The sequence below is a fragment of the Myotis daubentonii genome, chromosome 6, assembly GCF_963259705.1.
Source record: "Myotis daubentonii chromosome 6, mMyoDau2.1, whole genome shotgun sequence".
In the NCBI taxonomy this organism is placed as follows: Eukaryota; Metazoa; Chordata; class Mammalia; order Chiroptera; family Vespertilionidae; genus Myotis; species Myotis daubentonii.
The window spans coordinates 85,766,988-85,835,248 of record NC_081845.1 but is presented as its reverse complement, the minus strand read 5'-3'; the positions used below and the strand labels follow the sequence as shown (position 1 = coordinate 85,835,248).

Below are 68,261 nucleotides of genomic sequence, written 5' to 3'. Positions count from 1 at the left end.
GGAGGCTTTGAGGTTTTGGGGAGCACTTTCCTCTCTTCTCCTGTCCCCCAACCCTACTAATGCATGTGGGAACAATAAATGGTGATAAGGGATGGGAAGATAAAGAAGTCCCCAAACATTAGGTGTGTCAGCAGCCTGCCCCTCTGCAAGAGCGACCATTGAAGTCCGGGCCCCCACAGAAGCCCAGCGACGACCATCGGTTTACCTTATAGTTTCCTGATTTCTAGAGTGTGAAATTGAGGATGAAAAAGTGCGGAATGGGAGCGAGAACGCAACCCAAAGCAGACATCAGAGTGAATTTTCAGTCTCTCAATCAGAACTTGTGGTTATGAGGGAGCTCATTCGCCACCGCGAGTCTGAGGCAGGATTGTAAGAAGCTCCGGAAATTCCTTGACTAGTGGAATGGGGAAACCTGGGCAGACAGCTGAACAAACTGGCTGAGCAATTTATGGCCAGATAATAAATTGCAAGGTCTCATCTTACACACTACTGTGCTGGGGCGACCTGCCTCATTCCCAGTCCCCCTTGGGTGGCATTCTTTGAAGCTGACCAGAGAATATCCTAGGTACATGCTAATTTTGACGCATGAGCATATTAAAGGACACGCCTGGAAAGCTAATGAATATTCTATTGAGATCCTCCCTTGAGACCATCCCTAAAATTCCAGCCTTTGGAAAACAGATAAAAACGCGTAAAGACAAAGGAGCACACCTGTGCCTTCTTCCCCTCTCCACTTTTTTTATTAACTAATTTATTTTTTTGTTAATCCTCACCCAAGGATATTTTTTTTCCATTTATTTTAGAGAGAGTGGAAGGGAGGGGGAGAGACAGAGAGAGATACATTGATTGGTTGACCCCATCAAGCCTGCAACTGAGGTATGTGTCCTTGACTGGAATCGAACTTGAGACCCTCAGTCCAAAGACAAATGCTCTTAGCACTGAACCAAACCAGCTAGGGGTTGCCCCACTTCTGTACTCAGGCACATATCTTTGCTTTCTTCCTCCTAAGCCAATAGTTCTCAACCTTCTTAATGCCGCGACCCTTTAATACAGTTCCTCATGTTGTGGTGACCCCCAACCATAAAATTATTTTCGTTGCTACTTCATAACTGTAATTTTGCTACTGTTACGAATCATAATGTAAATATCTGATATGCAGGATGTATTTTCATTGTTACAAATTGAACATAATTAAAGCATAGTGGAGGAATAACAAGGAGAAATCAAGATGGCAGCATAGGTAAACACCGGAAAGTGCTGCCTCCCACAACAACTTCAAAAATACAACTAAAAGACAAAACAGATATCATCCAGAACCACAGGAAGGCTGGCTGAGTGGAAATTCTACAACTAGAAGGAAAGAGAAAAGCACACTGAGACTCAGAGGAGCTGCAGAAGTGCAGAGGTACGGAGGCACGAGTGCACAACAAGGGGCTGGCACCTGAGGATGCGGCTGTCTTTTTGAATCGGGAGGGAGTCACAAGCTCCCGACTGCTCTGAACTCCGGTTCCGGGAGGTCTCTGGGGACCCAGGATCATATGGGGAGAAACTGGACAGTTTGGCAGTGGGCAGAACTCGGAACTCGCGGGTGGCTTTCTCTCAGAGGTGCTTGCAGCGATTACCGCGGGACACTGAGACATGGGGCCCCTTAGGGCAGGGCTGAGGATCAGCCATAGCTGCTTGCTCAGCCCTGTTGATTCCCTGAGACCCCACCCCACTCAGGCTGCTAGCAGAGGCTTTTGCAGATGAATGCCCTGGCCCTTTGCAATCTGAAAAGTACCTAACAAACTGCAGCTGGGCCAAACAGACCCAGAACTTCCAAAAGAAGGCCCAAGGCCACCCAGCAGCTTGCATTGCTTCACAGCTGGGCCTCCTCTAGGCACCTCGAAACCCCAAAAAAGGAAGGGGAATCTGCAGATCTCTTTGTAGCTCCTGCTGGGTAGCCTCAGGAAGAGGCTAAATTAGCACCTCCTTAAACCCAAGAGCCAGTGTACCCAGTGTTCAGAGTGGGACCATCCAGATTACAACTCCTCAGATCCATAAGGGACACACTCGGGGCAGGCTCAGTGAGCACCAAAGCCCCACTGAAGCAAGTCTTGCCTCAGAAGTGTATCTTCAGCACAGAAGTTCTCCCACTGTAGACACAGCTGATTCTCACAGCCAATTGGCCTGGAGGTCAACTCCTCCCAGTGATACCTATAACAATCAAGGCTTAGCTACAACAAGACTGTGCACAAAGCCCACAAAGGGGTGCACCAAGAGTGTCCACCTCAGGTAATTGGGGAGGCTGAGCTACTGGGCCCTATAGGACACCTAGCACAGAAAGCCACTCTACCAACACAGCGAAGCAGCCAAAATGCGGAGACAAAGAAACAGGTCACAAATGACAGAAATGGAGGAAAGCAAACGACTGAATATAGAGTTCAAAACCATGGTTATAAGGTTTTTCAAGAATTTTCTAGAAACTGCCGATAAATCTAGTGAGACCCTCAAGGATATGAAAAAGGACCAACTAGAAATTAAGCATACACTGACTGAAATAAAGAATAATATACAGAGATCCAACAGCAGACAAGAGGATCCCAAGAATCAAGTCAAAGATTTGAAATATGAAGAAACAAAAAATACCCAACCGGAAAAGCTAAATGAAAAAAAGAATCCAAAAATACGAAGATAGTGTAAGGAGCCTCTGGGACAGCTTCAAGTGTACCAGAAGAAGAGAGAGAGCAAGATATTGAAAACCTATTTGAAGAAATAATGACAGAAAACTTCCCCTACCTGGTGAAAGAAATAGACTTACAAGTCCAGGAAGCGCAGAGAACCCCAAACAAAAGGAATCCAAAGAGGACCACACCAAGACACATCATAATTAAAATGCCAAGAGCAAAAGACAGAGAGAATCTTAAAAGCAGCAAGAGAAAAAAAGTCAGTTACCTACAAGGGAGTACCCATATGACTGTCAGCTGATTTCTCAACAGAAACTATGCAGGCCAGAAGGGAGTGGCAAGAAATATTCAAAGTGATGAATGCCAAGAACCTACAACCAAGATTACTTTATCCAGCAAAGCTATCATTCAGAATTGAAGGTCAGATAAAGAGCTTCACACATAAGAAAAAGCTAAAGGAGTTCATCACCACCAAACCAGTATTATATGAAATGCTGAAAGGTATTCTTTAAGAAGAGGAAGAAGAAAAAAAAGGTAAAGATACAAATTATGAACAGCAAATACATACCTATCAACAAGTGAATCTAAAAATCAAGTGAATAAAAAATCTGATGAACAGAGTAAACTGGTGAATATAATAGAACCAGGGGCATGGAAAGGGAGTGGACTGACAATTCTTGGGGGGAAAGGGGTGTAGGGGTGCAGGAAGAGACTGGACAAAAATCATACACCTATGTATAAGGACAGTGGGAGGGGTAAGGGCAGAGGATGGGGTAGGAACTGGGTGGAGGATAGCTATGGGGGGGGAAGAGGAACAACTGTAATAATTTGAACAATAAAGATTTAATTTTAAAAAAAGCATAGTGATTAATCACAAAAACAATATGTAATTATATATGTGTTTTCCGATGGTCTTAGGCAACCCCTGTGAAAGGGTCATTTGACCCCCAAAGGGTCGAGACCCACAGGTTGAGAACCGCTGTCCTAAGCTCTAAAGCAAGCATGTCAAACTCAAAGGCTAACACGGGCCAAATAAACAAGGTTTAAGTTTATGTGGGCCACAGAAAAAACCAAAAGCTTCAATTTTCATAGAAACATAGGTTTATTTCGATAGAGACATGCTGAATACAAAGGGCTGAAATAAATGAGTAACCGTTAACATAAAATAATAGAACATTGTAATAAAAATTAATATCTTTTCTTGAACATTAACTTACCAGACACTGAATGGCTGCACAAATTAATAAGCGTAACGCAAATAAACCTATTTTTCTTGTTCTCCAAAAGTGAAATATTCCCTGATGCACACTCTAAACAAGTTAGTCCAAGACTAATGATGTGGCAATTGGCTGCTAAAATATTCACTGCTAGTATTAGTGGAGAGAAATGGTACACCTGTGCATAAGGTGCGTAAGGGAAATAAATGCAACACGATTATAGTAATCAGTCATTAGTGAATGTTGTAGTTCATTATTAATAACTAGAGGCCGGGTGCACAAAATTTGTGCAAGAGTAGGCCTTCCTTCCCCCGGCTGCCGGCACCTGCTTCCCTCCTGCACCCGGGACCTGGGCTTCCCTCGCAGCCCTGGCTTCATCCAGAAAGACGTCCAATCTAATTAGCATATTATGCTTTTATTATAGATTATGTATAACAGGTTATTGTAAAAATTAAGTTATGAAATTTTTATTAAAACATTTATTAACGGTTTCTTACATACCATTATATTGGCTGGGCCTCAAAAATATTTGATTTGAGTTTGACATGCTTGCTCTAGAAGGCCAAGGACTAGTGGGAGAGAGGAGTCATAGACAGTAAACCTCAGTCCCAGCAACAGAGTCATGACAAAGTCCACAAGGTGACATAAGAGAGAAAGTCTTTGTAAGTTCTCCATATCCATAGGGAACCAACTTTAGAAGACAACAGCATCCCACAATGACCAGGAAAGATTGCTCTTTCCCCTAACCCCTTCTCCTGTGCCAAAACCTTGGTGTGTGTGTGGGGGGGGCGGCCAGCTGCAGTGGGAGATGGCGACATAACCACAAAACGAGGTAACCGAGGACTGCCTGTAATTCCATTCACATCCCATAGTCAGATGGTCCCCTTTCTGAAAGGGGAAAGGAAGTGTCCTCCTGCCCAGAATGAGAAGAGAACCAGATATCAGGGAGCCCTGGTAATGTGTCCTAGATTTCCTAATTGCATCAACCCAGAGAAGACTAAAATAAAGTTCTCTAGACCAAGCATGTCAAACTCACGGCCCACAACGAATATTTTTGCAGCCCAGTCAATGTAACGGTATGTACAAAACATTTTAATAAAAATTTCATAACTTAATTTTTACAATAACCTGTTAGACATAATTATTAATAACAAACTACAATGTTCGCTTATGATTGATTACTATAATCGTGTTACATTCATTTCCCTGACATGCCTTACGTGCAGGCGCACCATTTCTCTCCACTAATACTATCAGCGTATATTTTAGCAGCCGATTGCCACGTCATTAGCCTTGGACTGACTTGTTTGGTGTGTGCAACAGGAAATATTTCCCTTTCGGAGAACAAGAAAAATGGGTTTATTTGCATTACGCTTATTAATTTGTGCAGTTATTCAGTATCTGGTAAGTTAATGTTCAAGAAAATATATTAATTGTTACTAAAATGTTCTATTATTTTATGTTAACGGTTACTCATTTATTTCAGCCCTTTGTATTCAGCATGTCTCTATCGAAATAAACCTACGTTTCTATGAAAATTGAAGCTTTTGGTTTTTTGCGGCCCACATAAACTTAAACCTTGTTTATTTGGCCCGTGTTAGCCTTTGAGTTTGACATGCTTGGTGTAGAGGTTCATCCCATGTATAAAGTTCAGCCTCTTGGAGCCCTTTCCTCTCTGGGCACCCCTCTTGGGAAGGATCCTTTTTAAATTACTCCAGGTCACTTTCCTTCTGTTTATACTTGACCCACAGGGCAATGCATGCATCTTTGCCCTGCTGGCAAGGGCAGTGCAGCTTATGCTTCATGCCGCCCACCTTACTCGCCACCCAGGATGGATAGTCAGCCAATAGCTTGCTTTTGGACTTCATCAGGTGGAATTAGGACATCAGTCCCTATAGACTTCCAAGCCCCAGGATACATAAGCCAAACATTCTGACATGCACTAGTGGAGGCCTCTATCTCACATGGCCTTAGGCCAAGGGAATGCCTCCCTCTTTCTTCCTAGCCCATGGCTAACTCCCCAACACAATCCTCACTCTCTTATATAGACTCAGTGTGGATGACTAGTAACGCTGGCCGGCTGATCTGTAATCTCTTCCCAGCTCTCTTTGAGGTGGATGAGGGAAAGGGCTACTTGGCTACATTGCTTTCTGCTTTTGAAGCCTTTGCTGAAACACCCAAGATAACCAGAAGAATCTAGTTACTATCCTGCCACCACTGTTGTCTGTCATCAGTTCAAGAAACTCTTACTAGACTTGTAATGAAAATAATGAAAATGGGCTAAGGCTTTCCTACACACACACACACACACACACACACACACACACACACACACACACACTGTAGCAGACATATAGCAATGACAAATAAAACCTGATAAGAGAAGGTAGAGACCAAGGCTTTAAAATAAGATAAACGCCCTGTGACTATACTGAAGCCCCAGACATTCTGGGCTTTGAAATAAGTCTCGAAGCAAAGATAGCAGTCAGAGATTTGGCTCCTGTGGAAAGAGATGTAAGTGCCTTCCAGAAGGTGGAGGACCTGGGCAGGTTTTCAGCCCACTACATGGGAGCTGAACAAAACTATTGCCAAACTTCTGCTTGGGGCTATACCTTTATGGGAAGAAGTTTGCCAAGTGGGTGGGTGGACAAAAATGTTGACAATCTTTAGATGGGAACTGAGCATAGGCATTCCCTACTCAACAGCTGGAATGGCAATTCCCTGAGAGCGCCCATGTTTCTGTACACCGTTAATAAGCAACTTGAAAATATAATTTATGTTACAGACGGTAGATTGAATCCATGCCTTTATCACCACTAAGTCTCTAAACTCCATTAAAATGACAAGTAAAGAGTTTTGTTTATCTTTTTTTAAGGTATAAACTAATATGTGCAACCTGAAAGTGTGGAGGAGATAAGATAACGCCCTGGGGAGTGCAATTTTGATCAATGCACGACAGAAGCCAATATACTAGTAATTCGCCCCCACTTCTCCCCTGGTCTCACTTCTCTCAGGAAGGTCTTGAGATGCAGTTTGTTTATTGAGGAAGCGGTCCCCAGATCCAGCAATCAGTTTAATGTAATGGCAGCCAGGATGACGAAACATCCTGTTGTTTCTCCTTTCTTTCCTGCTTTAGTCTCCTTGTCACTCTCACCTGCTCCCTGGACTCTCTAATAATAAAATGAGATTCTGGTTTCTGGGGAACCGAGGCTAACACAACTAACAAGACAAATTTGACTTCATGAAAATTAACAACTCTTGTTTATCAAAAGATACCATTAAGCCCTAGCTGGTTTGGCTCAGTGGACAGAGCGTTGGCCCAGGGACTGAAGGGTTCCGGGTTTGATCCCAGTCAAGGGGACATGCTGGGGTTGCGGGGTTGTGGGCTCAGTCCCCAATAGGGGGCATGCAGGAGGCAGCCAATCAATGATTCTCTCTCATCATTGATGTTTCTATCTCTCTCTCCCTCTCCCTCTCCCTTCCTCTCTGAATAAAATATTTTTAAAAATAAAAATAAACCCTTTCTGAAGAAAGTCCATTTTAAACTCATATCTCAAAATTTTTTCACAGGTAAGATGAAGTGAGCATCACTTAGTAAAAGTACACAAGGGAAAGGCACCGTGAATGAAAGCTAGCAAAAAAAATAATAATAATAATAAGTAGGAGAATCAGATGTTCAAAAACTTCAGATTTTGAAATTATCAGACCCAAAATATAAAATAAATATGTTTAACATGTAGAAATAAAGTAAAATAGGAGCTCTCAAACAAGAGTAATTAACAATGGAAACCCTACTCAGTGTCATAAGATTTTAAAAAATAAAATAATTGGAAAGGAAGAGATAAAACTTATTTGAACGTAACATGAATGTGTATGTGGAACACAAAATAATTTACATATCATAAATGTGGAGTATTTATTAAAGTCACTGATTATAAGGTCAATATAGAAAAATTAATTATATTTCTAAATATAGCAATAAGCAATTAGAAGATGAAAAGTTTTTTTGTTTGTTTGTTTTTATAGGAAGTGAGAGGGAGAGAGAGATAAAAATATCAATGATGAGAGAGAGTCATTGATCGGCTGCCTCCTGCACGTCCCACACTGGGGATTGAGCCCACAACCCAGGCACATGCCCTGACCAGTAATCGAACTGTGACCTCCTGGTTCATAAGTCAATGCTCAACCACCAAGCCACGCTGGCCCAGTGAAGATGAAAAGTTTTGAAATGATGCCATTAACATTATCATAATAAAACACTAAACACTTAAAAGATGGGCAAGACCATTCAACTGAAAACTCAAGACATTGATAAAAGAAAGTCTAAAAGACCGAAATAAAGCTTAAGATTTATAAGAATTAATATTATAAAGATGTTAATTCAATGCAATTCCAATCACTATTCCTGCAAATTTATTTTGTGGACATTGTCAAGTTGATTCTAAGGTTTATATGGAAATGCAAAGACCCAAGAATATCTTAGACAATCTGGAAGAATAATGAAGTTATATCTTATACTTTCAGATATAAGACAACTTATAAAGCTACAGTACTTAAAGCAGAATGGTCAAGTATGAAGATAAACAAATAGACCAATGGAACAGAAAAGAGAATAACATACGTGTGGTCACCTGATTTACAACAAAATTGCCACTGCAATTCAGTAGGAAAAGGATGAAGTTTTCAATAATTGGTGCTGAGTCACCAATAATTGGATGTCCATATAGGAATAAAAATAAAGAACCTTGATCCTCAGGCTAATACTACATACAAAAGTCAGTTTCAGATGGAGTTTAAACCTAAGTGTGAAAAAGTAAAATAATAAAGCCTACTAGAAGACAAAATAGGATGATCTTGATGCTCTTGAAACATCTAGGAAGAATATACATGATATGAGCTGAATTGTGTCCCTGCCCCCCAAATTTATATTGAGGCAGGATAGTAAGAAGCCAGGAAAATTCCTTGGCAAGTGGAATGGGGATACTGAAACAGACAGCTGATTCAAACTGGGCCCACCCAGCACCCTGACTCGCCTGCCTCCTTCTCCCTTGCATGACCACCCCCTTAAGTATTAAGCCCTCAGGACAATGAGGTTCTTATCTGCATCAAATAATCTTAAGAACAAAGCCTCCGATCTGTTGACCACAAAGACAGAGTTTTGGTCAAATTGGATATAGCATCTAGGCCTCAGTTGTGCTTTAGCTCCAGGCCCAGAAAAACAGCAAAACCAGATGAAGTCATGCCATAGTTGGCATCAGGACCAGATGTAATGACCAATGACCCCCCTACCCTAGTGCCAATCAATCAGTAAAGACCAAGACCCTGACCTTATATGCTCATTTTGATACATCAGCATAATAAAGGACATATCTGGAAAGCTGATGAATATTCTCCCCTGAGACCTTCTCTAAAATTTCTGCCTTTAGAAAACAAAGGATCCAGCAAGCTACTCCCTAGAGCACACCTGGGCCTTCCCCTCCCCACTTCTTTCCGCAGGCACATACCTTTGCTTTCTTTCTCCTAAGTTCTAAAGGTTCCCAGGAGACCTGCAACCAGGGGAGCAAGGGGCAGCAGCAGCTCCTCCCAAACTAACCCTCTGAACCTGTCTCCAAGGGCCTTTCTTTTGCCTCTGTAACTTGTTTCCTGAGTCCAAGCTGACTCACTTCTCCTGCCTCCGTGCCTTTCTCTCTAAAAGGCCAAGGCAGCTCTCTGAGCAGCCCACCTGAATGTTCTCTCCCAGAGCACTTTCATTTTGCACGCTAAATAAACTTCCTCTTGTGTTCAAGCTCTTGGCTCTGAATTCCTTCTTTGTTGAACTCAAGTACCCAGAGCCCACATCACTGCTAACAATATGTTGAAGCCTTAAACCTCAGTACCTTGTAATGTGACTGCATTTGGAGATAGGGCCTTTAAAGAGATATTTAAGTAAAAATGCTGTGGTTAGGGAGCCCCTGATCCAATATGACTGGTGTTCTTATAAAAAAGGAGATTAAGACACAAAAGTTCAGCTTTTTAAAACATTTTTATTGATTGATCTGCAGAGAGGGGGCGAGGAAGAGAGGAAGGAGAGAGAGAGAGAGAGAGAGAGAGAGAGAGAGAGAGAGAGAACGTCCAATTTGTTGTTCCACTTACTAATGCATTCATTGGTTAATTCTTGTCTGTGCCCTGATGAGGGGATCAAACGCACAACCTTGGCATATGGGGGCAGTGCTCTAACCAACTTAGTTACCCAGTCAGAGTTATCATCTTCATTAGTAATCAAAACACATCAGATAGTTTTTGTGATGATTACCAGAGACAAACATTTTCAATAGCCTCAATACCAGATTCCTGTCTTTATACTCATTCTCTCCATAATTTCCTGTAATTGGCTTCTACCTTCACACTCGCCTGAAATTAGTGAGGTCACAGGACACCCCTCTGTATTCATATATGAAGCCCCTCATATTCTTTCTAGAACTTTCTGAGGCACTTGGCCCCCTTCCTCGAATGCTCCTCTCATGTTTCTTCAAAGGCTCATTCCCACTGCCCTGGACCATTTCTTGATCTCTTGACCAACCATTCTCCTCCCCTTTCCTTCCCTCTAGCAGCCATGACCAACTGTAAGTACACATTTATTTTTGTGAGAAGGGATATGGAAGTGGAGGCTGCTCAGTATCTGAGAATTTTCCCACCTTATGAAATCCTTTATGCAGCAGACCTCACTGTAGAAGCCGAAAATGCCAGATACTTGCTTTCCCCGCCCCCTTCTGCACCTGGTGCTGACACTAACCTTAGCGGGGCCAATCAGGTGCAGCTACCTTAGGCTTTTACTCTGGAGTTACTGGTGAAAAGAAGCAGTGTCGATAGAAGAGTGTTTCTGGCAGCAGCAACTCCCGGTTTCCATGGCAGCTGTGGTAACTGCGGAGCTCAGGTCCCCAGCCGGCCGATGTCAGTGATGTGAGGCCTGCCATCTAGTGGACAGCAGTGTCCTCACCAGACACTGTTTATGGTTGAGCTGTGGTTATAGCTGTTTAGGCTCAGAGCCTAGGTCTCCAGCTTTCCCAGTGATTCTGTGAGCTATTTATAGCTTAACTTAAAATCAGAATCTATTTCCGTTGCTTGCAACTGAGAACTCTGACCAACATAGCATTTCAGAAAGCTGTCCTCAGTTCTCTTTTTTCTATACCACCTAAGACCACACTTATACCTGTATTTTCTAAACTTCTATCGCATTATTAAAGAATCCATGCAGATTAGCACACTATCATTTGTTATGTTATACTTTAATTTTCCATTTTCATATATTTAATTACAGGTCCCATTGTGTCTATAAATTATGTCTCTCCAACAATACCACGAACCAGCCTGACTGGCGTGGCTCAGTAGTTGAGTGTCAACCTATGAACCAGGAGGTCACGGTTCCATTCCCAGTCAGGGCACATGCCTGGGTTGTGGGCTCTATCCCCAGTGAAAGGTGTGCAGGAGTCAGCCAATCAATGATTCTCTCTCATCATTGATGTTTCTATCTTTTTTGCTCCCTCTTCCTTCTTCTCTGAAATCAATATAATCAATAAAAAAAATATTTTTTAAATATCATGAACCATGAGAACGATTACATATGAAAGATGCTCTGGCTAGCTTTGCTCAGTGGTTAGAGCGTCCACCTTCGGACCAAAGGGTTTCGGATTCAATTCCCAGTCAAGGGCATGTACCTTGGTTTCAGGTTCCATCCCCAGATCTAGGGGGGGGGGGAGGCAATTAGTCAATGTGTCTCTCTCATGTCAATGTTTCTCTCTCTCACACACTCTGTCTGAAAATCAATGGAAAAAAATATCCTAGGGGAGGGTGAGAGTACGGGGGAGAGATCAACTAAAGGACTTGTATGCATGCATATTAAGCATAAACGATGAATGCAGACAACAGGGGGTGAGGGTGAGGGCAAGACTGGGGGGATGAGGAGACAATTGGGGGGATAAAGACACATTTGTAATACCTTAATCAATAAAAAGTTAAAAAATATATCCTTAGGTGAGGATTTTAAAAAAGAATGGAAATAACATAGCCTTACATACTTGATGGAAATGATGGGAATAAGAGAAATTGAAGATAGAGGGGTGAATGGCTGGCAGGCCCAATGTCCGTATTTGAGAGGAGAAAAGGTCTAGTACCCAGTCAAAGAGTTGGCTTGGAAGCAGAGACAGACCACTTATAGCAGGGGAAGGGCAGGCAAAGCATAGGGGTACAGACTGTCAGTGGGTAGATGTGGTGGTGGGTGCTTTAATTTTCTCTCTGGATGAGGAAGCAATGTTATCAGTAGGGAATGATAAGGGAAGAAGGTGTAGGAGGTTGGAGCAGGTATGGAACAGTCATCCAGGACAGCAGTCTAGGGCTCAAGGCAACTTTCCAAAAAGTTTACAGTATGGATAATTTTGAAAGAATCCGTTTCCAGATACTCAATTTTCAAATGCTATTTTCCTAAAATTGATCTTTTTTCCTAAAAAGAACGTTACCTTCCCAATCTCAATTGCCCTTCTCTCACTTTACAGAAGTCATACTTCCCACTCAGCCCAAATCTTAGCACATAATTAGGCAGTATAACATGGTAATTACGATTCTCAACACTGGGGCAAGATTGCCTTGAGCTGAATCTCAGCTTTGCTATTTACCTGCTCTGGTAGCCAGTCTCCAAGATAGCTCCCAAGGATCCTGACTCCTGATATTCATACCCTTGAGTTGTTCTCTTCCTCACTGAATCAGGTCTGGTTTATATAATTAACTAGAGGCCCAGTGCATGAATTCATGCACGCGTGGGGTCCCTTGGCGTGGCCTAAAGGGATTGGGCTGAAACCAGCAGTTCAACACCGCCTGTCGCTCCTGTCTGCCGCTCCCACTCATTCTGGCCCCACTGTGCCTGCCATGGGCTTGCGCCCAGTCATTCCTGATTGGGAGAGGCTCGCGCTGCCACAGTGGTGCTCGCCAGCCGAGAGCCCTGTGTCTGGCACTCATCCTGCGCTGGTTGTCAGGAGCTACCTGGCAGCCGCTTTTATATCGTTTCTTCCTTGCAGAGCATCTAGGGAGGGGAAGCAGCCACGGTGCCCAAGGCTGACTTCCAGGAGGCCGGCAGTGCTGTCGGGATTGTGCCCGGAGTGCCAGTCCGCCGGTGCCTGGCCTGTTCTCCGGAGATTGGACTTGCAGGACTACTGAGGGAATGAGTGGCTGCTGCCAGGCTGGTGGGCCACCGGGGACAGGTCGGTTAGCTGAGCGGCACTCCCACTGTGGGAGTGCACTGATCACCAGGGGGCAGCTCCTGCATTGAGCATCTGCCCCCTGGTGATCAGTGTGTCATCATAGTGACCTGTGGTAACGGTCACTTAGGCTTTTCTATATATAGACTAGAGGCCCAGTGCATGAAATTCGTGCATGGGGAGGGATCCCTCAGCCTGGCCTGCACCCTCTCCAATCCTGGACCCCTTGGGGGATGTCCAACTGCCTCTCACAATCCAGGACTGCTGGCTCCTAACCACTCACCTGCCTGCCTGCCTGCCTGATCGCCCCTAACTGCTCCCCTACTGATCTGATCGCCCCTAACTGCTCTCCTTCTGGCCTGATCATCCGGGTCCTGGGTGTCTGTAACCAGCCGGAGGAGGAAATCTTGGGTCCTGGGTGCGGGGCGAGGCAGAGGTGGTTAGGGGAGTGTGGCTTGTCCCTCTCCTGGGCCGCAGGTGCAGCTGCTGGCACCTGGAACCGCAACCGCAGGCGCTGGCACCCAGGACCTCAGGGTGGGCAGCTTGTCCCTCTCCCGGGCTGCAGGTGCAGGTGCAGCCTCTGGTGCCCGAGACCGTGGGGCAGGCAACTTGTCCCTCCCCCAGGCCGCAGCCTGGCTGGTCCCCATTCCTCTCTCACAAGCTCATTTGTGCCTGGCTGGTCCCCATTGCTCTCTCCCCAGTACTGAGTGTCTGAGCTGTTAAGGTGTGACAGCATGAGGGTGCGATGACCATTTGCATATTAGCTCTTTATTATATAGGATGTGTGATGACCAAGGCTGGGTCATAAAGGGCATTGCAGCTTCCACCTTGCTCTTTTGGGTTGTTTGCTCTTGGGAAAGCCAACTACCCCATCATAAAGACACTCAAGCAGCCCAATAGAGAGGCCATGTGGAGAGGACCTGAGACAACCTACGAACAGTCATTGCCTGCTTGCTCACCATGTGAATGAACTACCTTAGAAACAGATCCTCCAGCTCCAATCAAATGTTGAGATGACTGCAACCCCAGATAATATCTGACCAAAATTTCATGAAAAACCTCCATTCAGAATCTCACAGCCAAGTCATTTTTGAATTACTGATTCACAGAAGCTGTGAGAGAACTGCCTGAAAGCTGGATGAATGGAAGTCCTACAACTAGAGAAATAAAGAAGAAAGCACATTGAGACTGGTAGGAGAGGCTGGTCCTACACCCATATATGCTGTTTTTTTTAATCAGGAGGGCCATCTCTCTTCGGAGGCTGCCCATGAGGAGCAAGGGGTCCCAGCCCCACACCAGGTCCCCATCCCAGGGTTCCAGAGCTGGGAAGAAAAGTCCCCACAAATACAGGCTGTAAAAACCAGCAGGGATTGTGGCTGAGTGACTTGGAGGCTGCTGGAGTCCCAGGTGTTCCATTTAAAGGGCCGGTGCACAAACTTACTCAGACTCGCAGTACTGGGCAGCTATGGGGGACCCAGACACATATGGGGAGGAACTGGATTGTCTGGCATTAGAGCAGAAACTTGGGGGCAGCTTTCTCTCAAACAGGGGTGCTCACAGGGGTCATTGTTCCTATGCTGGGATCTCCTCCATCCCAGGACTGACTGACAGCCATGTCTCAGTCTCCATCAGCCTGAAGCACACTGTTTGCTCCGCCCTGGGGATTCCCTGAGACCATTCCCCATCCAATTCGAAGCCCTACCCAAGCTGTTTGCAGCAGCTTGTTCATATGAATGGCCTGTCCTGGCTCAGGCTTCAGACTTTGCTAAAATCTCTCAAACAAGCTGCAGCTGGTGACTGCATGCCCAAAACCTATCAACAAAAGGCCCAAGACCCGGCACTAGCACCAGCCTGCCTTGCTTCATAGCTGGGCTTTGCATGGGCAAAGCAAAGTCCAATACAAATAGAAAATAGCAGCCGTCTGCAGATCCCTCTGTAGCTCCTGATGGGTGGCCCCAGGCAGTGGCTGACTTTGCACTTCCCTGATGGCCCTAGAGCCAGTGCACCTGGTGGACAGCCACCCACAACCACATCAACAATTCAACTAAAGCCCCACTGGCATGGTTCAGTGGTTGAGCATCAACCTATGAATGAGGAGGTCACGGTTTGATTCCCAGTCAGTGCACATGCCCAGGTTGCAGGCTCAATCCCCAGAAGGGGGCATGCAGGAGGCAGCCAATCAATGATTCTCATCATTGATGTCTCTATCTCTCTCTCCCTCTCCCTTCCTCTCTGAAATTAATAAAATTATACTTAAAATTTTTTCAACTAAAAAACAGAACATCGCAGATTACAACTGTAACACCCACAAGTGATACACTCAAGAGGCAGACTCAGTGAACACCAAAGCCCCACTGGAGCAAGTCCTGCTCCATAGGGGTGTTTCCTGCACAGCAGCTTCCTACTGTAGTCACAGCTGTTTCTCACAGCCAATTGACCTGGAGGTCAATTCCTCCCACAGAGTCTTGGCGGGTCAGTTGGGCAGCACGGCGAGCGACGATACTGGCTGGGTTGTGGTTTGGGTGTGACTGAGGGACCTGAGTTCCTCACCTTCTCTGCCCATCAGAGATCTGGCGGTCGCCGTGGCGATGTGGGAGCTGGTGGAGGCCGAATGCGGGGGTTGCCAACCTGCTCATGAAGCTGGCCGGGCACTTCACCCAGGATAAGGCCCTTCGGCAGGAGGGACTGAGGCCCGGTCCGTGGCCACCGGGAACCCCAGCCTCCGAGGAGGTCCCTAAGCCTTTGGGGGTAGCCTCTGAAGATGAGTTGGTGGCCGAATTCCTCCAGGACCAGAATGAACCACTTATATCGCGTGCCCCTCAGGCCTTCAAGATGGATGACCTCCTGGCAGAGATGCAGAGATTGAACAGTCAAGTTTCCGCCAGGCACCCCAAAGAGCCCCTGGGGTGGCAGACTTGGCCTTGTCTGAGAACTGGGCCCAGGAGTTTCTTGCAGCTGGAGATGCTGTGGATGTAACGCAGGATTATAATGAGACGGACTAGTCCCAAAAATTCATCTCTGAAGTTACAGACCCTTTGTCTGGGTCTCTGCCCACTGTGCTGAGGAATATCTGGAACTGTCAGAGGAGAAGCTGTGGCTGGGAGAGCCTGAGGGAACAAGTGCCAGTGATCGCTGGTGTGATGATTATCATCCTGAGGATGATCTACAGCATGCTGCCAGTGACTTTGTGGCCAAAGTGGATAACCCCAAATTGGCTAACTCTGAGGGTACATCAGATGCCTGGGTTGACCAGTTCACAAGACCAGGGAACACAGCTGCCCTTGATATGGAGTCTGATGTCGATTTCTGGGACAAGTTGCAGGCAGAGTTGGAGGAGATGGCGAAACGGGATGCTGAGGTTCACCCCTGGCTTTCTGACTATGATGACATCACGACTGTTTCCTATGATAAGGGGTACCAGTTTGAGGAGGAGAACCCCCTGCGTGACCACCCCCAGCCTTTCGAGGAAGGGCTGCGGCGACTTCAGGATGGGGACCTGCTGAATGCTGTGCTGCTTTTTGAGGCGGCTGTGCGGCAGGACCCTAAGCACATGGAAGCTTGGCAGTATCTGGGCACCACACAGGCAGAGAATGAACAAGAACTATTAGCCACCAGCACATCATGGAAGTGTCTGGAGCTAAAGCCAGATAACCAGACAGCATTGATGGCACTGGCTGTCAGCTTCACCAGCGAGTCCCTGCAGCGACAGGCCTGTGAAACCCTGCGAGACTGGCTGCGCTATACACCAGCCTATGCCCACCTGGTGGTGCCCGGGGAAGAAGAGTGGCGCAGGACTGGGCCCAAGCAAGCGCATCCTGGGATCTCTGTTGTCTGTCTCCCTGTTTCTTGAAGTGACAGAGCTCTTCCTGGCAGCTGTGTGCCTGGACCCGACAAATATTGACCCTGATGCGCAGTGTGGGTTAGGGGCCATTTTCAACCTGAGTGGGGAGTATGACAAGGCAGTGGACTGTTTCACAGAGCTGCCCTCAGCGTTCGCCCCAATGACTATTTGCTGTGGAATAAACTAGGGGCCACCCTAGCCAATGGAAACCAGCTGCATACCGTCCAGCCCTCGCGCTGCAACCAGGCTGTCTACGGTCCCGCTATAACCTGGGCGTCAGCTGCATCAACCTTGGGGCTCATCGGGAGGCTGTGGAACACTTTTTGGAGGCCTTGAACACGCAGAGGAAAAGCCGGGGCCCTCGGGGTGAAGGGGGCGCCATGTCAGAGAACATCTGGAGCACCTGCGTTTGGCATTGTCCATGTTAGGCCAGAGCGACGCCTGTGGGGCGGCTGATGCCCGGGACCTGTCCGCCCTCTTAACTATGTTTGGCCTGCCCCAGTGACAGTGGGATGGGCTGCCCTGTGAGTGTCTGCCTGGAGGGGTCCCCGCTCTGGATGTGACTCCCTCTCCCCAAATGGGCCTACCAAGGGGGTGGGCTGATGATCATAAGCGGTACGGCCTCTCAGGAGTGGCCTCAGTGTAGGGGTGGGTAGTCTTTGTTCTAGTTCCTACATAATTGTAGGAAAGTGAGCTCTATCTCTGGAGTCCCTTGGTAATTCAAGGGTGTACACCTGGCTACAGATCTCTGCATATCATGCCCTTTCTTAGTGCTGCTTTTTGGGTAGGACCCAGAGATAATAGGGTAACTGTTGTCATCAGCTGCCATTTCTCATAGGGTCTACCACATTTGTAATGTCTGTCCCCCCTCCCCCTTTTACTGGGAATTGATAATAGTACAGCTTCCTTGGGCAGTTATGTGTAGGCCATTCTTCTACCATGCACCTCTGTGATGACCATATCTAGGGCGGGATGGCAGGAGTTGGCCTGTTGGACTTAAATGTTGATTTGGCTCAGCAGAGTCAAGTTTTGGTAGGGGTGCTCATAGTTCTGTCCTTGGACCTCTCCTGGCTGTTGCTCAGATTCCCTGGGTACGATGCTGCACACAGGAATGCTGGCCTCACTGTCTGGGGGTCCTCAAGAGCTGCCAGGGTAAATTGCTACACAGTGTTTGGGTGTTGGGTAGCAGGAAGGCTCACTTGTGGAATTAGCTAGCCTAGAAGGGACCTGATGGGATCAGGTCAAGGGCTGTGCTCTGTGCCCTTTGGTGGAAGGACGGCATTGGGACGTGGGAGGTGAGTGCAGGAGTCCCTCCTCCTCTTAGACCTGTGAGTAGGAATTGAACTAGTAGCTCTTCTGGAAAGTTGCTTCAGAAATTGCCATCGTGCCAAATTCCTAGCAAAGAGATGGTTCAGTGTTACCTTAGGACTCTGCTGTACGTCTTGAAGTGTTTCTAGGGGAGAGTGTAAAATAATCCCTTTCCCCTATAGTACCTCTGCAAGGTGAAGACTGAGGGAAGAGGGAGCCTCTTGGATTCTTCTCACCTGTGCCCTGCATGGGGAGCTACATTAACCTCCAGAAATGACTGTTGAGCCTCTTGCCTTGTCATTAGTAGCTAATGATCAGAAAAATTTTTTTTAAACTACCAGGGTCCCAAGGTTCCATTCTGAGATTTCTTTTTCTTTGTATGAATATGAGTAAATGATTTTAAAATAAAACTCTAAAATATTTGTAGGAAGAAAAAAATTCCTCCCCCAGACACCAACAGCAATCAAGGCCCTAAAAGATTGTGCACACAGCCCACACAGGGGAGTACCTAGAGTGCCCAACTCAGGTGACTGAGAAGGCTGAGCCATTGGGCCCAACAGGACACCTTTTACACAAGGCCACTCTACCAATTCCAGGAGACATAGCAGCTCTACCTAATACTTAGAAACAAACACAGGGAAGCAGCCAAAATGTGGAGACAAAGAAACATGTCACAAATGAAAGAAACAGAAGCAAGCAAACTACTGGATACAGAGTTTAAAACCATGGTGATACGGTTACTCAAGGATCTTCATGAGACTTTCAAGAATCTTAGTAAGAATGTCAAAGACATAAAAAAGGACCAGTCACAAATTAAGCATACACTAACCAAAATAAAGAATAATTTACAGCCGAACCGGTTTGGCTCAGTGGATAGAGCGTCGGCCTGCGGACTCAGGGGTCCCAGGTTCCATTCCGGTCAAGGGCATGTACCTTGGTTGCGGGCACATCCCCACTGGGGGGCGTGCAGGAGGCAGCTGATTGATCTCTCTCATGGATGTTTCTGGCTCTCTATGCCTCTCCCTTCTTCTCTCTAAAAAAATCAATAAAATATTTTTTTTTAAATGAGGGAATCTTTAAAAAAAAAAAAGAAGAAGAATTTACAGGGATTCAACAGTAGAGTAAAGGAGTCCAAGAACCAAATCAATGACTTGAAATATGAGGAAGCAAAAAATACCTAAGCAGAAGAGCAAAAAGAAAAAGAGAGTCCAAAAATATGAAGAGCATGTAAGGAGCCTCTGGAACAACTTCAAGCATACCAACATTCACTTTTTTTTTTTTGATATATTTTATTGATTTTTTACAGAGAGGAAGGGAGAAGGATTGAGAGCCAGAAACATTGATGAGAGAGAAACATCGATCAGCTGCCTGCTGCACACTCCCCACCGGAGATGTGCCCGCAACCCAGGCACACGCCCCCAACCAGAATTGAACCCGGGACCCTTCAGTCCGCAGGCTGATGCTCCATCCACTGAGCCAAACCGGTTACGGCCCAACATTCGCTTTTAATGGGAGTGCCAGAAGAAGAGAGAGAGCAAGATATTGAAAACCTATTTGAAGAAATAATGACAGAAAACTTCCCCTACCTGGTGAAATAAATATACTTACAAGTCCAGGAAATGCAGAGAGTCCCAAACAAGAGGAACCCAAAGAGACCCACACCAAGACATCATAATTAAAATATCAAGGGTTAAAGACAAAGAGAGATTCTTAAAAGCATCAAGAAAAAAGCAATTAGTTACCTACAAGGGAGTGCCCATACAACTGTCAGCTGATTTCTCAACAGAAACTTTGCAGGCCAGAAGAGAGTGGTAAGAAATATTCAAAGTGATGAATAGTAAGAACCTACAACCAAAATTACTCTACCCAGCAAAGCTCTCATTTAGAATTGAGGGTCAGATAAAGAGCTTTAAAACAAGAAAAAGCTAAAGGAATTCATCACCACCAAACCAGCATTACCTGAAATGTTGAAGGGTATTCTTTAAAAAGAGGAGGAGGTAGAAGAAGAAGATGATGGTGATGATGAAGAAGGAGAAGAAGAATGAGAAGGAGGAGGAGAAGGAGAAGGAGGAGGAGAAGGAGGAGGAGGAGGAGGAGGAGGAGGAGGAGGAGGAGGAGGAGGAGGAGGAGAAATAAAATATATGAACAATAGCCCTGACTTGTTTGGTTCAGTGGATAGAGTGTCAGCCTGTGGACTGAAGGGTCCCAGGTTTGATTCCAGTCAAGGGCATGTACCATGGTTGTGGGCACATATCCAGTAAGGGGTGTGCAGGAGGCAGCTGATCGGTGTTTCTGACTCTCTATCCCTCTCCCTTCCTCTCTGTAAAAAATCAATTAAAAAATATTTTTTAAAAAATATATGAACACAACAAATGCATATCTATCAACAATTGAATCTAAAAATAAAAATAAATGAACAAGCCTTAACTGGTTTGGCTCAGTAGATAGCACATCGGCCTGCAGACTGAAGGGTCCCAGGTTCGATTCTGGTCAAGGGCACATGCCCAGGTTGTGGGCTCGATCTCCAGTTGGGGGGGGGGGGCACGCGTGCAGGAGGCAGCCAATCAATGACTCTCTTATCATTGATGTTTCTATCTCTCCCCCTCTCACGCTTCCTCTCTGAAATCAATTATATATATAAAATAGCCCTAACCGGTTTGGCTCAGTGGATAGAGCGTCGGCTAGTAGACTGAAGGGTCCCAGGTTCGATTCTGGTCAAGGGCATGTACCTTGGTTGCGGGCACATCCCCAGTAGGTGGTGTGCAGGAGGCAGCTGATCGATATTTCTCTCTCATCAATGTTTCTAACTCTCTATCCCTCTCCCTTCCTCTCTGTAAAAAAAATCAATTAAAAATAATAATAATAAAAAACCAAATGAACAAGAAATCTAATGAACGAAACAAACTGGTGAATAAAATAGAATCAGAGGCATGGAAGCATGGAGAAGACTGAGGCATCTCAGAAGGGCAGGAAGAGATTAACCAAAGATCTTATCTATAGACACAAATAATAGAGTGGTGAAGGCCTGGGGCGGGGCAGGAACTGGGTGTAGTGGGGCAATGGGGGGAAAATGAGGGGTATCTGTAATACTTTCAACAATAAACATTTAAAAAATAAAAAATAATAAAAATAAAAGTTTAGAGGGAAAAAATATATATCATAAGAAAAACACATTGTGCCCTAGCCGGTGCAGCTTAGTGGATAGAGTGTTGGCTGGCAGACTAAAGGGTCCCAGGTTCGATTCTGTTTAAGGGCACATACCTCACAATCCCTGGCCCCAGTTGGGGCACATGTAGGAGGCAACCAATCGATGTGTCTCACAGCGATGTTTCTCTCTGTCTCTCCTCCTCCCTTCCACTCTCTCTAAAAAAAAAAGTCAAGGGAAAAATATCCTTGGGTAAGGATTAACAAATAAGAAAGAAAGAAAGAGCCCTAGCTGGTTTGGCTCAGTGCATAGAGCATCAGCCTGTGGACTGAAGAGTTCCAGGTTCAATTCCAGTCAAGGGCACATGCCTGGGTTGAAGGCTGGATCCCCAGTAGGGGGCATGCAGGAGGCAGCCAATCCATGATTCTCTTTCATCACTGATGTTTCTATTTCTCTCTTCCTTTCACTTCCTCTCTGAAATCAATAAAAATATATTTAAAAAAAGAAAGAAAGACACATCGTATTGTAAACATTTTTTAAATGTACTATATATCATAACATCTTAAAAAAACTTTCTGGCTGGAAAGAAACTGCCCTTCCCAGGGTCGCTAATCTATATTAATAAAAGGCCTGTGGTCGGGACACCTTAACGCCGTCATGACCAAACAAGCAGCGGCTCTCACAGAGGGCAGGGCGGGGGCGCAAGCTACTAGTGGCAGAGAGCTACTAGCAGCAGAGGGCTAGGAGCGGGGGAGGCTGGGGCGGCCAGCTGAGGCAAGTGGAAGCGAGCTACTCATGCATGATTTCATGCGCGCTGGGCCTCTAGTTCCTAAATATAATAACAACTAGCCTACACGCATGCCTTTCATACACAAAACAACCAGTCCAGAGTGTATACCAATAATGTGAATATATTTAATACCACTGAACTGTATGCTTAATTTTATTTTTTAGTCCTCAGTATGGACATGCTTAGAAAGAGGAAGGGAAAGAAAGAGAGAAAGGGGGAGAGAGAGACAGAGACAGAAAGAGAGAGAGAGAGAGAGAGAGAGAGAGAGAGAGAGAAAGAGAGAAACACTGATGTAAGAAAGAAACATCGATCAGTTGTCTGCCATATGAGTCCCCACTGGGGATTGAACTCACAACCCAGGTATGTGCCTTGATCAGAATCAAACCAGCAACCTTTTGGTTCACAGAACAATGTTCAGTCAACTGAGCCACTCCGACTCTTTCTAAAAATCAATAAATAAAAATTAAAAACCAAAAAAAGAATGAAGTACTGATGCAGGCTACAACTTAGATGAGCCTTGAAAACATTATACTAAGTGAAAGAAGCCAGTCACAAAAGTCCACATATTATACTATTGGCCTGGTGCATGAATTCATGCACATTGAAAGGAAATTAATTAGAAGGTGGCCACTGAGGTAGGACTCGGTGAGACGGGCCAGACATACTCTGGAGCCAACCTCCCGCAGTCCCTTCCCCGGTATCTGCAGAATGAGCCGGGTCCCTCTGGCAGATGGGGTTCCTCGGTCTGGCCTGTGGGGATGGGGCCGAAACCAGCTCTCCAACATCCCCGAAGGGGTCCTGGGGTGCGAGAGGGCACTCTGCAAAGTTGCTGTTGTACAGGGTGTAGAACGCAAACACAAGTGTGCAGTAAACCAGATTTGGGGCTGACAGTGCCTCAGCAACATCACCCACAGCTAAAGGTGGAATCGGGTGGCCCTTTGAGGAATCGGGCTCCCTCCTCTCTGGTTTCGGGGTGTGTCACCCAAGAACCGCAGCTGCTATGTCACTGCAGCTCGGCAGCTCCTGCGTTGAACGTCTGCCCCCTGGTGGTCAGTGCACATCATAGCGACTGGTCAGACAGTGGGAGGGACACTTAGCATATTGGCCTTTTATATAGAGAGACTAGAGGCCCGGTGCACAAAAATTTGTGCACTCGGGGGGGAGGGGGGGTCCCTCAGCATGGCCTGTGCCCTCTCGCAGTCTGGGACCCCTCAGGAGATAACGACCTGCTGGCTTAGGCCTGCTCCCGGGTGGCAGAGGGCAGGCCCAATCCCTAGGTGCAGCCCCTGGTCAGGCTCAGAGCAGGGCCGATTGGGGAGTTGGGGCGCCGCCCCCTGTCATGCACAGAGCAGGGCAGATCGGGAGGTTGCGATGCCACCCTCAGTCGTGCTCAGGGTAGGGCCGATTGGGGGGTTGGGGCACCGCCCCCTGTCACACTCAAGGCAGGGTCGATGGGGAGGTTGCAGCACCACCCCCTGTCATGCACAGAGCAGGGCGAATCAGGGGTTTGGGGCGCTGCCCCCTGTCACGCACAGAGCAGGGCCGATCAGGGGGTTGAGCTCCCCACTATCACTCACAGAGTAGAGCCGATAGGGGAGTTGGAGCACCGCCCCCTGTCACACTCAGGGCAGGGCCGATGGGGAGGTTATGGCTCTACCCCATCACACACAGAGCAGGGCCCATGGGGGGGGGGTGTTGGGGCGCCGCACCCTGTCACACACAGAGCCGCAGGGTGATCAGGGGGTTGGGGAGCTCCCCCCTATCAGGCACAGAGCAGGGCTGATCAGGGGGTTGGGGTGCCGTCCCCTGTCACGAACAGAGCAGGGCGGATAGGGAGGTTGTGGCCCCGTCCCCTGTCACACACAGAGCCACAGGGTGATCAGGGGGTCTGAGCGCTGCCCCCTGTCACGCTGATCCTGGTGCCGGGAGGCCTCGCAGCTCCGCTGATCCTGGTGCTGGGAGGCATATTACCCTTTTACTATATAGGATAGAGGCTTGGTGCACAGGTGGGGGCCGGCTGGTTTGCCCTGAAGGGTGTCCTGGATCAGGGTGGGACACCTTTAGCTCTGGCTCCAGCTCTGAAGCCTCTGCTGCTGAAAGCAGGTATCTGGTTTGTTTGGATTCTATAATCGAAACACTGTATCAACTCCAGCTCTGAGATCCTGGTGGGCTGAAAGCAGGTTTCTGGGGTTTTGTTTAGCTTCTATATTTGTAACAATGTTTCAAGCTGCAAGCTCAGAGGCCGGCAAGGCAGGCGGGGAACGTTGGATTCCTCCGTCACTGAAGCAAGCAAGCCTCATGTTAGCTTCAAGCTGCCTGGCTGCCGGCTGCCATCTTGGCTGGCAGTTAATTTGCATATCGCCCTGATTAGCCCATGGGAAGGGTAGCGGATGTACGGCTAATTACCATGTTTCTCTTTTATTAGATAGGATGATTCCATTCACATGAAAGTCAAAAATAGGGAAATCTATAAAGACAGATAGGAGACTAGGGCTGGGGTGTCAAGGATGATTAGGAATAAAAGACTGATAGCTAGCCTGGCTAGGTTACTCAGTGGTTGAGCTTTGACCTATGATGGAGGAGGTCACGGTTTGATTCCAGTCAGGGCACATGCCCTGGTTGCAGGTTTGATCCCCAGTAGGGGGCGTCCAGGAGGCAGCTGATCAATGATCCTCTCTCATCATTGATGTTTCTATCTCCTTTCCCTCTCATTTCCTCTCTGAAATCAATAAAAATATGTGTTTTTTAAAAAAGACTGATAGCTAAAGAGTATAGGATATCTTTTTGAGGTGATGAAAATGCTACAAAGTTGACTGTGGTGATGACTGCATATACTAAATTTCCTCTCAGTAAAGCTGTTTTTCTTTTTTTCCTTATGTGTTCAGTAAAACTGTTTTGTTTTGTTTTGTTTTGTTTTGTTTTAAAGAGGAACAAACTACTGACACTTGCTACAACATTGGTAAACCTCAAAAACATTATGAAAGAGGGCAGGCACCAAAGGCCGCATACTGTATGGTTCTACTTATATGAAAGGTCGTCTCTGGGGGAAAGAGATGACAGGTGGTCGGGGCAGACCTAGCTCCTGCTCCCGTCCCGGCCTTAAGATGAGCCCCACTCCAAGAGACCTCTCCGTTGACAGCCGAGCAGGAAGACGGTGTGAGCTGACTCAGCGTGTGGGTGTGGCAGGGGCTCAGCCGGGACTCGGCTCTAGCCACACTTGCCCATTGCCCTCCAGCAAATCGCCTGCTGATATCTATGGCGCAAAGTGTAGGGAGAAAGGAAAAGGGAAGCCAGGAGGAGACCTGGGAGACAGAAAGGCACCAAGGGAGAGCTCGTCTTCATTCCTCCCTCTCCTCCCCGCTCCTAGCCCTTCAGCTCAATCTGCCCACCCACACTCCCATCTCTGCGAGAGCCTACCGCTGAGGTCAGTCCACGTGCAGTGTCCCCGGGCGGGGCGCGCCTGCATAGCGGCCATCTGAAGCCCCGCGCGGGGAGCACCAGCGCAAAAGCTCCGAGAACAGGTCGGCGACCCGCACCCGAGCAGAGCGGTCATCCGGCCTCTAGGGGGCGCCAGGCGAGCGTGGCGAGCAGCCCCGGCGGCAGCACGCTCCTCGGCCTCCACCGGTGCTCGGGATCTGAGATCCGGTGAAAAGCAAGTCTTCTGGTTACAGGTTCCGGATCTCACGGGCCCCCGGACGCCCGCCCGCTCTAGGCAGCCACACCGCCTCCCCTGGCCCCCTGAGGTAACGCGAGAACGGACGGGGTCTGGATTCTGGGAGGTTGCGAGGGGAGATCCCGGTTCAAGGGCGGGGTTGCAGGTCGGAAGGCGGCTGGGACGCGCTGTCAGTGCCTTTTGACACCACACTTCCTGGTCAGGGTCCCAGCTCCCCCGCTTCCCCAGCTTCCGGCGCCCTGCGCGGCCCTCGCCCTCCGGGGCGCGGACTAGCCCCCCTCTGGGAGGAGGAACCTTCCCTCTCTCCACCCTTGGCTTTCCCCGCAGGTGAAGCCTCCATGGAGCGGCTCCTGGCCCAGCTGTGTGGCACCAGCGTGTTGCAGCCGCTTCCGGTGTGGGAGGGGGACACCACGGGCCACTGCTTCACCCAGCTGGTACTCGGCGCCCTGCCCCACGCGCTCCTCGCCGTGCTCAGTGCCTGCTATTGGGGGACCCCTAGGTGCGTAGAGACGGGGTGCACGTACCTCTGTCCGTGTGTGCCTGCAGACCTCTCCCCAAACCCACATCCGCGCGGCAGTGTAACCAGAATAGTGAGGTCTCTGGAGTAGAGCAAACGTAGAATAAAACGTGAGCGTACCACTTCGCAGCAGTGTGGCTGTTTTGGAGCAAGTTGCTTTTCTTTGATGAGAGGTTTAAGTCAAGTCATGCATTTAAGCATATAGCGCTGGTGCATGGCACATTTTTAAAAAATATGTTTTTATTGACTTTTGGAGGGAGGAAGGAAGAAGGAGAGAGAGGGGTAGAAATATGGATGAGGGAGAAACATGGATCAGCTGCCTCCTGCACGCCCCCTACTGGAGTTGGAGCCTGAAACCCGAGCATGTGCCCTGACCTGGAGTTCAACCAGTGACCCGTTGGTGCGTGGGAGGACGCTCAACCCATTGAGCCACATCACATTTTTAAAGGCCCGATGCATAGCAGAAATCATCACTTTTGTAGATTTTCAGATGTTCAAACACAACTGTCATGAATGAGAGGTATGATTGGGTGAACAATGTTTTTAGCCAAAAACGGTAACTTGTGTTCTAGTTGTGGGACCAGTTCTCACCTCTTCCATCTATGAAACCTCGGTGTTCCTAGGCTAAGAAAAGCACATGTGCTCAGCTGGAAGCAGTAGGCAAGATTTGAAAAGAGCAAAATTAAACCTTTACCCTGCCTGGGTTGGAGCTATACGGCGCAATTGATAAACTCACCTTGGTTTTGTACTTAGGTCCTATATGGCTGTATAAGGCAAAGTTAGTCTTTTTTCTTTTTTTTCTTGTGATGAGAACTTTTTTTTTTTATTGCTTAAAGTATTACAAAGGGTATTACATATGTGTCCTTTTTCTTTTCCCCGCCCTTGACAATCCCCTGGCCTCCCCTATCCCCTGTGTCTTATGTCCATTGGTTATGCTTATATGCATGCATACAAGTCCTTCGGTTGATCTCTTACCCCCCTCCCTCCTGCCTCCCAACCCTCCCTGGCCTTCCCGCTGCAGTTTGACAATCAGTTTGAGGCAGCTCTGCCTCTGTATCTATTATTGTTCATAAGTTTATAATGGTCTTTATTATCCATGAATGAATGAGATCATGTGGTATTTTTCCTTCATTGCAAAGTTAGTCTTACTCTGGCGACTGAGAAGGCAGGAGGGCAAGGCAGTCCCTGCCTTTGGGAGTCCTTAGCCTGATGGCTGGGATGTGTTCCTATCCAAGATGAATTAGGGAACTGATGAATCCCTCCTTGGGTAGGAGAAGCTTTGGGCTGGGAGGAATCCAGTTTTGTGTCTCTTATGCAGAATGAATTAAAAGAAAAGGGAGGGTTAGTCAGCACAAGACACTCACAGTCTACTCAGAGGAGTATCTATTAAAAATTGATACAGTCCTTTGGGAACTCACAGTCTAAGGAAAAGGCAAGAAAGAATATTATGTAATCAATACAAATGGTGGTTATCTCACTTCACTCATCAGACTTTGTGGGTTTTTTTATTGATTTTTTTTTACAGAGAGGAAGGGAGAGGGATAGAGAGTTAGAAACATCGATGAGAGAGAAACATCGATCAGCTGCCTCCTGCACACTCTCTATTGAGGATGTGCCCGCAACCAAGGTACATGCCTTTGACCGGAATCGAACCTGGGACCCTTGAGTCCGCAGGCTGACGCTCTATCCACTGAGCCAAACCGGTTAGGGCTGTGCATTTCTTAAAAAGAGTTATAAAGATCCAGAATCTCATACAGAAAAGGACCTCAGAGAGCTTTGGGTCCAGAGTCTTCACTGCTCACTGTAATGATGAGGAAAATTAGGTGCATAGAGGGAAAGAGATTTGCCCAAGGTCATGAGACTGGTTGATGGCCAACTTGGAGCCAGTAGATTGGCCTCCAAAGTGTTCTTTCCTCTGTTTCCATAGCTTAAGAAACAGAATTATTAAAGTTTGACTTTTAGTCCAATATAAACACCTTCATATTACTGATCATCTGGACTTTTTAAAGGAAATGCTTCAGATTTGAAGCATTTTACTCTACAATTAAACTTTTTTTTTTCAGTAACCCACCCCTACCAACAAAGGAAATACAGCACAAGGACATGCGGTTAAGGTGAGGGGCTGCTTGAGGTCCCTCCACAATTGCAGACCCTCACCCAGCATCCTGGTCCCAAGGTCCTCTCTTTTTTTAATCCTCACCCAAGGATATGTTTCCATTAATTATTTTTTATTGTCTAAATATATTTTTATTGATTTCAGAGAGGAAGGGCGGGAGAGAGAAATAGAAACATCAATGATGAGAAAGAATCATTGATCGGCTGCCTTCTGTGCACCCCACACTAGAGATCGAGCCGCAGTCAGGACATGTGCCCTGACTAGGAATTGATCTGTGACCTCCTGGTTCATAGGTTGATGCTCAACCACTGAGCCACGCCAGCCTGACTGCATTAATTTTTAGAGTGAGAGGAAGGGAAGGGAGGATAGGGGGGAAAGAAAACTAGAGAGAAAGAAATATCAATCAGCTGCCTTCCATATGTGTCCCAACGGTATCAAACCTGCAGCCTAGGTATGTGCTCTGACTGGGAATCAAACCTGCCACCTTTTGGTTACCGGATGATGCTCCAGCCAACTGAGCCACCGGCCAGGGCTCAGCTCTCTTTTTATATGAACTTTCAAGACATTCTAATATTCATTGTTGTAAGTGTGTTTTCCGATGCTTGATTTTTAATGCAGACAGAGCACCCTTTTGTTTATTAAAAACATGTTTCCCATGCCAAGAATATATAGACAAAACCGGAAAGAGTTTTGTGTTTCAGCAAAAGGAGTCACAGGCATGTTTTATCCCACCCTCTACAACCACTGGAAAGACAGAGAATATTCTGAGGCTTCATAACATTTAGATTATAAGAGTATAAGAGGTGTATGTCAGTCAAATTTTTATTCACTTAATTGTGCTTCGGGTGAACTTAAGGGTTATTTTAGGTAGATATTTCTGTGAAAGTGAATATTCATCCTGAAGTGGTTATCAGTATGAAAATGTAGAACTTTTTTCTAATTAGAGCCTTCATATTCTCTATGACCTAAACTCAAAACTGTGGTGAAAGAATGATCAGAAATGGCGTGGGTAGATTAGAAAATGGATTCAGTTAATCCAGGAAGACTTCCTGGGAGAAAAGGCCCTAGGTTCCTGGGTAAAGTGGGGTAGGAATAAGGTGCATAGGGCAGGAAAGGGATTCAGTTCCCTCCAGGGAAGTGAGTTATTGGAGGTCTGTCTGGGCCCTGAGTCAACCATGATGTGCCTCCTTTTCTGTTTCCCCCCTTATCCCCAGGAGTCCAGATTACAACCTGCCGTGTAGTCCCGGCTGGCGCCTCCGACTCACAGCCTCCTTCCTGCTCTCCATCTTCCCACTGTTAGACCTCCTTCCGGCTGCTCTGCCACCAGGGGCAGGCCCAGGGCCCATAGGGCTGGAGGTGCTGGCAGGGGGTGTGGCAGCGGTGGCCTGGATCAGCCACGGCCTGGCTTTGTGGGTGTTGTCTCGTTCCCCTCATGGCCACTCCCGAGGGCCCTTGGCCTTGGCCCTGGCTGCCTTCCTGCCAGCCCCAGCCCTCGTGCTCACCCTGCTGTGGCACTGCCAGCGAGGCACACTTCTGCCCCCACTTCTCCCCGGGCCTCTCTCCCGCCTCTGCCTTCTCATCCTGCAGCTGGCTTCCCTCGTGGCCTACGGACTAGGCTGGGCAGTCCCTGGGCTGCCGCGGGTGCCCTGGGAGCCCCTCCTGCCCGAGGGACAGGAACCTGAGATAGCCGAAGATGGAGAGAGTTGGCTGTCACGTTTTTCCTATGCCTGGCTCGCACCCTTGCTGGCCCGTGGGGCCCGTGGAAATCTCCAGCAGCCCCAAGACGTTTGCCGCCTGCCCTACAGGCTGCACCCAACCTACCTGGCCCGTGTCTTCCAGGCACACTGGCAGGAGGGGGCCCAGCTGTGGAGGGCCTTGTATGGGGCCTTTGGGCGGTGCTACTTGGCACTTGGACTGTTGAAGCTGGTGGGGACCATGCTGGGATTCTCAGGGCCCCTGCTGTTGTCCCTACTGGTGGGCTTCCTGGAGGAGGGGCAGGAGCCCCTAAGCCACGGCCTGCTCTATGCCTTGGGGCTCGCCGCCGGGGCTGTGCTGGGCGCCGTGCTGCAGAATCAGTATGGGTATGAGCTACGGAAGGTGACACTTCAGGCACGGGGGGCCGTGCTGAACATCCTGTACCGCAAGGCTTCACAGCTGGGTCCCCGACGTCCGCCCGTTGGGGAGGCCCTGAACCTCCTGGGCACTGACTCTGAGCGGTTGCTGAACTTTGCTGGGAGCTTCCATGAGGCCTGGGGCCTGCCCCTGCAGCTGGCCATCACCCTCTACTTGCTGCACCAACAAGTGGGTGTGGCCTTCGTGGGTGGTCTGATCCTGGCCCTGCTGCTGGTTCCTGTCAACAAAGTGATTGCCACTCGCATCATGGCCAGCAACCAGGAGATGCTACAGCACAAGGACACGCGGGTTAAGGTGAGGGGCTGCTTGAGGTCCCTCCACAATTGGAGACCCCCACCCAGCATCCCGGTCCCCAGGTCCTCCCGTGCACAGCCTGAGGGAGGGAGTGTGACCTAGAACTTGAGAGCTCAGACTGGAGAAGGACACGGGTGCACATCCCAACTTTGCCAGGTACTAGTTTAATCACCTCAGGCAGGTCACTTATCCTCTTTGGGCCTCCATTCCCTCATCTGTAAAATGAGGGTAACCGTTTGCCTCATAGGGTCATTGTGAGGTTCCTATGAGGTAATGCCAGTCACAAAATAAGCCCTAATAAACGTGGCTCGTTAGTAATATTATTACGTCATGCAGTCCTAGGAGGAAGGAAGTAACCTGTCTGGGACCAAATGAGTTTTTAGTGATGGAGCCAGGCCCCAAGCCTCCTCTCTCCTCATGTAGGGCCCAGACCACCCCATGGCTGCATGTGGAGAAGCCCAGGGGAACCCCAGCTGCCTCTTAGAGGTGGGCTCTGCAGAAGGGAGTAGCTCACTTGCCCACCGGGCCAGCTCCAGGTGTTAAGCATCTGGCTGAGTCAGTCCTGGGTTTTGCAGTGAATGTAGGTACCTTTACAGAGGGGATGGTAGGCCTGGAGGTCCATACAGCACAATTGTCAACATCTTTTTTAAAATATATTTTTATTGATTTCAGAGAGAAAGGACGAGGGGGAGAGAGAGAGAGATAGGAGCAATGATGAGAGAGAATCATTCATTAGATATCTCCTGCACGCCCCGCCCCCTATTGGGGATCAAACCCGCAACACGGGCATGTGCCCTGACCAGGAATTGAACTGTGACCTCCTGGTTCATAGGTCGACGCTCAACTGAGCAACACCGGCCAGGCAGTTGTTAGCATCTTTGGTGCTAATGGAGCGGGGGCTGTCCCTGACAGCTGGTTATAGCATGAGGCCTTTTTTCCTACTCATGACCGACGAGGTCTCCAAGGCCATCTGTGAAGGCTCCCAGTGCCTCTGTGGCTTGCAGGCTGTGGGTGTATAACAGGATCCAAAGAGTTCCTCTGGCCCTTGCCCATCTTGCCTGGGCCCCTCTGCCCGTCTAACCCCAAGCTGTGGTGTGGCCTCCTGCATCTGTATTCTCCTACCGGCACAGTTCCCATACCACCTCAGCCGTGGGCCAGCCTGGTGACCAGGCCGAGAAGCCCTCATCTCCTGGCTTTAGGAAGCAGTCCTTCCTCCCTCATCTAATGCAGATGCTTGTTCCAGTGTGGTAACCCTCTGCACTGTCCACCAGCTCATCTCTTAGGGGGACCCAGCTCTGCCCTGTCCCCAGCTGGAGTGGATGGAAAAGTAAAAGATGGGGAGGGGAAGCAACCCAGGGTTGAAAGGGGCTTCAGGGCAGGACTTAGAGAAAGAGCTGAGGTGAGGAAGGAAACCAGGGCTAGGAAGGATCCGGAGGCTCAGGGCAGTCAGCATCCTCTCCGAGCCTGGGGAAGACGAGGCAGAGGAGACACACGAGCAGTGTCTCCACCTCACCCTGCTTTCCTGTTCCCGTCCTTAGCTCATGACAGAGCTGCTGAGTGGCATGCGGGTCATCAAGTTCTTCGGGTGGGAGCAGGTGCTGGAGGCCCGAGTAGAGGCCTGGCGCGCTCAAGAGCTGGGGCGGCTCCGGGTCATCAAATACCTGGACGCAGCCTGTGTGTACCTGTGGGCTGCCCTGCCCGTTGTCATCTCCATCGTCATCTTCATCACTTATGTCCTCCTGGGGCACCAGCTCACTGCCACCAAGGTAAGGATGGGGGGTAGGGGGCAGGGAGGATGGAGGGAGACAGCAGCAAGAAGATGGCAGTGGAGTGGGGAGGGGCCTCAGCCGGTGGTTCTGGCTGGGAAGGAGGGAGGAGGATCCCTGGCTGCCTTTTCTGTTCCAACCGAGGGGAATTCTCTGAAGGGACTTTTGCTGGGGCCTCAGATATGTAACCCTTCCCTCTGTGAAGGAATTCCTTTTTCCCTCTTCTCTTCCTTTCCAACTTCTAGTTAGGCCCAAGCTCTGTTAGGTCCCTTTTTTCTCATTTTGATGACCTTGGAGAGAGAAAAAATCCATGATCCTGTGCTGCTTCTGCCCCGGGCCAGAGGCTTACCACTTAGAAATTCTGAGAAGGTCTGAGAATGGGCTAGGCCAGTGGTTGGCAAACTGCAGCTCGCAAGCCACATGCGACTCTTTGGCCCCTTGAGTGTGGCTCTTCCACAAAATACCACGTACAGGCGCGCATGTACAGTGCAATTGAAACTTCGTGGCCCATGCGCAGAAATCGGTATTTTGTGGAAGAGCCACACTCAAGGGGCCAAAGAGCCGCATGTGGCTCACGAGCCACAGTTTGCCAACCACTGTGCTAGGCCTGTGTGCCTCAGGTACAACCTGGATCCCTGGAGGACGTCTGGGATTCTTGGAATGGCTACGTTTGCCACCTCTGATCCAAGGATTGTCCAACCAGCCCCTCAGTTCTGCTGCTGCCCTGTTCTTCCCTCCGCAGACCCGTCCACAGGGCCACCATACGGCAGGCCTTCAGATGCTTCACAACCCTCCCCGCTCAACCCTAGGTATTCACAGCCCTGGCACTGGTACGCATGCTCATTCTTCCTCTCAACAACTTCCCTTGGGTGATCAATGGCCTCCTGGAGGCCAAAGTGTCCTTGGACCGGATCCAGCGTTTCCTCGACCTTCCCAACCACAACCCCAAGGTCTACTACAGCCAAGGTAATGGGGAGCGAGAGGGTAACACCTGGCACAGGTGAGGAGGGAACTGTAGCCCCCTGGGCACTGCACATAGATGCTACCAAGAGAAGCCAGAGGCAACAGGGTCCAGGTAGAGCAGGTGGCCATTTCCTGGGGGAGAATCCTCAGACTGAGGCGGAGGCTGAATTAGCCCTCGGCAGGTAGATATGGGACAGGCAAGCTAACGGCCTGCCCCTGGTTTACCCGCCCCAAGCAGGCAGGTGGTGGGTTCGAAGGCCAAGTTGAGTGGCTTCTTCCCTGTTCAGATCCCCCCACAGAGCCATCTACGGTATTGGAGCTGCAGGAAGCCCTGTTCTCTTGGGACCCAGTTGGAGCCAGCCAGGAGACCTTCATCAGGCACCTTGAAGTGAAGAAGGTTCGTTGTCGTTGTCGTTGGTCAGACAACCTAGGAGCGTCGCCAGGCTAATAAGGAAGATGGGGACTCAGTGACAGATAAGCAGGGGTGGAGCCCATCGTGGCTAGATAGCCCTGTAGCTCTAAATACCGAGGGGAAGGCTGGAGAGGTTTTGGTGAGCAGGCTCTAATTGAGGAAGAGATGCCACCTCATTGAACGGCATTCCTCCCCACACAGCTTTTACGTAGTCACATCTCTCTGTGGTCTTCAGACAGCTCACACCCACCCAGTCCAGACCAGCAAGTGTTTCAGAACCGACCCCAGAGCTGATCCAGCCCCCAGGCTGAGCACCGGGAAGAGACCCAGCAGCTCCTTCTGAAAAGGATTTTGCAAATGAGAGAGAGAGTCCTCTCTTTAGCTTGGCAAAAGGAATCGCACCCTGTGGTTCTCACCACCACATACATTCGCACAGAAGCGCTGGAAAGAACATTCCTGGCAGCACAGTGACTCCTGTTTACCCCAGTCCTCAGTTTTCATGCTCCCCTGACCCCATCCAACCCCTTGCCTCACATCTCAACCCCGCATTCTCTGGTGGTGGCTGAACCGTCTCCACCACATTTGGCTCAGGTTTCCGGCTTGGGCTGTATATTTTGTTTTTCCTCTTAGTTCAGGCAAGATAAGGCTGGAATTTTTCAAAAGAATTTTACTAATGTGTCAGTTGGGGCTTTTTTGGATGTAAGTGGTAGAAACCCAGTGGAGCTCTCTTAAGCAAACAAGAATGTATAGGAAGGATATGCAGATGAATTGCAGAATCCGAAAGCAAGCATGCAGCTCCGTCTCAGGAGCAGCCCAGAACCAGGCCTCGACTTGCAGAGAGCTCTTTCCTTCTGTCTGCTTTCTCTCTGCTTGCCTCGGTTTTCTCTCTCCGTGGATCCACTCTGCATTGAGCAGAGAGCCCTCCTACTTGCCGGCGGTAGCCAGAAAAAGGGAGCATTCCCAGGGGAGGGGCTCACGTTGGCTTGGTGCCTACCCGTGGATGAGTCAGAGTCTTGGCTGGCCGGGGAGCGGGGGAGGGGGGGCATCACAGACAGAGCTTCCGGGAGCTCTGCCTCTTCCTAGAGAAGGATTTTTTTTTTTCTTTTTGTACAGGGAGATAGCTCAATCAATGTGTGTCACAACTAAGAGATGAAGGGAACGCACCAAATTTTAAACTGCAAATGACAGAAATAGGCACTTCTGAAACACTGCGATTTGCCCTGAGATACAGAAGTCCAGCCACAGGTGGACTTAGGCAGCCCAGCATCCAGGCCCCAAAGCCTGGCGTCCCTTCCTCCCCTCTCCCCATTCTGGGATGCCTGCCTCAGAGCTTTCCTTGGAATTTCTTAGGCTGTGTCCCTCATGGCGAATTTTCCCTACAGACTCACTGGGGCCTAGAGAGAGGCCTCCGTGGGATGGTGAGCAGCCCGGGGCCTCAGGAGGCAGACCCGGCACTTGACTGTGTGGATTTTTTGCAGGGTCTCCTGGTGGGCATCGTGGGGAAGGTGGGCTGCGGGAAGAGCTCACTGCTGGCCGCTATCGCGGGGGAGCTCCACAGGTAAGCAACCTCTAGCGTCCCCATCCTCAGCTCTGCCCTCAGCAACACTTACCTAGCCCCTGCTATGTGGTGGACCTTTTCTAGGGGCCAGAGATGCCAAGTGAAGAAGACATAGTCCCTTTCTTGGGAGAGGTTTCAGTCTGGAAAGGGGGAAACTCTCAAGAAGAAAGTGAGTTCTCATCGTTATCACACCAGAGAGTTACAAGCGCTATATTAGTGAGCGAAAAAATGAATGGAAACATCCAGCATCGGCTGCTCCTGTAGAATATGTGGTTGTGCAGGGAAGGGGTCTGGAGAAGAGCCGAGGCGTGAAGGAGGCTTTCTTCTTTTATGCTTAAGTCCAGGGTAGTGGCCATGCTCCCTTCTGAGCTTCTGAGAACATCTAGATGTGACAGCTGCTCGGCCTCCTTCAGAGAGCAGTGTTCCCCTTCCCCGTCCAGAAAGAGCCCACAGCCTCATTTAGGCCTTCGTGGCTGCCAGTCCGGAGAGCCATGTGACGTGGAGGGGGACGCTGTGTAGAAGACAGCAGTCTGGAAAGGCTTGTTGGAGGCAGGGGCTGGGCACGGAGAGACTCCCTCTGGAGCCGGCCCCCATGCTGCCGGCCTGGCTCTCTGCAGGCTGCGTGGACGCGTGGCCTTGTGGGACCTGTCCCGAGGCTTCGGCCTGGCCACCCAGGAGCCCTGGATCCAGTTTGCCACCATCCGAGACAACATTCTCTTCGGGAAGACATTTGATGCCCAGCTGTACAAGGAGGTACTCGAGGCCTGCGCCCTCAGTGACGACCTCAGTGTGAGTGCCTGGCCCTGGAACCTCTTGGCCACCTGTGTGCTCGTGTCCCTGACACCTCAAACCAGAGACTTACTCTGGGAGGGGGTGGCTTCCACTCAGACATCACTTACCTAGGACTGGCCATCAGGTTTTGCTCCTCCCAGAGTGTGAGCTGGGAGGGGGAGGAAGGGGGATGGGGCTCCACACAGCCACTGTGGGGGACCCTGAGTCCCCTGGGGCTAGGGAAGGAGTCCCTGTGAGACAGATCTACATAGGTCTGGCCGGTGGTTCTTATTCAAGAGGCCCTCCCTCACCTCCCAGTGGGAAGACTTGGGAGAGTCAAGGTTACTGTAGGGAAGCCCAGAGAACCCTTTAGGTCCCCCACATCCAGAATACTAAATTTAGGGGGGATGGGATTCCGCATTTCTCCCATGACTTCCCCACGCAACCCCCATATCCCTGTGGGACTGCCATCACCACTCCCTGTCCAGGTAAACGTGGCACTTCGCTGGAAAGGAGGACCTTTGACTATGCCCATGGGGCATCCTCTGTCCATCTATTTGCTTGCTTCTTTATCAAGCATCTATAGCAAATGTCTACCAGGAACTGTTCTAGGCAGTAAGAAAAGAGGAACAGCAAAGCTTTGTCCTTGGACTCACCATCGGGTGGACCACAGGCACCTCCTCTGGTGTTGGGACCCCTTAGCTAACTAAGGAGGTCACTCGTGAGGCCACAGGAAGCCTCGAGGTCACTCCTTGAAAAAGCTTCACAGTCTTCACATTGAGTTTGCCCATTGCCACCCTTGCCTGTTAGAAAGGTGCGGCAGTGTGACGGAGTGGCTAAGAGTCTGTGCTCGTGTCCTGCCCTCACGAGGTGTGGAACCACCTTGGGCAAGGTGGTGAGTCTGACTGAGCTTTGATCTCCTCTGTGGAAAGGAAATAATACCATCTTCATAAAGTTGTCATGGAGATTGGATGAGATGATGCCTGTAGAGTGCTAAGCACATAGTAAATGCTCAGTAAATGCCAGTTGTTATGGCTTATCTCCTCTGGCTTGCCCCCCACACCCCAGTTCAAGACCAGTCTTTTCAAGCTCCCTGACTCATTTCTATGCAAAGGGATAGGAAATGGGGTAGAAAGTATTGGGGAGCTTGCTCAGAGGCCTGTCCCATCAGATCCTTCCTGCTGGAGACCTGACAGAGGTGGGGGAGAAGGGTGTGACGCTCAGCGGGGGACAGCGGGCCCGGATTGCCCTTGCTCGTGCTGTCTACCAGGTAAGCTAGCGGCGGGCAAGTCCAGAGCCTTGGGAGCTTAGCTGGAGGGTGTGGGATATTGTCATCAGCATCTGGTTCCCCCTCACCCATGCTCCTGAGTTGGTAGTTCCTTTACCCCATTCCCCTTTTGCAGATTCAGGCAGAATTAAAGGCCCTTTAAAAACTATTATATGCCTTACCCTGGCCAGTGTGGCTCAGTTGATTGCGCATTGTCCTGTGCACCTAAGGGTCACCAGTTCGATTGCCGGTCAGGGTGCATGCCCAGGTTGTGGGCTGATCCCAAATTAGGATGCATGCCAGAAGCCGATCAATATTTCTTTCTCTCTCTCTCTCTCTCTCTCTTCCTCTTTAAACATATTTAAAACATAAACAAAAAACCTATTATGTGGCTTGAGGCGCTGGGACCCAGCAAGGCTGAGCATTGGCCCTGGAGCGCTGGCCTTGTTTGACTAGAGGGAAGTCCACCTCAGTCTCACCTCCTCCTCGCCTGCTTGAGGGGTAGCGCCCAGAGTTCCTCTGAACCGTCTTCTCTGAGTCCCTCAAGATCACGTCCTAGGAGAGGTCTGGGTTCTGGCCAGAGGACCTGGGACTTGGTGTCCATGGTGCCCCTACCTCTCTCTAGGAGAAGGAGCTCTATCTCCTCGATGACCCTCTGGCTGCTGTGGATGCAGACGTGGCCAACCACCTGCTGCACAGGTGCATCCTGGGGGTGCTGAGCCACACCACGCGGCTGCTCTGCACCCACCGCACCGAGTACCTGGAGAAGGCTGACCTGGTGCTGCTGCTGGAGGCCGGGCGCCTGGTCCAGGCGGGTAATGTGGGCTGCCAGGGCCGGAGCCCGGCCAGTGAGGGACCACCTACCTGGGGGTAACTGGGGAAGAGGGACAGATGGATTGTCAAGTGCGGACTCTGCCACCCCTCCGTGTGTGGCCTGGGCCCAGCCATCCTTCTGTCTCGTGGGAGCCCCTGTGCTGCCTTCACAGAACCGATGCGCGTAAACGGAGAGCAGGAGGGAAAGCAGCACGCCGCACAGTGCCAGTGGATTGGGGACTTGGGCTTTGTGACCGAGCACATTGGGAACTTATAGTCCCTGGGACTCGGAGAACAGTCTGATGTCCATGGAGAAGCGGAAGCAGTTTTAGAACAGTCTTTTTTTATTAAAAAAAAAAAATCCTGAAGGATTATTATCCAGAGGGGCATGACTGTCTGCAGGTCCACTGGGAGGGAGGCAGGAGGAAATGAGGCTCCACCAGAGTGCTGGGAATTTTGTGAGGCGCCACTGAGAGGTGACGCTGGACGGAGTGCTCACGGGGCTGTGACTCTCCCAAGGGCGAACATTTTCTGTCGGTGCTGATTGGGCTCCCGACGCAGAGGGTGGACTCGATGGTCCTGCCCAGAGTCTCGGGGTCTCGGACAGAGCCCTGCCAGAGTGGGTGCAACGAGAAGGGTGGTGGGTGAGGGGGCGGGTGAGTTGACACACATTTTTAGAAAAACCTAGTATATTTCTGGAACAGTCCCCTCCTAATTTCACCTGCTACCTTTCAGGGCCCCCCTCTGAGATCCTGCCATTGGTACAAGCTGTCCCCAAAGTCTGGGCTGAAGATGGACGAGAGCCTGACTCAGGTACGGCCCAGGGATAACAGGAAGTGGCTTGCTCCTCACAAGACAGTAGGCATACGGTTTTCACAGAGCTTGCCTGCCTCTCTGAAACACTGAGGTTTTCAGCTGTCATCCTGCAAGCTGTCATCCCCCTGACCTCCTTGATCCTTCCAGCCACAGCACAGTCGGTATGGAGCCCAGAGAAAACAAAGGAGGGACTGGAGGTGGAGGAGAGCGCATCTGGCCGCCTGCTGCAGGAAGAAAGCAAGAAGGAGGGCGCTGTGGCCTTCCACGTGTACCGAGCTTACTGGAGGGCCATCGGCCTGGGCCTGGCCCTGGCCATCCTCTCCTCGCTGCTCCTCATGCAAGGTAGGAATAAACCCCGGAGCCCTTATCCCACCCACAGCCTAGTCTTCTAGGCCCATCACATCCTTCCCTGTGGACTAATCCTTACAAAGCCCAAGACTCACCAGGTATGGATGACAGCCGAGACAATAGGCCTGTCCCCGGTTCTGAGAGAGTCCCAGAAGCCAGACAGATACACTCTGTAGCCATCTTCGGATCTGCCCCATTCTGCAAATTTGAGATCAGGCTCCCCGCAGACCTGTGGAGTGATAGACCCAGGAAAGAAGCGCACACCAGGGAGGACCTGGAATAGTGGCAGGGTGGGAGGGCCAGCAGGGTGAAGAAGGGGAGAACTAGTCAGGGGCAGAGGATTAGGATAAAGGAGGTGAGTCTCTCACAGCTTTCTCTTTCCTGTCCCCACCCAGCCACAAGGAACGCTGCTGACTGGTGGCTCTCCCACTGGATCTCTCAGCTGAAGGCAGACAAGAATAGCTCCCAGGAGGTGTCAGTCCAGACCCCCCCGGACCCTGCTGGGCTCCTCTCTCCCCAGCTGCTCCTCTTTTCCCCCAGAAGCTTCTAGTGAGTGACTGGGGCTGGGAGCAGGCCCAGCGCTCTCAGAGTGGTTGCCAGACAGGGAGTGAGAGTTGGGGGGGGGGGGGCGGGGGGGGAGGGAGGAGAGTAGGGCTGGTGTTCCCGGGGCTGTCTCTCCAGAGAATGGGGAGAGGCAGTGTAGGGGAGGGGATGGGACCCCCCCCCCCCCAGTGGCTCTACTGTTGGAGACCCACAGCCTCCTCCCCACCACCCAGCACCTCAGTGTTCCTGCTGCCCAAAGCTGCCCCCAACGGCTCCTCAGACGTCCGTTTCTACCTCACCGTGTATGCGACCATTGCTGGTGTCAACTCCCTCTGCACCCTCCTCCGGGCAGTGCTCTTTGCAGCGGGCACCCTCCGGGCAGCCGCCATCCTGCATCGCCGCCTGCTGTGTCGAGTCCTTCTGGTGAGGGGATGAGCGGGTGGGCACGGCATGTGGGAGCCCTCCCTATACTTGGGCTCCATCGAGGGCCCCTTCCTGCTTCCTGGTCCTCAGGAGAATCTAGCCCCTCACAGATGCGTGCAGCACTTGACAGCTTGTGACCTGGAAAGGCCGAGAGCAGAGGGGCTGCCTGGGTTCAGACCCAGCTACTTAACCTACAGCTTCCTCCGCTGTCACTTATGGAGAGAGGGATCATCCTCAGAGTCACTTCCGTTCTGGACTTCTAAAGGGCTGGGGGTTGAGCTAAACACCCCTTAGTCCATGCGAAGACCCTTTTGTGTTTTACTTATTTATCTATCCACCCCTTTTTCTGCATACCCTATCTCCATTTCCCCTACTTTCCTTGAAAAGCAACATTCTAATTGTGTTTAATGTGTATCTTTTTGGGGTTTTTTTGTGTGAAATGCCCATTTTGTGTTCATGTATTTTTATAAGTGAAATTTTGTTTCTTTTGGTTTATATTTAGGGCTGTTTCTAAGATCCATCCCGGTTGCTATGTATATATCTATTCTAGTCTTTTGCCTATCCATAGACTTAGTATGAGGATAAATTAATTGGTTATGGAAAGTGCTTAGGATAGCCCTAGCCAGTTTGGCTCAGTGGATAGAGCAGGGGTCCTCAAACTACAGCCTGCGGGCCACATGCAAATACAAATATTTGTTCCCGTTTTGGTTTTTTACTTCAAAATAAGATATGTGCAGTGTGCATAGGAATGTGTTCATAGTTTTTTTTTAAACTATAGTCCGGCCCTCCAACGGTCTGAGGGACAGTGAACTGGCCCCCTGTTTAAAAAGTTTGAGGACCCCTGGATAGAGCATCGTCCTGCAGACTGAAGAGTCCCAGGTTTGATTCCGGTCAAGGGCACATGCCTGGGTGGCAGGCTCAATCCCTAGTAGGGGGCGTGCAGGAGGCAGCCGGTTAATGATTTTCTCTCATCATTGGTGTTTCTATCTCTCTCTCCCTCTCCCTTTCTCTCTGAAATCAATAAAAATATATTTTTTAAAAAAGAAAGAAAGAAAGTGCTTGGGATAGTGCCTGGCACATACTAAGTGCTCAGTTGGCAATTATTATTAATGTTATTGGCACAAAGCCCATTCTTATCCGTTGTCTTATTTGCACCTCATAATTACCCTGTGAGGTAGGTGTTATTGTCTCTATTTTACAGGTGAGGAAACTGAGGCTCTGAGAGTGTCAGTGACTGAGGCAAGGCTGTTTCCCCAGAGAGCAGGCTGTGCACCCAGTCCTACGTGGGTCTGTCCACTGCCTGTCAGGGAGCAGCTGCCTGCTGTCCTGCTCCTCCAGAGCCAAGTAGGGGACATCTTCAGGCTGCGAAGGAATTCATTTCTCTTACTCTGGCTTTGAGAGATACTTCAGAAGGTCCTTCGACCTAGTCTCCTGCCTTAAGATAGGACTGTCGCCCAAGTAAAGGCAGAGAGTTGGGGGACGGAGAAGGGGAGAGGGGGCTGCCCTTGAGACTGCCTCCCAGTAGTAGTCCCTATATCTGGCAGTCACTGAGCCCTCCTCCATGCCAGGCAGCCTGTGCTGAGCACCTGGCTGCTATGTATATGCCTTTAATCCTACCGGTAGCCCTGTGAGTGCAGTTCTATTAGTCTCTTTTTTTTTTCCTGATTGATTTAGAGAGAAACATCAATTTGTCGTTCCATTTATTTATGCTTTTGTTAGTTGATTCTTATATGTGCCCTGACTGGAGATGGAACCTGCAACCTTGGCGTATTTTTTTCATATATTTTCATTGATTTCAGAGAGGAAGGGAGAGGGAGAGGGAGATAGAAACATCAATGATGAGAGAGAATCATTGATTGGCTGCCTCCTGCATGCCCCTCTCTGGAGATTGAGCTCACAACCCAGGCATGTGCCCCTGACTGGACTCAAACCTGGGACCCTCCAGTCCGTAGGCTGACTCTCTATCCACTGAGCCAGACTGGCTAGGACATCCTTGGTGTATCTAGATAATGCTCTAAGCAACTGAGCAATCCGGCTGGGCTATTATCCCCGTCTTTGAAATGAGGAACAGGGGCCTTTAAGAGATTGAGGGGTTTCACATCTAAGTGGCAGAGCTGGAATCCCAGCCGCAGTCTGACTCCAGAGCCTGAATGCTACCAGGAGACAGTACTGACTTGGACACCTGCCCTCACTGCTCTGTCCAGCACTGGCGATCAGGATGTCCCTCCTGACATCTAACTGAAGCTCACTCACTGGCCTGAAGGCCCACATTCTGGAGAGGGACGTAGGCATGTCTAGCACCGGGGTAGAAGAGTGGCCAGCAGGGCCTTTCAGGGTCACCACTGGCCAGAGGGACAGTCTCTATCCTTCCTACCCTGCGATAGTCTTCCTCCTGGCCCCACCTGTTCCTCCTTTCTGCTCCCAAACTCTGGAGACACTTGACTTCCTTCCAATTCTCTACCTTGGACCTTCCGCACCCCACCACCCCCAGGGTGGCCCCCAACCCCTTTTGTGCCAGACCCTGCCCTTGCCCAACCACATCCCTTCTCCCAGGCACCCATCACCTTCTTCGACTCCACGCCTATGGGCCGGGTCCTAAACCGCTTCTCCTCTGACGTGGCCTGTGTGGACGACAGCCTGCCCTTCATCCTCAACATCCTCCTGGCCAACGCGGCAGGCCTGCTGGGCCTCCTGGCTGTGCTGGGTGCCGGCCTGCCCTGGCTGCTGCTGCTGCTGCCGCCTCTGAGCGTCATCTACTACCGTGTGCAGCGCCACTACAGGGCTTCCTCGCGGGAGCTGCGGCGTCTGGGCAGCCTCACCCTGTCTCCACTCTACACCCACCTGGCCGACACCTTGGCCGGCCTCCCAGTGCTCCGGGCCTGCGGGGCCACTGACAGGTGTGTGGAGTCCGCCTCTCCCAACCAGGGCAAGGGTGTGAGGTGCTGGGTAAGGGGGCAGAGGATCCCCCTTAAGAAGAAAAGCACATGGGAGAGAGTGGCGTCAGGTCTCCTGAGAAGGGAAGGGTGGGTGAAGGCACTAAGGGAAAGAGGAAAGAGACAGAAGAAAGGGATGGTGGGGCAGAGCAGACCCCTGTGACAGAACGCACTGACCCCTCCGTACCCTCAGGGAGGCCTGTGGGGGTGCTGATCAGCTCCAAGAAGAAGGCGTTCTGTGGGGGAGTCTGGGCAAGTGATTGCAACAGTGGGTGGCCTTGCTTCCCCCCCCCTCCCACCTCCCCCAGGTTTGAGGAGAAGAACCAGAGGCTCCTGGAGCTAAACCAGAGGTGCCAGTTTGCTTCCAGTGCCACCATGCAGTGGCTGGACATTCGGCTGCAGCTCATGGGGGCCGCAGTGGTCAGTGCCATCGCCGGCATCGCCCTGGTGCAGCACCAGCAGGGCCTCGCCAACCCAGGTACCACCGGGAGCCTTCACTCACCTCAGAAGCATGCGACTCCCATCCCTGCCCCATTTCCCCCACCTTCCCTCTCCCTGCACCGCCCCCCAGCATTTTCACCTGCCACTCAGGGTCCCTGTGAGTATGTGTCCTAATTCTCCTGCCCCTTATTTTAGAGTTGAGGACACTGAGTCTCAAGAAGTGACTTTCCCAGGTGATGCTGGATCTGGTACTAGAACCAGTCTTCTGATCTCTGCCCCTGCCCTGCTCCCCCCATCCCCGGCACTCTGCCAGGCGCCCCCATCCTCCCTCAGAGCCTCTGCGGACCCACTCCACTGCCTGGCATCTAGCGTCCTGTGGCCCTGGGTCTGCTGCTGGCATCTTCCTGCTTCTCCGCGGCCTCCTTTCAATGCCCGCAGTCCGTAGCTTGAGATTCTCCCATTCGGCCTCAGTCCTCCTCACCAAGCCTCCCCTAGTGCCTGGTGTTCCTCTCCTGCCAGGACTGGTGGGCCTGTCTCTGTCGTATGCCCTGTCCCTGACGGGGCTGCTCTCGGGCCTGGTGAGCAGCTTCACGCAGACGGAAACCATGCTGGTGAGCGTCGAGCGGCTGGAGGAGTACTCCTGCGACCTACCCCAGGAGCCCCAGGGCCAGCCGGGGCAGGTAGGCCTGGGCACTGGAACCCTGAGGACCCTCCCAATGGCCCCAGTCATTCCCCAGGTCCCTTTCCTTTCACTCCTCGCCATCTTTCTCAGCTCCTCCAATGTCCTGCCCGATCTCCCCTTCCTTCACTGTGTCCCTCATCTTGTGTCTGTTCTCCCCTCTCTCCTTCACGTGTCCGCATTTCCCCCACCTTCCCTCTCACGCCATCCATTTCTCATTCCCCCTCCTTCCACTCTCCAACCCCCCTTCTCCCCATGTCTCCCCGTCTCACCCATCTCCTCCACCTCCCACCCACGAACCCCACCAGCTGGGCACTGGCTGGCTGACGCAGGGGAGCGTGGAGTTCCAGGATGTGGTGTTGGTGTACCGGCCAGGGCTGCCAAATGCCCTGGATGGGGTGACCTTCCGCGTGCAGCCCGGAGAGAAGCTGGGCATCGTGGGCCGCACGGGCTCTGGAAAGTCGTCCCTGCTGTCCGTGCTCTTCCGGCTACTGGAGCCCAGCTCGGGGCGAGTGCTCCTGGACGGAGTGGACACCAGCCAGCTGGCGCTGGCCGAGCTCAGGTCTGAGGGAGCGAGGAGAGGAGAACCAGACTACCGGCACCTAGGGGAAGCCTAGCCGAGAGGCTTTCCATAGACTCGGGGCAGCAGGGCCGATTGTGGGGAGAGGGCAGCTAGGACAGCAGGCAAGGATGGCAAGCTCCCAGTGCTCGCTCTCCTCAGGTCCAGGGATGTAGCTGTGGTCTCAGGTCTTTAATCTGACGCAGGCCCACCTTTCCAGCTTCATCTTTCTTGTACTTCCCAGTATACACCTTGCACTCTAGATCAATGGCCACTGCGTCCTGAATCAGAGCCTCCCGGTGCTGTGCCCAAGGTAGTCATCCTCTCGGCCCTCAGGCTTGGCAGGATGCTCAGGGCACTCGAGACCTGGGCCAGTTGCCCCTGGCAACAAGAGGCCACATCTGGTGCTTAACAACTCCCCCCACCAGCCCCAGGTTAGCCTAGTGTCATTTTCTCTGATGTGGAAACGGTAGGGGAGCTCTGTTCCAAAGCCTATTATTGATCCCAGGCCCTGGCCCTGCCTTTCCTGCCTTCTCTTCTAACTTGTGGTGGCCTTTCATTACAGCTCCACCATATGGCTCCTCAGGACCCAAGTCCAGGCCCTCCAATCTTGACGCATCCCCTCCCTGCCATTCAGACTCTACTCATTCCTCGCCACCACGGCTGTCGCAGTGACTGCTGGAGCAGTGCCACACTGCTACCCCACTCTTGTTTTGTAGCTTAGTGAGATGGAAGCTCCTTTAGGGCAGAGTGTGGGCCTTTGGTTTCTCTCGTGTCCCTCGTGGCACCTGCAGTTCTGGGAACACGCTGAGCAGCGGGGGAGCTGAGTGAGGGTTATGTTCAGGGCTCCTCCCCAAGCTTCTCTGGAGGCGTAGACCTATAGCTAGAACCTGTGCTGGGGGCAGAAGTGACCACATCTCCAGCCTAGACCCACGTCCCTCCTTGTCCCCCAGGTCCCAGCTGGCGATCATCCCCCAGGAGCCCTTCTTGTTCAGTGGGACTGTTCGGGAGAACCTGGACCCCCGGGGCCGGTATGAGGACAGGGCCCTGTGGCAGGCTCTGGAGCAGTGCCACCTGAGTGAGGTGATCGGGTCCATGGGTGAGTACCGGGCCCGAGCCTGCAGGGTGGAAGAGGAGGGAGCAGGGAGGGGGCAGAGAGAGACCTAGGACCCAGGGGTGAAGATGCTGTGCCTTGCAGGTGGTCTGGATGGTGAGCTGGGCGAGGGGGGCCGGAGCTTATCACTGGGGCAGAGGCAGCTGCTGTGTCTGGCCAGGGCTCTCCTCACAGATGCCAAGGTAAGGTGAGAGGAGGAGACATTTGAGAGGGCCGGGAAGAAGGCATGTGAGGGGTGAGGCTAACCCTCTTCTCTGTCCTCCTGCCCACCCCCTCCACATGGTCCAGATCCTGTGCATTGATGAGGCCACGGCAAGTGTAGACCAGAAAACAGACCAGCTGCTCCAGCAGACCATCTGCAAACGCTTCGCCAACAAGACCGTGCTAACCATTGCCCACAGGTGTGCAAGCATCCGGCATGAGACTCCAATCAGGGGACATAGTGTCAGGGACGCCAGGGGCTAGAGCCCTAGAGAGTCCAAACTTCCATGAACCTCAGCTCCTCATTCTCATAGCACATTGTCTGAAGGCATCTGTGGTCCCCAGCACAGAGCCGGGGTAAAGCCTGGGGCAGAACTGTGCTGTCTAGGGGAGGAGAGGGAATGCGGGTCAGCTTCCTGCTTTAGGGCAGCGGTCGCCAACCTTTCGGACCTCACGGACCACCAGTTGGCGACCACTGCTTTACGGTACTGCCCTCCATCCTCCACTGACCAGCTCCTCTCACACAGGCTCAACACCATCCTGAACTCTGATCGGGTGCTGGTGCTGCAAGCTGGGAGGGTCGTGGAGCTGGACTCCCCTGCCGTCCTGCGCAACCAGCCTCACTCCCTGTTCCAGCAGCTGCTGCAGAGCAGCCAGCAGGGAGCCCACTCCTCCCCCTGAGGACCCCACCCCCTGGGTGGCCCCTGTCTCGCCCTCTGCTGGGTGGCTGCAGAGCTGTTTGTTTACATTCTCCTCCATGGCTCTACCTCACTGGCACTCTCCCGGGGGGAGGTGTCATGGGTTCCTCTCTGAGAACCAGGCTTACGGCAAAGCCCCAAGGGTTCCCCAGAAACAGGCCTCTGCCCAGCCCTCATCAGTGATGCCAGGCAGGTTTTTCTGGAAAAGGAGTCCACTTATGACTTCATAGTTTTATTGAATAAGATTCCCATCTTACATTCTGCGTATTAAAAAAATAATATTTCTTGTGTGAAGCCGCTGAGGGGTGGCAAGTGAGGACCATTCCAGTCTGAAGGACAGAGGAGGTGGAGGCGGCACAAAAGCCCCACCGCCATCACAGTGCCGTGGTCTTCCCAGGCTCCGGGGGCAGGGCAGGTGGCGGGGGGAGCCCTGCAGGCAGCATGCTGACCTGACATTCTTGGTCCTGGCGTGCGGGGGCGTAGTGCGGTGCAGAGTAGCAACAGGGTCCAGGGGGACAGACACCCCGGCGCCAGGCCCTCAGGGTCAGCAACACCGTGGACAGGACCAGGGTGGCAGTGAGGGCCCCGAACACCACCACGGCCACCAGGCTAGACTCACCCAGCCTGGCCTCTTGCCTACGCACCACCTCCTTCACTGAGATGCGCAGCAGGCCCGCCCCTGCGCTGTGGGGGACAGGCCCCGTGGCAGGCACCGCCATAGCCGAGGTGGGCCCCAGGGGCATGTCTGCCGTGGTGGCAGGGGCTGGGCCAGGTAAGACGAGCTCGCAAGTCTTGCCGCCATAGCCGCTGGGACAGAGACAGTCGAAGTCATGGACCCGGTCCCGACAGCGGGCCCCTCTCTGGCAGGGGCGGCTGGCACAGTCATCCAGGTTGATGGTGCAAAAGCGTCCAGCAAAGCCCTCGGGGCAGAGGCAGGAGAAGCGGTTTATGCCATCCAGACAGGTGGCGCCGTTAGCACAAGGCCGCATCAGACAGTCGTCCACGTTCACCTCACAGTGCGCACCCACAAAGCCTGCCAAGCAGCGGCACGTGAAGTTGAGGGCAAAGCCCTGGTCGTCCTGGCACTGGCCGCCATTCTGGCACGGGGAGCTGGGGTGGAGGTGGGAGAGGGCTTTGATACAGACTCACACCTGCAGGGTAGCCTAGGTCAGCATCCTGACCACTGCCGCCCACCCCCCTCCCAGCAATGTCACCTTGAGTCACATTCCGAGCCTCCAATATCTCCTTTTAAAAATGGAAATGGAAGTAGCATCCAGCTTCCACATTGTGAGGGTCAAATGAGGTAACCCAACGTCAAGCAGTTAGCATGGGGCCTGGCCCAGAGGCAAGGCTCAAGGCGAGTGTGTTATTACCTTGGTAGGCTCTTGGGCCTGACACAGAAATGAGGGCAGGCCCCGCCCTACAGGCCCATTTCCTCACGCACACATGAGGCTAAGGCTGCTGTTAGAACATATTTAGGGGCCACAGGGGCAGCTTTCCTGGGAGGATGAGGGGAGTCCTAGGTCTTCAACCCCTCCCCCTGCCCCCATCCCCAACAACAGCCAGAGCAATCACACATTAATCTGTTGCATCTCCAGTTCCTGTACATTTTTGTTGAAGAAATGGCCCAGATGGTATAAAAAAGCTGAGAAACCCGAAACTACGGACACTGGCAAGCTGGGGTTTTATCCTCTGGTGCCCCCAGTGGGGCTTCTGGCCTTCAGCCCTGTTACTTCATCACCAGCCTCCCAACAGTCCTGCCTCCTTCCGTCACCAGTTCTCACCTAACCCTGAACTCACCCCACGGGGCCATACTCACCCTGCCTGCTCACAGGGTCCAGTCTTGCGCTCACAGTCCCGTCCGTGGAAGCCCGGTAGGCACACACAGTGGTACTCGCCGCCCCCGTCATACACGCACTGGCCTCCATTCCGGCAGGGGGACTGCGTGGTACAGATGTGCTCATCTATAGAGACAGAGAAGGTTCTGGGATAGCCCCTTACATCTGGCACCCAGACCTGCCCAGGCCCCATCTAAGGCTCTGTGGGTGCAGCTCATACTGCCACCCCCACCCCCACCCCAGCTGGTAGGTATGGTGGGGAAACAACACTGAATTCGGAGTCAGGAGGCTCCTAGCCCTGCAATGTCAATCTGTCTCAGTGACTTCAAGCAAGTGGTAGCTCATCTATGAGTCTCAATTTGCTCATCTGTAAAATGAGTACCATTTGCCGCAGCTGCCTTGCCTATCTCATGGGGTTAGGTTAAGGGCCAATTCAGACAGCAGATAGGTATGAAGTCTAAAATGATCAAATGCTGTGTATGGGGGCTGGACACAATAAATAGGCGTGGGTGTTCTCCCAAGACACATGGGGTCTCCAGACCAACAGCCGCCCTCTCTACTCCCCTACCTTTGTCACAGAACTTGCCCGCCCAGCCACCATGACAGATGCACTGCCAGGGCTGGTGGCAGGAACCATGCTGGCAGCCAGGCATCCTCACACAGCGCTCACAGTGCGGCCCCTCCCAGCCTGGGTCACACCTGATGGGGAGAAGCACAGGGTCAGGGCTCTGGGTGGGGGATGTGAGGAAGTGGAGGCAAGACCAGAGCGTCTCGAAAAGAAGAAGACATGACAGTCCCCAGGGGAAGCAGGCCCATCCGAGATAGGTGTGGGCTGCGCAGGGTCACGTATGGCATCAGATCATCTGACACCAGCATTCAAGTCTTGGTTCTGCACTTTGTCTAATCCTTATGAGCCTTCGCTTCCTGATCTGTGAATTGGGAATGCACTTTCCAGGGATGTGTTGAGGAAGAAGCTACGATGATTGTAAATACTCCCAGTATCAGTCCTGGCATATCTGAGACTCAGAAATATGTGTTGTTTTTTAAAGAGTGCCCTTGATTCCAGGGCAAAAGCCTGACCTGTGTTTTTTTTTTTAATCCTCACCCAAGGAGTGAGGATATTTTTTCCATTGACTTTTAGAGAGAGTGGAAGGAAGGGAAGAGGGGGAGAGAGAAACATTGATGTGACATAAACACATCGATTGGTTTCCTCCCACACAGGATCTGATGGGGGCCAGGGATCAAACCTGCAACCCAGGTATGTGCCCTTGACTAGGAATTGAACCCATGACTCTCCGGCAGGCCTGCACTCTAACCACTGAGCGCCCTGCCAGGGCCTGACCTATTTTTTTTAAACAGCCTTCCATCCTTGAGTCCAAAACACCCCCAGCTTCTCCAGCAGCTTGCCCTGACAGTCATTTCCTCATGTCCATCCAGACACATTCCCCTCCAGCTATTGGATTTGCCCCACCCCCACCCCAGTGAGTCAATTACTCAAATTCATCAAGAAAGATCCTCTTCCATAAGGTCTTCTCCCCGGCAACCCGCCCAGCAGCCTTTCTTTTACAGGCCAAACCAATTCTCTTTATATCTTGCCTATCTCTCCCTTTCCCCCAGGCTCCCACTCTCCAGACGCTCTCAAGCTCCAGGCCTTTCTCCTGGTCTTGAGGAGGAATGTTACAGAATTCCTGGGTCAGATTTGGGAGAGTAAAACAGCGGGGAGGCATAAGCTGGAAGAAGGAAGAGTCAAGGCAAAGGGGAGTGGGGGGAGGCTGGCCAATCTGCCCTGTGTGCCATAGGGGGATGGGGAGGGATGGGGGATGAGACACACGGCCCTGGGGCTTGACCTGGTGATGGGTGTGAAGGGCTGGGAAAAGAGGAGCAAAGGGTTGGAGCACGTGCTCAGAGAGGTACCTGCAGGAGCCGTCAGGCGCACAGCAGCCGTGGGTCAGGTCACAGTGGGAGCTGCAGTCATCGGCTGCAAGAGATGGATGTGGGAGAGGTGAACCCGGGTCCGGGTTGGGCTCCCTGAGATGCTGGGTTGGGGGGGTGGTGCGGGGCCCCAGTAATTGGGTGGGCTCAGCTCTGGGGCAGGGCCGAACAGACACTCGTCCAAGGGATGACTTGGGTCTCACCAACCCCGCGGGTCCGAGAGGCTGCAGTGCCGCCTCTGGCCGGCAGAGGTCAACGTGCAAGCGGGGGACGTCGGGAGAGGGCCGCGACCTGCGTCCGGGGTGCGCTCACCTACGGCATGCTGAACCGGTGCCCCCAGGACGCACAACAGGCACATGAGATGCAGGCAGCGGCAGCCGCTGGGCATGGTCAGCGCCGGCCCCAGGAAGGACGGACGGATGGAAGGCCGTACGTGCGGACACCTGTGGGACGGCACAGGCTGGGAGGCAGTCGGGTGCGGAGATAAGCTGCACAGATTGCGGTTCTGAGCGATAGAAGCCGAGAGCGAGAGGGGAGTCCGGACAGAAGAAGGGGGTGAAGGCAGCGGCCGAGCGGGGCGGGGAAGGGTTGAGCCAGCGAGGGGGTGCGTGACACGGCCCGGAATCAGGCTCTGTGGGAAGAAGCTAAAGGATGGGCAGCGTGGAGGGGCCGGGGCTAGGGGCGCAGCAGAACGGAGGAGCCCGTGGGGATGGGGATCGCGCCGAGGGGAGGCCTTGAGCACGGAGCGGACGCGGGGTCTGGTTCTCAGCAGCGAGCAGTCTCCGACCCCCCTCCGGACTTCAACCAGGACTTGCCCCCTTCGCGTCTCAGCTGCGCTCGGCTCGGCCGCGACGCCGGGCCTGGAGTCCCCGAGCGCCCCTCGCCCTGAGCGCCCCTGCCCTCGCCGTCCTCACCTCGGGCTGCGAGGCGGCGCGCTCCGGGCGCAAGGCGAGGCCGGATCCGACGGGCTCCGCCGAGGGGCCGAGCTGGGGCGCGGGGCCGCCCCTAGCGGGCCTCGGGGCCGGGCGCCGAGGCGGCTGCCATGAGAGCCGAGCGCTCCGGAATCTGGGGCTCAAGGCGATCCCGAGCGGCGGCGGCGGCGGCGGCAGCGGCAGCTCCTCGTGCGCGCTCGGGCCGCCTGCCAGGGGCGGCGTGTGCCGGCCGATCCCTCCTCCCCACTCCACTCCCCGGCCTGCCGCCGGCCCGCCCCCGATCCTCCGGCGTCCGCCGCCCACCCCCCTGCGGCGCGCAGCTCACGCCTCTTCTGGGAGCTCAGCGCTCGCCCCTTTCTCCGCTGTCGCTCTCTCCCCTGGGCCCCCACCCTCCGCTGCCACCTAACCTATCCGAACCTGGCTTTCCTCCTCATCGAAAGGAGGAAATTATGGGAATCTAAATGAAAGGAGACTGCAAGTGCCGGCCAGATGTGCGCAGCCAGATTATTCTCCCATCGCGAATCGCAGCCTGGCTGACCTGCGCTTCTCACCCCCGCCCCACCTCTGTTCTCACCAGTCCGCGGCCCATCACGCTTCTCACATGTATCCCACACACGCTCAGGGCGCGGCGCGCTCCCCGCCCTCCTCCTGTCATCAAGCCCACGCCTCCTCCGTTAGTAAATCCTCCATCACCTGCTTCAAATGGCTGCGTCTCTCCTCCGCGCCCTCCGCTCCTTTCTCTCCTCGCTGCCGTGCACAGCCTTCCAGGATCAACCCATGCCTACCTAAGTATCAGCCCCATCCCCCACCCCATCTCTGTCACCACCACCCTCTTCATTTCCACGACCACTGCTGGGAAGCCCCTCTGGCCTGGGAACGCCCCTGACACTGTAAATGCGCCCCCCGCCACCCACCCCCACCCCAGCTCATTCTCCTGTACCCGGATCACATCCGTTTTTGAGCTCAGGCTAATCGCCCAAACCCAGAGCTCTGACTAGAAGAGTTGGTGGGGGAGGGGGGGAGTAGGGGAGGACTATTGTCCAGGCTAATGGCTCAGAGACACCTGTGCAAGGCGAGGACAGGAAACAGTTCTCTTGCTTGCGCAGCGCAAGAGGACAGAGGCTAAGAACACCACCTAAGCCTCCAGGTCAAGATTTCACCATCTTTAAATTCCATAGATCGGAGGGAGGAATCTCTAGCCCCTGCAGAAGCTTCCTACGGACACCCGTCAGGGACGGAGCCCCTGGACTAGTTTTTCCTGCCGTCTCCATTGAATGCAACAGCCACACCCACCTCATCTCTCTAGCCACTTCCTCTTCCCTAAAGAGCTTTCTGAATTTGAGTAATACCATAGCTCTAACCATTTATTTTATTTTTAATTTGTTTTTCAGTGAAAAATTGCAATCTATGATGTCCAATTAGTGTAGGTCAAATAGATTATGTGACTATCAAAAGTCACCTTTTTGAAGCCTGAAGATGTATAAAAAAAAAAAAAGCTAAGAGTATGTTAACTTCGAGCAGGGAGAGACAACACCGAACATTCTTCAATTACCAGTGACTTTTGTTCTGGATGATGGAATTATAGGTTATCTTTTCTTAAAGATGCTTTTCTGCATTTCCCCCTTTTCCACAATGAACGTGTACAACTTTATTATTATGAAAGAAATGCAATAACACTATAGATCCTTTAGAACAGCGGTTCTCAACCTGTGGTTCATGACCCCTTTGGCGGTCGAACGACCCTTTCACAGGGGTCGCCTAAGACCATCCTGCATATCAGATATTTACATTAGGATTCATAACAGTAGCAACATTACAGTTATGAAGTAGCAACGAAAATAATTTTATGGTTGGGTCACAACATGAGGAACTGTATTTAAAGGGCCAGAAGGTTGCTTTAGAATGAAGTAAAAAGAAAAAAAATCACCCATGATCCTACTAGCATGAAAAAACACTATTGTGATGGGGTGTTTTTTTTAACCTCTGTTCCTACCCAGATGTTTTCACACAGTTCCTGTAATATTGTATCCTGACTTTTTTTTACTCCACATAATGTATTGATAGTCCTCAAAAGCATAATTTTTATGGCTGCATAATAGTCCATTAAGTAGATATATTAACTTAGCCCTCATTATGGGATTCTCACAATTGGATCCTTACACAATTGTGTTTATTTTTTTGCTATTATAAATTCATTCAACAAATATTTCTGAGCACCATCGTCCTGGGTCCTGGGGACTGCGTCTAGTAGCACCACACGTCTCCATGCGTGTGGTTTTCTCCACGGTTTGGGATCCTTCCTTAAGGCAGATTCTGAACTGGGGAGCGACTGCATCAAAGAGGTTGTGGAAAATGAACAGTTCCTTCTCATGAATGAAATTCATTGACATTCACTGATGAGACAGTAAAGATGGTTAAAACTTTGGAAGTTGATAGCATCGGACTGTATCACTTACTACTTCTCCCTCATGCTGTAAAAATTTTAGCACCTGGTTTGTTTCACTCTTTTCACTCCCACTTCTGTCAAATTCTTGGAGCTTTTTGATGATTCAGTACCACAGAGGCAATTCTTCCAATAAATGCAAAGATGGCCACTATACTTCCTCCTCTCCCACATGACCCTTTGCAATGATTTTGCTGCTCCTCTTAGCAAGGAGTGGAGTCTGTTTGTCAACCCCTTGAATCTGGGCTGGCTTTATGACTTGCTTTGACTAAAAGCATGCGGCAGAAATGATACAGTGTGAGTCCCCAGAGTGTGGGCCTCAAGAGACCTTGCAGCTTGCCCTTTTGCCCTCTCAGAATACTTCCAACATCATGGGAAGAAGTCCAGTGTAGCCTACTGGAAGATGAGGAGCCCAATGGAGAAGAACTGAGGTACCCTGGCCACCAACTACCAGACATGTGAGGTCACACTACCCAGCCCCAGATAAGCTTCCAGATGACCACAGCCAGATGATGCCTCGGCAAGACAAACAGAATGCTCAGCTGAGTCCGGCCCATGTTACCAAACGATGAGCAGATAAATGGTGGTTAAACCACTAAGTTTCGAGGTGGTTTGTTAATATGGCAATAGATAACTGATAAAAAACTAACTTCCCATTTCCTTGATTTCTTCTCCACTAATGAGGAGGATTGTCTCAGCCAAACCTTGTTACTACGAATTCTTTCTTTAAAATATATTTTTATTGATTTCAGAGAAGAAGGGAGAGGAAAAGAGAGATAGAAACATCAATGATGAGAAAGAACCATTGATCGGCTGCCTCCTGCACGCCCCCTACTGGGGGGTCAGGGCCACAACCCAGGCATGTGCCCTTAACTGGAATCGAACCTGGGACCCTTCAGTACAGTCTGACCCTCTATCCACTGTACAAAGCCAGCTAGGGCTTACTACGAATTCTTCACACACTCCATAATCTCAATTTCCTATTATAATCACTCTTTCCTACTACCAACTTGTATCTTTTCAGCCTATGCCCTCTAGTACCTAGACTCAAACAATTCTGTGTACTTAGGTTGTGTTTGCTTTTGCCATTATAAATGCATTTAACATATGTTGAATTTGGATCCACAAGGATCACTGGGCTACATTACAACTTTTGTGGGTCCTATGCACTTCATCTTCATGGCCCTCTTCTGCCACAAAAGAATAGTAAGACTATACTCTATGGTTGCATTGGTGTAAAGACAAGTATAATCCAAGCAAGATGCATTATTCTACAGTAAGTCCTCACTTAATGTTATCGGTAGGTTCTTGGAAACTGTGGCTTTAAGTGAAATGACATACCTATATTGAAACCAATTTTACCATAAGCTAAATTGATCTAAACAAGAGTTAAGTTCTTATGGCATAGGGGGGTTTGGGGGATGGGTAAAAAGGTGAAGAGGTTAAGAACAAATTACAGATGTTATTACGGAATAGTCATGGGGATGTAAAATACAGCATAGGAAATATAGTCAATAATCTACTAACTATGTAAATATGCACGATTTATTGGGACAATCACTTAGTAAGTCATGTATGTCAACTGTAACTGAAAATTTTAAAATGATAAAAATAAAATATATTTTTGATGTTCCTATGGTCACCAAAACAAAACATCATTAAACTTTGAAATAAAGAACCAAAACACTTCTAATGTTAAACATTGATATAAATATTAGCAATACATACATTTAAGAAAAATTAATAAAAACAAGTAAGATTATTTTCCAACCTACTTATTCCAGTTCAGGGTCCCAGATGGCCGGAGCCAGTCCCAGAAGCTCAGGGGATGAGGTGGGGACCCTGGACAGGATGCCCTTCCATCTCAGGACGCACTCACACACACCCACACCCACTCAGACTGGGGGATGGAGATACTCCATTCACCTCATGTGCATGTTTGGGAATGTGGGAAACCAGGGTCCGCAGGAGAAAACCCATGCAGACATGGGGAGAACATGCAAGTGCCACACAGACAGTGGCCCTGGCCAGGAAATTATTTATTTTCTTTTTCTTAAATTCTCACCCGAGGAGCCCTAGCCGGTTGGCTCAGTGGATAGAATGTTGGCCTGTGGACCAAAACGGTCCCGGGTTCGATTCCGGTCAAGGGCACATGCCTCGGTTGTATGCTCCTCTCCAGCCTGGGCCCTGGTCGGAGCGCTCGCAGGAGGCAACCAATCGATGTGTTTCTCTCACATTGATGTTTCTCTCTGTCTTTCCCTCTCTCTTCCACTCTCCCTAAAAATCAATGGAAAAATATCCTCAGGTGAGGATTAAAAATAATAATAACAATAAATTAAATAAATAAATTCTCACCTGAGGAGATCTTCATGGATTCCAGAGAGAGAGAGGAAGGGATATATATATATATATATATATATATATATATATATATATATATAGAGAGAGAGAGAGAGAGAGAGAGAGAGAGACATCAATGTGAGAGGGAAGCATCAATTGGTTGCCTCCCGCATGTGCACTGACCTGGGATTGAATTCACGACTTGGGTATGTGCCCTGATCTGGAATCAAGCCCTTAACCTTTCGGTGTACGGGATGATGCTCCAACCACTGAAACACACTAGCCAAGGTGTCATTTTTTTTTTGACTCATCAGCATTATAGTGAAATGATGTCAAATGAAATAATGTTATTTCAGTACCTGCTGTATATTCATTATTATTATTATTTCCATTTTTTTCTTTTGATTTTAAAATACATTAAAATTAAAACATTTTGCAGGTCCCTAAAGGAGTTGTAGGAAATTTGCACAGTGCCTCCTGTAGATAAGTTGGCCCTGTCTCTCACCCATTGATCTTACCTCCTTTTCAGTGTCCCCTCTCATCACATCTACCCTTTCCTCCTTACCCAGTTTTGATTCCAGGACATCATTCTAATCAGTCCATTGCTTATAACAACTCCCTGGCACCTCTCTCCCATCCTGTTCATCTGGTAAAACCCCTCTCCTGTGTCCTCTCTAGCCTGCACCCCAGCAACTGGACGTGACGGAAAAAAACTCATCTCCAGGTTGACTGGTCTCAGATTCATAGCTTCAAACACCCTTTGTGTTGACCATCAATATGCATCAATTCTGTGAACTCTCCTGTCCTCCTGATGGCTATTTTTACCTTCTCCTCTCTCCTTTCTTCTCACTCTGCTGGTGGTCTTGCTTCCAACTTCATGGAGAAAATAGAAGCAATCTGAAGAGAACTTCCCCACGCTTCTGCCCACCCACTTCCATCTGCCTCCATACACTCTGTCATCCTCCTGCTCTTACTTAGAACCCCTCCACCTGGGCACGAGCTCCCATCCCTCTCACCTGTGTGACTGCAGGCTCCACCAGTTCTCCCAGGTCATCTGCACCATCAGTTCGCTTGTCTCTAGGGCAGCGGTTCTCAACCTGTGGTCACCTAAGACCATCAGAAAACACATATATAATTACATATTGTTTTTGTGATTAATCACTATGCTTTAATTATGTTCAATTGTAACAATGAAATTGGGGGTCACCACAACATGAGGAACTGTATTAAAGGATCTCGGCATTAGGAAGGTTGAGAACCACTGCTCTAGGGGATCATTTTTCTCATCCTCTCTCCCATCTGAAAATAAATGAGCTCTCTCTGTCCCATATTCTCTTCCAGCTCCACTTTTCTGCTCCCTTTACTGAAAACTCTTCAAAAATATTGGTCTGGACTTGCTGTCTTCACTTTCTCTCTTCTCATTTTCCCTTGAAACCACTCTCACCCCACCACTCTGTCATCAAGGTCACCTGTCAAGGTCACCGATGCCCTCACCAGTGTCAAATCCAACAATTCCTCCTCAGTCCTCATCTCACTGACTCTGTCAGCTGCATTTGACACAGTGGTTCACCGGGCTTCTAGGATTGCTCACTAGCTTTCCACCTACCCTAATGGCTGTTCCTCTTTAGTCCCAATTTCTTTCATAGCCCAGGGCTCCATACTCAGACCGCTTCTCTTTTCTACCTTCACTCGCTCCCTTCATGATCTCATCAGCCCAAAGGCTTTAAATAGCAGCTATAAGCCAAGGACTCCCGGGTTTACATTTCCAGCCATGGTTTATCCTTGAAATCCCCTCTCATGTATCCGACTGCCTACTCAACATCTCCATATGGTCCAACAGGCAACTCAAACTTAGCACGTACAAATGCAGATGCCTGGCTTCCATCCCCACACAGTCTCCCTATGTCAGTCTTATCTCCTCTCAGTAAATGCCTGTTTTAAACCAGAATCCTTGGCATCATACTTAACTCTCCTCTTTCTCTCACATCCCATGTCCTGCAAAACCTGTTGGCTCTGCCTTTAAGTTCACCCAGAATTTGACCACTTTTCACAATATGACTTCAAGCCCCTTTCCTCTTGCCTGGACTAATGCAACAGCTTCTTAACGGGTCTGCAATGATGGAGCAGCCAGGGTGATCCTGCTAGCATGGAGGCCAGCTAAATGTATGTGGTATTCTAAACTGAAACAAACAAAGATCAATAGTGAAAAAGCTGGTGAAGTCTGAATAAAGTCTGGAGTTTAGTTTACACTAGGGTACCGATGTTGGCTTTTTAGTTTTGACAAACCTACCATGGTCATGTAAAGTGTTACATCAGGGGAAACTGGTTGGTACATAAGAACTCTCCATAGTATCTTATCAACTTTCCCGTAAATCTAAAATTATTCAAAAATAAAAAGTGTATCTCAACGATAGAAGTCAGACTATGTCACATCTCTGCTCAAAACCTTCCAGTGGATCCCCTTTGACCTTAACCCAGCCGTGGGCAAACCACGGCCCGCAGGCCGAATCCGGCCCATTTGAAATGAATAAAACTAAAAAAAAAAAAAGACCGTACCCTTTTATGTAATGATGTTTACTTTGAATTTATATTAGTTCACACAAACACTCCATCCATACTTTTGTTCCGGCCCTCCGGTCCAGTTTAAGAACCCATTGTGGCCCTCGAGTCAAAAAGTTTGCCCACCCCTGCCTTAACCCCTATGCTCTCCCTGCCTTATTCTGCTCTGCTAAACTAGCCTCTATGTTGATCCTCAAACACATCAAGTCTGTTCCCTGCCTCAGGACCTTTGCAATAGCTATTCCTTCTTCCTGGACTGCTCTTACCCATATATTTTCATCGCTCAAACCCTCATATTTTCATTCAGTTCTCTGTTCAAATTTCATCTTAGTAAATAGACCCTCCCTGATCTACCCATATACTAACCCCGCCCTGACCCTGGGCATATTTCCCTTATGTTTATTTTTCTCCACAGCCCTTTTCTCCACCTGACATAATACCATTAGCATATTTATATGTTGACTGGTTCCCCTAGATTATAAGATCTCTGAAGGCAAGGACTTTGTTTTGTTTATTGCTGTAATTCAGTTCTCGATTTATCATTTCATGTCTTGTACTGTTTAGTGGTGAATGTGTACTCTCATTTATCTTAGTTTCTCTTTTTTTATTTTTAGTTTTTTATTGATTTCAGAGAGGAAGGGAGAGGGAGAGATGAAACATCAATGATTGAAGAGAATCATTGATTGGCTGCCTCCTGCAGGGGATTAAGCCCAAAACCCAAGCATGTGTCCTTGTCTGTAATCAAACCTAGGACACTTCAGTCCGCAGGCCAACACTCTATCCACTGAGTCAAACCAGCTAGGGCTCCCTGCCTTATTTGATACTTGGGTCTGCTTCACGGGCAGGGTGAGGCAATTAGGTTGATGGTGTGTTCACTGCTGTCTCATAACTTGGAAGAAGAAAAAACCTTTTTCCTGTGGGCCAAGCCATCCCACTTAAATCTCACCACAGCTCTGCAAAGCAGGTATTATTATCACTCCCGTTTTATGGATGGAGAAGGAGAGGATACAAGGGGTTAGGTCACAGAGCTGGTGAGTGATGAAGTCAAGGTTCAGACCAGGACTGTCTTTCCTCTGTGCCTTGCAATCAATCTAGGTGATTGAGCAACTGCCTGGCAGACTGGATTTTCCGAAGAGCTCCCATCCCACATGCGCTTCTATTTGTGTGACTTTGACATTCCTCCCTTTGAGAGGCAGGGTCCATCATCCCTTCCCTTGACTGGAGGCAGTCGGCTGTGGTAGACATGACGCTATGTGACTTCTGAGATTAGATCACAAAGATGATTCAGCTTCCACCTGATTCTCCCAGGACACGTGCCTTTGGAGATCTGAGTTGCCTGGTAATCTGACTGCCCACCTGACCTTACCCTATGAAAAAGCCCAACCAGTCACATGGAGAGGAAATGAGACCACCTGGAGAGAGAAAGGTCCGGACAGCCCGCCCACAGCAGCTGCTCCAGCTCCTGCCATTTCATCTTCAGCCACCGATAAGGTCAGAACAGCCCAGCTGAGCCCTTCCTAAATCCCTGACCCACAGGAATCTGAGAGATTAGAAAAAAGATTGTTGTCTTAAGCCAGGAATTTTGAGGTGATCTGTTAAGTGCAACGATAGATAACTGGAACAGAGCATGACAATATGTCAGAGGTACTCAGCAGGCAAGTCCCATCTTCCTGGGTTTAAGTTTTCCTTGCAAATAGCATGCCCTAACTCAGAGATTTCTAAGGATGGCTCCAGCCCTGATGTTTGGTACTTATCCATACGTTGCCACACACCCCACTGTCCATTTTCACTGCCTCCTTAATATCAGTCAGTACCCCACCATTTTATTATTCCCACAGAAAAAAATGAGTGCCCCCGGGGAACCAAGAGATGTCGATGGATCTGTTGAGGAAAGGAGGTGGGCACCCGAGAAAGTCTCATAACCTTTTTGGGCCTCAGTTTCCTTATTTGTAAAATGGAGCGAATAGTGCCAGCCTTAATCTCTAACAGGGTCACTGTGGGGGTGGAACGAGACACTGCGTGTGAAGTGCAGTTCCTTTTACAGGGAGGTGGGAGAGGGGGGGCTGGGATGAGTGGCTGCTGAGGCTTTAGGGGTAGAGTTCCGGGTTAAAGCCAGTTTCCTGCCCCAGAGTAGAAGGGGGATCGGTGACAAGAGTAATGATGGGAAGTTGAACTGTTCTGGGCTGTGCTGGGGTTTGTCTCTTAGCAACAGTTTCTGTTTAAATATCTTGCAGAATCCATCCACTACTAAGGGTGGAAACCCCTCCATGTAAAAGGCATCATGTATGTAGTCCAGGCTCTGTTTCTGCAAACCTGTTTCTAACACACACAGCTTCCCCCTTTAACAATCACCCAGGACAGAGGGCTTGTCTCTTTGCTTGGATTTCCAAGAATATCCCCGTCCCAATCACCTGTCTCTGCCAGAGGCCTTGCTATTCCCTGAGGAACTGGTGCTTAAGCCTTAAGGCCATCCCTGCCTCCTCTCTTGCCTCCATTTCCTTGTTCCGGCTGCTCGCCAAATGTAGCCATGCTATAGGGTTAAGCCTCAGACTGACCTGTTGGCAAAGCCACAAACAAGTCCCAGCTTAGAGGGCACAGTCCTCTTTGCATAATTAGGCTTGACCTTATAACACTCCCTAGATCTTATCTGGGTAGCTAATGGGCTGAGGGAGATGCAGCAAGTGCTGCCACAACAAGTGAAACTCACAAGAACATTGTAACTATGGTGACCACTACCTTGTTTACCTCTGGCTATAAAATAAAGGCTCAGCGTGCCTCTGGATCTCTCGCTGTGGCCTCAGCCAGGCACAGGAAGATCCACAGACCCAGCTTATTCCCTCTGTCTGTCATTTCTTCATCCTTCACCGCCCTCACTCAGGCTTGCGGAACCCTTGGCTGAGCTGGCTCGGCACAGCCAAATTCTATCTGATCTTCCTTCCCCCTGGCCCTGGGGAGGCCATGGGAGTTCTTTCCTACTGCCTCGGCCCTTGTCAGCCCCTTCTTCACCACACCGGACTCCTGGCAAGCGTTTGCTACATGATCACTCGGCTCCAGGCCCACCCCTTTCACCTGAGCACCCATCTGCAGGAGGCCTTGAGGTTAAACATTCTGCCCCGCCACCTTTGTCATCTCATTTCCTGTCTCATCAGCCTGGGACCACGCTTAGTGCTCTTCAGGCTGTGGTGTCAAGGCAAGAATATCAAAAGCTGCTTCAAATCCTGGCTTCCCCATCCATAGCTGGGTGGCCCTCAGGACACATCTAACTTCTCTGAGCCTCAAGGCCCTTGCTAGTAAATAGATGGATGTCCCGTGTGCCAGGCACTGTTCTTGCACTTTACAGACATGAACTCAGTTGAGCCTCACAACAACTCTGTGGAATAGGCACTACGCTTAACCCGTTTTCTAGATGGAGAAACTGAGACACAGAGAAGTTTATCATTGCCCCGTGCTCATGCAGCTAGGTAAGTGACACAGCCTCCTAGCAGTCTGCTTCACAGAGACCCTGGGAAAGGAGACTGGTATGGGCTGTGTGGTGAGAGCCCCCTGGCTGATGCTAATCAACTCTGCTTCATGTGGAGGACTTTGGGAACAGACTGGGCTGGAAGCCTGATGACTTTAGGGTCCTCCTAAGCCTGCCTCAATAGTGGCCTCCGTTTTGGAGGGACCACTAGACATATGAGGCTCATTTCCAACTTTGATCCAGAATAGTAACTACTGCTCTCCTTGGTCTCCCCATCCTCAGGATTCCCCACTTCCCTGAGCACTTCTTTTCTGGGTACCTGCCAATAAATCCTTCCTCCATAGCCACAGGGGTTCATCCTTCCTGGCCTCCCCACCCCTTTCCTGGGTTCTTTTTCTCAAGTTCCCCTCCTCTCTCCCTAGCCTCCTTTTCAAACAAAAAGTTGCGTGTGTTACCAACACCAAATGAGGGTGCAGAGACAAGAGAATGGGGAGGAAGAAGAGAGCCTCATTCATTCACGCATTCATTGACCCACCTACTCCCTGTCAGAGCCCAGCATGATAGTAAGCACTGTGGTCAGGAGCAGGGAAGTGACCCCAGACACTCAACAAGCATTAGTTGAATGAGTGAATGAATTAATACGAATGAAAAAAAGGACGGGCCTTGATCTCAGGCAGCTTATAGTCTAATAGGGCAGGCACACTCACTCTCACTGTCCACACACTACAAGTAAACAGGGGACCAAGTGTACCTCTGGGCTCTGGACCCCGTGAAGACCAAGGGCCATGCAGGCCTGGCCTTTGTCCTCACCAGATAAGGGACAATCATCTACCTGCTTGTTTTGTGCTGCCCCTGTCTCTCCAAGCCAGTTCTTGTCAGCCCAGGTGGGAGCTGAGTTGGAGCAGGTAGGAAGTCGGGCAGGCCCAAGTCGGCCACCCTTCCCTGGGCTTTCTGCCAGCACAGGGGCCTTTGGGTCCTGAAACAAATGTCCTCCCTCTCCTCCCCCTGCTGTTTCCTGTCCTCCACCCCCACCCCTACCGCATGCAGGAGTTGGAGCCAGCTGCTGCAGGGCTGAAATCCAAACCAGGCATTGTGCCCCACCTTTTGGCTGTGTTTGACTCGCGTGTACGTGTACGTGTGTGTGTGTGTGTGTGTGTGTGTGTGTGTGTGTGTGTGCGTGCGTGCTGGCAGGGCTTATTGTGCGCCTCAGGGGTTGGAGTGCCAGGTCTCAGGCTCTAAATGCCATGCTTGGGAGATACCTGCTCAAGGAAAAGGGCGGAGGCTGGGCAAGGATAGATACTGATTGTGGGTTTGGAGGTTAGTTGAAAAGTGACGGAGAGGGACACTTTGCCGGCTGATGCGTCCAGTGTTCAGTCATGTAGCTAGTGTCCAACATGTCAAGCGAGGGAACATGTCCATTTGGGACCATGAGAGTGTGCAGACACGTGTGCACAGGCCTGGAAGGGCAAAGTTTCACCAGAACCAGAATTCTGAGTGTAAAGCACAGCAGTACCAAGATGCCACATGCTTGGAACCGGCCTGGAGCCACCCAGCACCCAGAGGGGGTGGGGGAGGCATCAACAGCCCAGGCAGGCCCTGTTGCAGCCTCTCTAGCAGCTGCTGGAGGGGCCATCCCTGAAGGTTTACATGAAGTTCCTGGGAGCTGAATCTCCTCTGTTAGCCTCTTCTGTATAAACAATTGCTTCATCTATTATATTCAGGGCCCACATTTCACATAACCATCCGTGATCGAGCAAAGCCCTTCCGATTCAGCACAGAGACTTGGGACCGCAGAACCTGCCTCTACCAGGTCAGAGCGAAGCAGGACCTGAGGGAGCCGCAGTGCAGCCCAGAAGAGGGAGGTGAGCTGTTCCTGCTGTACTTTCTGAGCTTCCCCGAGACCCGAAATGGAAGTCTGAGAGGGGAGGCACAGGTTTTCACCTCGGGGTTCCCAGACTCTGAAGGGGGGAGACAAGCCCTGCCTTAGAATTGGGAGAGGCAGAAGCCAGAAACAAGACTTGATATCATATAAAGATGTATGCGATGTATATTTTAAGTATTTTTTTTTTACAGGAAATCTTTTTTATTGTGGGTCACATTTACCATTTTAACCACTCTGAAGTGTACGGTTCAGTGGCACTAACATTGATGGCCAACATTCACATTGCTGGCCCACCATCACCTCCACCCAGCATCAGAACTTTTTATCTTCCTGAACGGAAACTCTGCACCCATTAAACACGACTCCACATCGTTTCTTCCCCCAGAACCTGGCAACCACCACTCTACTTTCTGTCTCTATGAATTTGACTACTCTAGGTACCTCATATAAATAGAATCATACAGAATTTTTCCTTTTGTGATTGGCTTATTGCACTTAACATAATGTCCTCAGTGTTCATCCATGTCATAGCCTGTGTCAGAATTTCCCTTTTGGGGGGGGGTGGCTAAAATACATTCCTTCGCGTATAGATGCCACATTACGTTTACCCATCCATCAGTTAGTCGACAGTTGGGTTACTTCCTCTGTTTGGCTATTGTAATAATGCTGCTATAAATAGCATTATTGCATATATGGGTGTACAAATCCCTGTTTGGGTTCCTGTCTTCATTATCTTTTAAGGTTTAAGTGGTTTTAAGAATATTAAGGAATGCAACTTTCAAGGTCATTTAAATTACATTTCTTGGGCTCCCATCAAATGCAACATCCCGAGTTATGAAAAAGACATTTACACATAATAAGGTTATCCCCCAGGGCGGCAGCTGTGGGTTTCTATTAATAGAAGAATCAGGAGCTGTGTATAGCTTAAATCTACGGAAGCAGACCAAGTGATCCCTCTTGACGTTTTGAAATCATTGTGAAAACAGCTATGTAACTAGGGTACAGCATGCCCAATCAGGGTCACAAATAAGAATATAGGCAGTTGCCCTCACCGGTGTGCTAAGTGGTTAGAGCATTGGCCTTCAGACCGAAGGGTCCGGGTTTGATTCCAGTCAAGGGCACATACCTCAGTTGCAGGTTCCATCCAGGCCCCCAGGTTGAGGCATGTACAGGAGGCAACTATTCCATGTATCTCTCTCACATTGATGTTCAATCTCTCGCTCTCCCTCTCCCATCTTTCCACTCTCTCTCTGAAGATCAATGGAAAAGTTACCCTCAGGTGAGAGTTAATATATATATATCTTCCTGGCTTCGAACTATTAGTACAGAATGTCAATTGCAACCAAAAAGGTTGCATATGGCTTTAAGACCCTTCTAGCTGTCATGATGAACAGTTCAAAGGTCTATGGAGCTGAGCCTAGGATGGTTTCAACTTTTTTTTTTTAAGGATTTTATTTTAAGAATATTATTTTAGTATATATATTTTTTATTGATTTCAGAGAGGAAGGGGGAGAGAGAGAATCATTGGTCGGCTGCCTCCTACACACCCCTACTGGGGATCAAGACCATAACCTGGGCATGTGCCCTTGACCGGAATTGAACCCGGACCCTTCAGTTCCCAGACCAACGCTCTATCCACTGAGCCAAACCAGCCAGGGCAGTTTGAAATCTTTAGCGGTTTCCTCCAATACCTGGAGCTCAAATTTCTGTCTTTGTCCAGGACCCACTTCTATTCCAAGGTCCTTTTCCACCTACATAGTCTGTCACTCCAAGCCCAGACTCCACAACAACACTTCTATTCCAACTGGGAGACAAAGTCCACATAAATAGAATCAGGAGAAAGAACTGTCTTCGATCTGGGTCAAGCAGCTTGTGTTCTGGGAAGTACTTGACCATGTGTGTGCAGGCGGTCCCTGCAGTCACTGCAGCCCTGTGGACACCTAGGCACAACCACATGAAAACTGCCATCAAAATGCAATGAGCCTACCGTAGCCAGTTTGGCTCAGTGGATAGAGCATCGGCCTACGGACCAAAGAGACCTGGTTTCGATTCTGGTCAAGGGCACGTACCTTGGTTGCAAGCTCCTCCCGGCCCAGGCACTGGTCAGGACCAATTGATGTATTCCTCGCACATTGATTCTTTCTGTCTTTCCCTCTCTCTCCCACTCTCCCTAAAAATCAATGGAAAAATATCCAACTTCCTTAAAGGACTTTAAAAAAAAATGCAGTTAGCCTGACTCTTCTACAAATTGCAGCTACTTCATAAAACCCCTAAAGCCTAGAAGAGGTCTTTAATCTTCACCACCTTCCTCACAGTTCTCTTCCAGTGATGGTGAACAAGTATGTAATCGTTGGCCTATGAACCAGGAGGTCATGGTTTGATTCCTAGTCAGGGCATATGCCTGGGTGGTAGGCTCGATTGATCCCCAGTGTGGGGCATACAAGAGGCAGCCGATCAATGGTTCTCTCTCGTCACTGATGTTTCTATCTCTCTCTCCCTCTCCCTTCCTCTCTGAAATCAAAACATATACATAGGTATACGTGTATCCACAGAGGGAGTGATAAGGTAACTTCCAAGTAAAAACATCTTTATCTCACATATCCTAAAAGTTAAAAACTCTGGAGGGCTGATTTCCTTTCTCTTCAAAGGCATGTTTATATTTGCTGATACTTTCTGTTTACAAAATATGAACTTGGATCACTTTTCAAATTTACATACCATACGTGTGTTTACCTGTAGTCCGTGGGCTTTCCTCCCTCTGTGGATTACAAAACAATTTCAGGAAAGGGAGAGAAGAGGTTGGGGGGAGCTGGGGGACAGTCCTATTTAGAAAAGAAAACCAGCTTCCTCATTTCTTCTTTCAGGCACACTCCTTTTAGTAAACAGTAAAAGTGGTATTTCAAAAAAATCTGAATTTGTGGTCTTATATTACAATGAACATCACAGTTTGAAAGTACTGTACTGGCAATTTAAGGGGAACCTTAAATTGTATAATGACTGGGAGCCCTTATTTTAAACTCTGCAAGAACCAGTACGATTGTTTCATTTAGTGAAATTTTTATTAAATTAGCAATAGTAAAAAGTTGTATGGGATTGAAAGGACCGGATGGGAAATAAAGGTGATTGACCTGTAGCCTCTGGGGACCTGGGGTCTCTGCAAAGGTTTTATTGGTGTGTGTTGGTGAAGTTAAGTGTTGGAGGCCAGCTCCACCAAGGGACAGGCCCAGCCCCCATTCCCTAGACCCGGGAAATGGGACACCTCTCTGCTCTGAAATGTTGATGAGCTGTGGAGGGGAGAAGGACAGGGGAGCAGATGGAATTCCTGGACAATTGTTCCGGCTGTCACCAGAGAAGACAGGCAGAAGGGAGCACTGGATAATTTACAGAGGAACAGATGCAGAGGCTCCTCCGGAACCATCTGGCCAAGAGGCGCCTGGGCTCGGGGTGGATGTTGTCTTTAGATCTGAGTACACTTCTCCGCGGCCTCCAGCCCACCCCACTTCCTTTACCTGAACTGTAGCTTTCCCAGGAGGACTCTGTCCCTGAGGACCCGCCTCCCGAGTTCCACCTGGCTCTCATTCTATTCCTTTCTTTTCTGAGCCTGGGTTCTGTGTCGCCTACCATTCCTGATAGGGCCACATCT

General features: G+C 50.2%; 2 protein-coding genes and 1 pseudogene across 4 annotated transcripts; 2 read left to right on the top strand and 1 right to left on the bottom strand.

Moving 5' to 3' along the window:
* The first annotated feature begins 11,771 nt into the window (after positions 1-11,771).
* On the top strand, positions 11,772-18,659 carry LOC132237623 (peroxisomal targeting signal 1 receptor-like; annotated as a pseudogene).
* A 7,077-nt stretch (positions 18,660-25,736) lies between these two features.
* ABCC10 (ATP binding cassette subfamily C member 10) lies at positions 25,737-47,526 on the top strand. Its single transcript, XM_059701599.1, has 22 exons — positions 25,737-25,937; positions 26,195-26,366; positions 29,715-30,927; positions 32,466-32,693; positions 33,503-33,659; positions 33,944-34,053; positions 35,547-35,626; positions 36,244-36,415; positions 37,569-37,667; positions 38,290-38,479; positions 39,213-39,290; positions 39,441-39,635; positions 40,037-40,190; positions 40,418-40,607; positions 43,161-43,504; positions 43,849-44,018; positions 44,501-44,661; positions 44,969-45,222; positions 46,173-46,318; positions 46,418-46,515; positions 46,622-46,734; positions 47,062-47,526. Exons 2-22 carry the CDS (start codon positions 26,206-26,208, stop codon positions 47,213-47,215), a joined length of 4,467 nt encoding a protein of 1,488 aa, XP_059557582.1. The 5' UTR covers positions 25,737-25,937; positions 26,195-26,205; the 3' UTR covers positions 47,216-47,526.
* Positions 47,444-52,579, bottom strand: DLK2 (delta like non-canonical Notch ligand 2). Of its 3 annotated transcripts, none has more exons than XM_059701600.1 (6): positions 52,509-52,579; positions 51,315-51,507; positions 50,985-51,048; positions 49,639-49,769; positions 49,052-49,196; positions 47,444-48,342 (listed from the first exon to the last, which is right to left on the bottom strand). In XM_059701600.1, the coding sequence occupies exons 1-6, from the start codon at positions 52,521-52,523 to the stop codon at positions 47,607-47,609; spliced, it is 1,284 nt and encodes a 427-aa protein (XP_059557583.1). In that variant the 5' UTR covers positions 52,524-52,579; the 3' UTR covers positions 47,444-47,606. The 3 variants fall into 3 exon arrangements, with proteins under 3 accessions (XP_059557583.1, XP_059557584.1, XP_059557586.1); XM_059701601.1 differs by lacking the exon at positions 52,509-52,579 and adding an exon at positions 51,917-52,050; XM_059701603.1 differs by lacking the exon at positions 52,509-52,579 and adding an exon at positions 51,917-52,049 and having other exon boundaries at positions 51,315-51,445.
* Positions 52,580-68,261: the final 15,682 nt, after the last annotated feature.

Bases quoted from the DNA above. Each gene is read 5' to 3' on its own strand.
- ABCC10 (XM_059701599.1), top strand. From the start codon at position 26,206: ATGGAGCGGCTCCTGGCCCAGCTGTGTGGCACCAGCGTGTTGCAGCCG. The intron at 32,694-33,502 runs GTAAGGATGGGG...GCTCAACCCTAG, and splicing joins ACCAGCTCACTGCCACCAAG to GTATTCACAGCCCTGGCACT. The intron at 44,019-44,500 runs GTACCACCGGGA...CTCTCCTGCCAG, and splicing joins GCAGGGCCTCGCCAACCCAG to GACTGGTGGGCCTGTCTCTG.
- DLK2 (XM_059701600.1), bottom strand. The intron at 49,197-49,638 runs GTAGGGGAGTAG...CTGTCTCTATAG, and splicing joins GGGCAAGTTCTGTGACAAAG to ATGAGCACATCTGTACCACG. The intron at 48,343-49,051 runs GTGAGTATGGCC...CCTCCACCCCAG, and splicing joins GGACCCTGTGAGCAGGCAGG to CTCCCCGTGCCAGAATGGCG.